This window comes from Nicotiana tabacum, chromosome 5, assembly GCF_000715075.1.
Source record: "Nicotiana tabacum cultivar K326 chromosome 5, ASM71507v2, whole genome shotgun sequence".
In the NCBI taxonomy this organism is placed as follows: Eukaryota; Viridiplantae; Streptophyta; class Magnoliopsida; order Solanales; family Solanaceae; genus Nicotiana; species Nicotiana tabacum.
The window spans coordinates 65066155-65138243 of record NC_134084.1 but is presented as its reverse complement, the minus strand read 5'-3'; the positions used below and the strand labels follow the sequence as shown (position 1 = coordinate 65138243).

Here is a 72089-nt window from a genome sequence, read left to right as displayed (position 1 = left end):
ACCTTAGCCTCAATGCTTAATGAGCCTCACGCAGCTTGTGATATATGTGGAAGAGGACACCCTACTCATAAGTGTCAAGCCTCAACTGAGGAAGTGAATGTTGTGGGAAACGATAACTTTAATGCAATAGGTCAAAATGGATTGGGTACCAAAATCAATCTCAGCACATCTTTCCATCCAGAATGACGGTTGGGCCGAATGCACTATTCAGACGCTCAAGGACATGTTACGAGTCTATGTTTCGGACTTCAAAGGAAACTAGGAAGATCATCTACCACTTATCGAATTTGCTTACAGCAACAGCTACCATGCTAGTATTTAAATGGAACTGTATGCGGCACAATACGGTCAAAAGTGAAGATCTCCTATCGGCTGGTTCGAAGTTGTTGAAGCAAGGTTATTGGGTCCTAAGTTGGTGTAACAGGCTGTAGAAAAAGTGAAAATGCTTCGAGGTCATTTTTTGACCGCTTAAAGTAGACAAAAAAATTACTCAGATAGTAGATGATGAAATTTAGAGTTTGTTGTGGGAGACTGGGTACTCTTAAGGCATGATGAGGCTCGGTTAGAAGGGCAAACTCAGTCTGCGGTATATTGGACCATATCGAGTTATTCAAAAAGTTGGTCAAGTAGCTTATAAGCTTAAGTTACCCCCAGAATTGGAAGCAGTGCATCCGTTATTCCACGTGTCCATCTTCCGCAGGTGCTTGACTGATCCATCCCATATTACCCCCATCGAAGATATTCAAGTTACGGAAGACCTATCTTACGAAGAAGTTCTGTTGGTTATCCTTGATCGTCAAGTGCGCAAGCTGCGAACCAAAGAGGTAGCTTCAGTTAAAGTGCTGTGGAGGAACAATAATGTAGAAGAGATGACATAGGAAGCCGAAGAATATATGAAATCTAGGTACCCTCAATTGTTCCATACCACAGGAGGTGACGTTGAATCCACTGCAACAGGCACGACCCAAGATAACTAGAAACGTTCGTAAGAGATAACCCTGAATCAACATTCGAGGATGAATGTTCCGAAGGGGGGGATGATGGTACACCCCACATTTTTCCATCATGCATATGGAGTTAAGGATTGATGAAATATTGGTATCACCAATTAGTTGAAGTCACATTACCGGGCAGAGAGGCAATTTCATTTGGCCAAATTACATTAGTTGTACCCCCGGGTCCAGTGACCGAGGCGGGGCGACCCATTTTGCATGTGCTACAACAAAACTTCCTAGACTTGGTATAGTATAAAGAGGCGGTGTAGCCCTTTCTCTTTCATTCTAGGAGATTCACCCACTTTAGCTTACTCAAAATGCTCTCAAACCTCTCTTAGAAGTTCCAAACAATCTAAGGATGAATCAAAGGCGAACCGCTTAGGATCTGGAGTGAGGAGAAGCTTAAAATCATCACTGTAATATTAGTTATTTGGTTCTATCGATTTATGTAGATTCATTGAAGGCAGAGTTAATCACCCTAGGAGCATAAGAATTCATAGGGTGTAACTAGTTCTTAGAAAAGGTATGCAAGAAAACCTTTTTTCTTGGCATGGTGTAACCGTCTCTCTCTCTGAAGGGTTTCTATGTTGTAAGATTGGTTTGTCCTAATCCCATCTCAATTACTTTGTTTCTATTCTTGTACATTCTTGCTAGTAGCATTTCTGTCAATAAGGTGTTCCCAGATAGTATTCTAAGGTCGGAATATATGATTCATTTTGAGTTTAATCTTAATGTCTCTTGAAACTAGTCTTGCACTGCACTTATATATATACATATATCTATTTTACTTTACTGAGCCACGCTATAGTCCGTCGGATGTGGCACATATTGTGCAACCATCGATCAGTTGGATATGATGAGATCCAATATTAAATACTGCCGAGCCCTTATGTGGTCGGGTACGACCGAGCTTTCTATGAGGTCGGTACGGAATGATGTGCTATGAAACACTACCGAGCCCTTGTGTGGCCGGGTACAACTGAGATCTCTTGAGTCGGGCACAACCGAGACCTCTTGAGGCCGGGTACGATGCGATAGAAGAATAAAACTTTACCAAATCCTCTACGAGGTCGGGTATGATATGAAATAATATGCCCCACAGAGTGACTGAGTAATATTATATTATGTTTAATGGGTAGTCTCCATAAGTAGCTTAACCTTTTGTAAAGCTAGCATACTTTTAAGTTTTATGGTTTCTACAGTTTGCGCCCCCGGTGGCTTGCCTTAGGTATTTAGTTGAAATCATGTATTCATATCTCTTATGTTATGTCTTTGATTTACATGCCTTATCAGTCTTACATACTCCGTACGTTCTCTATACTGACGCCCCTTTCTTTTGGGCGATATGTTCATTCCCACAGGTGTAGATAAACTTGATAACGTCCCTCCCCGGTAGGGTATTTCTCTCAATTGTTGGTCGTTGCACTCCACTTCGGAGTAGCTATTCAGAAGTCAGTATGTATCAAAGTGTCACAACCAAAAATCCAACTAGTTCTGATGGCACCTAGCCCAACCTGCTAGGTAAGCCAGTTAACAATGACACAATCCAAATGAGATTAATGAGAAACAAATGATGAAATAACTGAACTTTTATACAACAACCCAATGACTGGTAGTAAAAGTCATGAGCCACTAAGACTTAGATTTACAAAATTGAATTGAAATAATTACAATATTTGTTTAGAATGTACATGAACAGAATTCGAAATCTAAAGCTACCAAGGACAAGTGGTAGCCAAAACTAGATCGCGGGTACATCTTCAATGCCAGCTTCTGCCATACACAGCAACAACAACTCCAAGATTTGCACGCAAGGTGCAGAATTATAGTATGAGTATAACCGACCCCATGTACTCAATAAGTATCCTAAGTAACCTCGGCGAGGTAAAAGAAGCAAAAACTATAAATGATACTCACCAATACATGTTCAGTTCATAATTTCAACAAGTATAGAACAGATATATGATCAAGTCAGGAAATCTTAGTTAAAAACACTCTGATGCTCACAATTCTTTATTTATAAAGTGTTCTACTCAGTCAACAATCCAGTATATAAAGAAGATATGCAAGTAAATCAAGGAAGCAGTCAAGGAAATTGCAAGTAAAAATGAAATGCAATAACCAAATATCAGTCTATTGCAGCACATAACCCGATCCAATAACAATAAGCCAATAAGGCCTTTTGTTGCGTGCAACCCGATCCAAACATAGTAACCAGCTCTCCCAGAGCTCATATCAACCAAAAACCCATCGGTTTCTCACAATCTGCATGTGCACCATCAAGAGAGAAACATGAGAGAGTGACCCTGGGGGGATGGATCCTTATCCTTATGCAAGCACGGCCAATTCAATGTGCTCCCAGCCTGGCGTAGTCACACACTCAATATCATAATCCGTTCGGCGTGGTCACGAGCTCAATGTGATGGATCTGCCTGGCGTGGTCACAGGCATATCAACACAATCCACCCGGCATGGTCATAGGCATCCAGTCCAAATCATATCACACAGAAGCAAGTATACGAGAACACATGTATATGATGATTAATTATCAAATTTCATGCTTCTGGACTGGTATAATAACATGCTAAAGTGTAGGCATGTGTAAAGTATGTTATTATAGCTCAAATCGCCAGTTTTATCATAGAAATAGCAATTCCCAAGTTTATTCAGCGAATTAGCCTCTGCGTAATCTTAAACATGGCTCAAATAATTCACTATAATGATACAAATATGAAAAACAATATAGCTTAAAGCTTAACAGTCAACTCTAGGCATATCATAGCCTAAGCACTACCCCGAGCATGGATAAATACCCCGGTGCTCACACATGGGTTCAACCCCACACATGCACGTCCATAGCACATAGCTATCACAAATAATTCCGTCAACTAGTGCCTCAACCACGTTTAGATAAGATACTTACCTCAAACAAGCCAAAACAAATACCGAGCAAGTCAAATGACCTTCTAGAAATGTCATCCCCCGCGTATCAACCTCTGAACGGCTAGAAACTAGCCTAAAGTAACTCAAAAACATCAAATAATGTCATAGGAGACAAACCTAATTAATAAAGGTCGAGTCTATAATCAATTACTCAAAGTCAACCAAAAAGTCAAACCCGAACTCGCACCTCGAAATCCAACAAACTCACAAATTCTGATAATCCATTCAATTATGTGTCCAATCATACTAATTTCACTCAAATCTCACTCCGAATCATTATTCAAAACTCAAAATTTCACTTTAGGAAAGTTTAGACAAAAAACTCCAATTTATCTTTAAAATCCATAATCTAAATGCCAAAATCGAAGATAGATTCATGAAATATAAATAAAATCGAGTCAAAAATACTTACCCCAATTCATGTGGTGAAAATCCTCTTCAAAATCGCTGAAAACCGAGCTCCAAATCTCAAATTGTGATAAAAGAACCAAAACCTCAAATTAAATACCATCTGCCCAAGTACTTTCACATCTGTGAATAAAAAGACCGCTTCTGCGACAACTCGCTCGCTTCTGCGGAAATCACTAAAAGCGCGCCATTTTGCACATGTGGACCAATTCTCACTTTTGCGCACTCGCAGGTGTGAACCCACACTCCGCTTCTACGCTCCAGACCACCACTCCTATACTTCCACGTATGCCTTCTCAATTCTGCTCCTGCGATCTTTCCTCCTCTAGCCTTTTTCCGCTTCAGCGACCACTGCTCTGCATATGAGGACTCGCATCTACATCCATTCTTCTGCAGATGCAGAAACCCCAGCACCAGACCCTCTTCAACTATGCAACATGAGGCAAAATAAACCGAACCATGTCTGAAACTCACCCGAGCCCCTCGTCCGAACATACCAACAAGTTTCAAAACATAACGCGGACCTACTCGAGGCCTCAAACCATACATATCAACATCAAAACCACGAATCGTGCCTCCAATCAAACTTAATAAACTTTTGAAATTTCAACCTACCAAAACTCATGTCGAACCGTATCAAATAAACTCCAGAATTATCTCAAATTTTATGCACAAGTCCCACATGACATAACGAAGCTATTCCAATTTCTGGAATCACAATCCGAACCCGATATTATCCAAGTCAACTCTCAATCAAACCTATAAACAATCCAAACCTTCAAATTGCCAATTAACGCCAAAATCTTCTAGAAACATCCAAATATAAATCCTGGTATACACTCAAGTCCAAAATCTATGGATGTAAATGGGGCGGGGGCAGGATAGGGTGGGGCAGGGCAAACCTTGATCTGCTAATATTTTGATGCGCCCTGTCCCGTTTAGCCTTTTTAAAAAAAGTTGTCACGCTCTGCGCTGCCCTATCAAGCCCTGCCCCGCCCCGCCCCATTTAGTTTTCTTTCATTTTTTCCCTTTAGTTTTCATTTTACAGTATGTTACTTAATTGTTTTTTACTGTTTCAACTTTTATTGAAACATTTAAAATTGACATAAGAGTTTACTATGTATATTGGTTGAGTAAAATAATTTTTATTAATTTTATATAGTTTACTATCATTAATTGCACTTTCAACCTAATTTAGCTTACAATTGCCCCAAAACCTGTCTAATTGTTTGTATAGCTATCAAGTATGTTAACTATTAATTGGTCTTTGCAAGATTTGTGCTTAAGGTGTTCAAATGCAAAGTGAAATTTCCTAACAGGAAATGGAATTTTCTCATTTAAAAGTTGCTATAAACTAATTCAATCAAATGAAAACAACTCTAATGATTTTAAGTGGATTTGGGATACTCGCTGCCCAAATAAGATAAAATTCTTGCTGTGGAAATGCCTTCATAAACGGCTGCCCACGCACTCATACCTTAATCATATAGGCTTGAATATTGCTCATATATGTCCGGTGTGTAAAAAGGAAGCTGAAACCATTGAGCACATTTTTACAGCTTGTAAAGCAGTCATACATTATTGGGCAATAATGGGCTTAAGTTTCTCTCCCAGTTAAAATGGCACACACTGGTTCCATAATATTAGAAACTTAAACTCATCCACCTCATCTCCTTACCTTACATGGGAGGATCTTTACCCCTTTGTCCTGGGGAGTATTTGGCCAAACCATAATAATAATAATCATTTAAACATGACTATGAATTATAATCCCACTCATACAATTTCACTAGCATAGAATATAAGCTCCTCACTATAAATGAACATTTTATTGTTCATTCCCATGTAATTGAGGTTGCATGGCACAAACCCCCTCAAAAAAAATTTAAAATTAAACCTAGATAGGGCTCTCAAAGAAAATGCAAACATGGGAGGTATAGGAGGAGTATTTAGAGATCATACAAGAAAGTGGATAATGGGATATCAACACACCTGCCCCTCAAAGCGGAATTGGAAGCCCTCAAGGAAGGCCTTACAATTGTTCTAAGTCAAGGATATACACCCCTGATCATCGAAACTTGATGCAACAGAGGTGATCAAGTCACTACACTCTGACTGTGTACCTCACAACACGACTATTTTTACATGCAGGTGGTTAATACACTAGTTGAAGCAGCTGAAGATCAACCATAACTTTCGAGAAAGAAACAAGGTAGCTCATAAGATGGCAAAGGAGGCACTCAACTATGCAAAAGAATACCAGGTTTTTGATAAACCAACCCCTTTTGTGTTAAATAACCTAGCAATGGATAAGTATGGTTATGTGTATTTGGTAAAAAATATTAGTACTGATGTATGTTGCAGTTTAGTCGCGATGGGGAATATGAATGTCCTCAAGGCTTCTAGTTTCCTTAATGATGTAAGTGATGGTACTTCATAATGTTTAAATATATTATCTTTATTTTGTCAAAAAAAAAGTGAAAAACTAAAAGAAATTGTGATGGTAAAGTTGGGTCAATTAAGGAGTAAACGAAAGTCATCATCTTTGAAAAGGATAAGTTTATTTTTTTAGTACTGACAATTTATAGTAATTGCAATTTACAAGTGATAACCTTCTTTTTTGGTGGCGTAGTCGCGACCTATGTTCTCTATGTATCTTAACTTGTTTGTCATTCTTACGTAAGTAAATTAAACGTAGCCAAAAAAAAAAATTATTAGAAATTGTAGGTGTGCAGTAAAGAATAGTATAAGTGGCTAATCTAAAATTTTTAAATTATGGGTGCTCAATTACTTTTAATTTAAAATTCATGAAGAGAGATGGATGCTCAACAATAAATTAGTGTGTATTATTAGTTTCTCTATCTATATTATATTAAAAGTACGAAACCCCTAAGCGAAATGTCGTTCGCCGTTTTTATACCATTAAAAAATAAAGCTTATATTGGATAAAATAGTAATTTAATTATTTTTCCTACTATTTAGAATGCTAAAATCAACAAAATTTTTATTCTTAAAACTTTCCTTATTTAAATCCTACTTTTCTACTTTAAGTTTCCTAGAAGTCGAAGATCTTTGTGAATTTGTTACGCCTATACCTCATTATGTAAAAACTGATAAGAATCTTACTCTTCTACTTTAAGCTTCCTAGGTTTAATGAACTTTATAATTAATTAGGAATCATAGAAGGCATCTGTGTCTAAGTTTTAGTCCCTTTTTTGTAAGAATTATTTTAATCATATGTAAACTAAATTAGATAAAAATAAAGTTAAATTGCAACCACACATATTTGTGGAAAGATCCAAATTTTTATCGTCAATTGAGTTTCCGCCTAAACCTTAGGATTTTTTAAATCAATTAAATACTATGTATTAAATTCTTCCTTATTTGAATGATTTAGAAAGCTTTAGTAATAAATATCTTATATAAATTTTTTTTATATTGGTTTTGTATAACATATCAGTTTGTAAAAGACAAGTGATATCAAAATTGAAAAACTAAAGAGAATCAATAGAAAAGTAACAATGTGGTTGTTAATTAAAGTTGCTATGTCTATCAAAATAAGGTGGCATTTGTTCTAACAGTAGGAGAAAATAAGTATCTGTGACTTTTTTCTTTAAGATCTACATAAACTGATATTTTTTATATATTTTTTTAAGAATATCAACCATAAACAATAATTAGTCAATATTCGAAAAACAACTTAAGACATGTTTATCAATTTTTACAAAGACTAACTTTTTCTTTGGAAGATTTTACGAGAAAAAAGTTCAACAATTTGTCAAAATAAAAGACACTTAAGTTTCTTTATGCGACAATTAATGTATTTATGTTCTAATCACACAAATTCAACCTATCCAAATATAATTATTCTAGAGGTAATTTTTCATATTATTTTTGTAATCTTTGTCAAGCATGAATACCATAACGTAACCAGAATTGATAAATAGTTGCAAAAGCATAATATTGAATTGACACTTTTTATTGTTATTGTATAACTCAATTAACACATTGTTTAATAATATTTGTATAATTTTATAAAATTATATACTCATTAATATGGATATGCGCAGAACTCATACCTTAATACCAGTTATATTAAAAGCACGAAGGTCCTTAGTGAAATGTTGTTCGCGTTTTTTAGTCTTAAAAGTAGAATTCACACAGGACAAAGTAGTTATTTAATAATTTTTCCTAATATTTAGCACATTAAAAATAATTAAAAATATGATTATTAAATTTTTCCTTATTTAAACTAGATAGAAAGTCTAAAATTTAAGGCTTTAAAATCTATTAAGATTTTACTTTATAAAATAATAAAAATTAAAATGTTTATTGAGAAGAAACGTCGTATATTTTATTTTCCTAACAACACGAGAACTTTTAGATGAAAACTATAGCATATTTGTCTTTACTTTGGATTTTAGTTACTTTTAATGATTTCATTAATGTTTCAATAGTCAATTTTCTGGAAAAAAAAAAAGTCTATAGAGATGCATTTTAAAAAAGGCAATAATTGTCGTAACGCAAGAAATGCATGATGCGAGTCTTCTTTCAAATTTAGTCTCTCAGCTCTAAAATGATTCATATATGCATAATAAACATGACATTACAATTTGGATAAAAATTAAGCTGAATGCCACAAACAGAAGGCTAAAACCATACATTCATCACTGTCATGAACTTATATTTTTATTTTATAACTCAAGCATATTATTATTTATGTAACTTTTTAAAATTTTATATTTATTAGCGTGGGGTACACGCGCAAGGCGCGTACCCTAAAATTAGTACTATATTAAAAGCACGAAACCTCTTAATTTTTTTTAGCCTTTAAAAACCATACCTACCAACATAGATTCGCCATCTGTGTAAAATAATTGACTCTAAAAATGTGACGACAACGAACATATGTCATAGTGCGGCGAGGATGAACAATATGGAGGAGAGAAGATGAAGAAGAAAACATATTGAATAAATAATTAAAATTGAGAGAGAACAATGAATCCAATGCTTCCATGATTTTGTTATTAGCGAACTATAGTAAGTAATATAGGTAAAAGGGATTTTTACCTATCTATACCATATATGAAACCTTATTACCCTCAATGTTTAAGGTTTGATTTAATTATAAACCCGTATATCAAATTATCAATCCTATGCCATACTTAATTAAGGGTCTAATTAATGGGCAGTTTTTACTCCTTAATTAAAGGTATCCATATATCCCACGTTTCTCTCTCCCCTTAATTCCTAAAATCTGACCATATTCGTTTTCCCCCTCCCATTTCTGTCTCTTTTCCATTCTTTCTTCTTCTCAAAAAATACAAAGATGAGACTCATTGAGTATATCACCTTCATCGTGGTACATGTTTTCCGCCATCTGCCAGATTTGTAGTATATTGTCTTCAGCAACACTAGCGACGACCCAGTCTTCACATGGGTTCCATGAGAAGTCAGAAATTTTACTTGTATGGCCACCATGAATAAAGAGCAACTCCGGTGGCCCATCTTCTGCATCTTCTGCTGTTTTGTTCTTCATCAATCCTGAAAAAATTGATTTGTAGTTTATTTGTAGAAATTTTGTAGATAAAGAGAAAATTTTGTAGTCAACATTTTTTTTCAACATAGATTGTAGTGTAATTGTACTATAAATGTAGTAATTTTGTAGATACCCTTCAAAATAATACTGTTTTATACATACGTAAACTGATTTGTAGTTTCTTTGTAGATTTTTTGTAGAAAATTTGTAGATATCTACAAACTGGATACATTGAATTTTAATATCCCAATTCTCATTTCAATTGTAGCATAATTGGCATTTTCAACATAATTGTAGAAGATTTGTAGAAGTTTTAGTCTTCCCAACCTACAATTTATCTACAATTCTACAATTTATCTACAATTGATCTACAATTCTACAATTTATCTACAATTTATCTACAATTTCTGGAAATATGTCTTCTTCTTCTTCGAGTTTCAATCTGAAATTCAGTCAAAACCAAGTCTAATCTTCACCAAAACCCCTCAAAATTGAGATATAAACTCCTAAACATATTCCGAATTATTTACAACAACAACCAATCCAAATAAATAATGATTTTTGAAAACCCAAATTTGAATTCAAAGCTTTCAAGCTTTTTAATGGCTATCAATAGTGGAAAATATATGGAAGAACAGATTTTTTCAACTTTGAGTTGTTGAAACTCGAAAATTTGAATTGTTCACTCTTTTATTTTTCGAGAATTTGAATTGTAGTTCTGGAGAAAAATACGCAGATGAGTGTCACACCTCCTTTTTGCGCGCCCGCCCCGAGGGATAAATGAGCGAGGGAGTTTTTCCAATTTAAATGACAATATTTGAAATGGGATTATTTATTTAATTCAGAGTCGCCACTTGGGAAAGGTTGGCTTTTGGTGTCCCAAGTCACCGGTTTATCTTGAATCCCAAATCGAGGAAAATATTCGACTTTCCAAATGAAGTCTGCGAACTAGAAATTCTAAGTAAGGAATTCTGTTGACCCGAGGGAAGGTGTTAGGCACCCTCGAATCCCGTGGTTCTAGCACGGTCGCTTAAATTGTTATAATGGCTAAATATTTGATTTTAATACATGTTATAACTTGTGTGCTTTTATTAAGTTTAAACCACTTTTATTATTATTTTTTAATAGAATTGCAACGTCGTGAAAATGCATCTCGAACCACGTCGCAATCAATGTACCCGTGGTTGTTAATACATTCTGACTCCATTGAGATTTGGATTTGGGTCACATAAATGCGCACCCGAATTTAAGAATGTAATTTAATTAAAATCGCGCCTAAAGAGTCTAACGCGTTATTATCTTTGAGGAAGGCTGCGAAATTCGCTGAACAGCCCATCCCAAATTCTGAGTATTTTTATGAGGGCCCCGCAGTTTGTGCATTTTATTGGGCGAGGCTCGACTCATTTTATTTTTAAAAGGGCAAGCCTAAAAGCAACTATGATTTTTATTTTTTGTTTTGTCTCTATCAAAAAAAAATCCTAATTTATTCACTAAGACTATCTAGAGCCATTATAATCAGGTTACATGAGATGCACCCCCGAAATTTAGAAATTAAGCATCACAACTACGTCACGGGAACCGTACCCGTAATCACAATGATTTATTAATTGCACCTAATCAACGAAACTTGATTAATAACATCTACCAATTCAAACAAATCTAGCTTTCATTTAGTGACTTGAGAAAATAATTCTAATCAAACACACATAAATCAAAACAGAAACAAAAGAAACAATAGTAAAACATTTAAACAGATCTAAATCAAAACTGAAACATTCATCTAATGCAAACAAGAAATTAGAGGAAATGAACCTTTGATATGAATATTCTATCAATAGACTGAGAAGACAACATTCTTCATGAAATGGATACAACTCAACAATCGTTACTCCAAAACGAAATAAAGCCAAGCAAAATCATACGGACTAGAAGGAGACTCAAACGGAAACCCGGACTAGCGACTTTGACCGATAACAAAAATCCAAACGCATCTATTCCAATTTCTTTTAGCCGATTTCAGCAGATCTTTTGGCTCATTTTTGGTGGTGTTAGGGGTGGATTTTATGGCTGTTTGCAACAGGTTTTTGCTGCTATTTTAGAGGTCGTTTTGACTGAAGAAACGGAGCTATTTTCAAGCTTGTTTTGATGTGTTTTGAACTGATTTTGATGGCTGAAATACTGGAGCTTCAAGGCTGGTTTTGATGGTGAAAAGTTCGTTGTTTTCTGGTTTGAGAAGAAAGAAAGAAGGAGATACGTTGGGGAGGGGGTGTTCTGCCCGTGTATATCCGCGGTATATCGTGTGTATATCGAAGGTATACCCTGTCCGCGTTTTTGGGAGGGGGGTGTTCTTTTGCCAGAAAAATGGGTAGTGGTTGGGTGGTTTGAAGAAGATGAATAGAGGAGAGGGGGATGGTGTCTAAGGTGTTAAGGTGGTGGTCACCGGCGTCCTTGCCGCCGGGTTTATGGTGAGGGGAAAGGGGGCGGCGCTAGGGTTCCGTGGGTTTGGGTCTGGTGAAGACGACCTAAGGGCAGGGGGTCTGGCTTGGACCGGCTGCCTTGGGCTGCTTTTGGGCCTCAAATTTTAAAAAGAAAACAGGCCTAATCCGATTTTTAAACCAATTGCACTCTTTTCTTTTATTTTCTAATTTTAAAACACCAAACCTAATTAAAAATGAAATTAAACACCCATTAATTAGCACTTAACACAATTATCACACACATATTAAAATATTTAAATAGGTAAAATCACACCATGGCAACAAATAGAATAAAAGATGCATATTTTTTGTGATTTTCCTTTTAATAACCGAATTATGGTTTAATTACACACAACATATATTTTTTGCATTTTTGTTTGATAAGACTAAATAGACACGGACAAAACCACAAATAGATAACAAAATGCCACGTAAATTCCAAAAAATTGTACGGCAAGGCCATTTGTTATTATTTTGATTTCTTTTGGAGTAATTATCGTGTAAACAAAAATCATGTGCTCACAGCTGCCCCTCTTTGTGCGAAAACACGAAGAGTTTCCGTACAAAGATAAAGTGAGCGGATATGAGCGATTTTGCATATTGGAATACTCCATGTGAAGCGTATTTTTTGAAAGATTTGACCGAATCTTTGCTTCAAAGATTTCCTACATATCCTGGGCTAAACAGGAATCGGGTCAATGTAGTTCGGGAAATTTTGTTAGCTGGGACTACCATGGGATGACAATGTTTGCTGTTACTACTGCTGCTGTTGCCACTACTGCTTACCGACTGCCTTATTACAACCAAAGAAAATTGAAACTGAACTAACTATTTATGCCTGTCAATCGCTAGTTACAAGATTCCTATCTATAATTCTTTTGCAACTTGATCTTAGGTCTTAGCTGATTCTGTTTGTAGACTTCGATCCGAATCTTGATGCTTGCAAGTGGTAGGCGCCTATTTATTTCTGTGATATTGAGTGAGACGGGATTGGCAAAACTTGGGACCTTGATCAAATTTGGAGCGATCCGCCCTTTGTTTGTTCCAATATCTCGGAACATCTTCTTTTTTTGTCCTTTTCTTCTTTTCTTTATTCTGGATTGAGACTCATCCCGTAGGTCGTTTCGATCCATGCGCCTCGAGGTCAGACCTGCTGAGACAAACAAAACAAACGAACGAAATTTTCTGCCCCAGTTTTACTAGGAAAATTTCGTGAATTAATCGCCATAACAACTTACCGAATTGATAGGGGGATTGGAAAACTCTAGTCTACAAAACGCAACTCCTTGATTGGAGTCCTGATGTCGTCATAAGATAAAAGCGTTCGGTTCAGGGATTGGATCCCTAATGCTGGCTAAATGGAAAATGCTCAGTTCAGGGTTGGAGCCCTAATGCTGGCCAACAGAAAAATGCTCAGTTCAGGGTTGGAGCCCTAATGCTGGCCAACAGAAAAATGCTCAGTTCAGGGTTGAAGCCCTAATGCTGGCTAAATGGAAAAATGCTCAGTTCAGGGTTGGAGCCCTAATGCTGGCTAACAGAAAAATGCTCAGTTCAGGGTTGGAGCCCTAATGCTGGCTAACAGAAAAATGCTCAGTTCAGGGTTGGAGCCCTAATGCTGGCTAACAGAAAAATGCTCAGTTCAGGGTTGGAGCCCTAATGCTGGCTAACAGAAAAATGCTCAGTTCAGGGTTGGAGCCCTAATGCTGGCTAACAGAAAAATGCTCAGTTCAGGGTTGGAGCCCTAATGCTGGCTAACAGAAAAATGCTCAGTTCAGGGTTGGAGCCCTAATGCTGGCTAACAGAAAAATGCTCAGTTCAGGGTTGGAGCCCTAATGCTGGCTAACAGAAAAATGCTCAGTTCAGGGTTGGAGCCCTAATGCTGGCTAACAGAAAAATGCTCAGTTCAGGGTTGGAGCCCTAATGCTGGCTAACAGAAAAATGCTCAGTTCAGGGTTGGAGCCCTAATGCTGGCTAACAGAAAAATGCTCAGTTCAGGGTTGGAGCCCTAATGCTGGCTAACAGAAAAATGCTCAGTTCAGGGTTGGAGCCCTAAATGCTGGCTAAATGGAAAATGCTCAGTTCAGGGTTGGAGCCCTAATGCTGGCTAACAGAAAAATGCTCAGTTCAGGGTTGGAGCCCTAATGCTGGCTAAATGGAAAATGCTCAGTTCAGGGTTGGAGCCCTAATGCTGGCTAACAGAAAAATGCTCAGTTCAGGGTTGGAGCCCTAATGTTGTCTAACAGAAAAAATGCTCAGTTCAGGGTTGGAGCCCTAATGCTGGCTAACAGAAAAATGCTCAGTTCAGGGTTGGAGCCCTAATGCTGGCTAACAGAAAAATGCTCAGTTTAGGGTTGGAGCCCTAATGCTGGCTAACAGAAAAAATGCTCAGTTCAGAGTTGGAACCCTAATGCTGGATAAATGGAAAATGCCGGTGATTCTAAACTGATCCTTTTTTTTGAGTTTTCTTCTTTTAGTAAAATGTAAAAGAGAATTTTGGGGAAACTTCCCTTTTGAGCGGACTCCTTTGCCGAGCCGTTTCTTGCAATCATGTATTTCACTTCTTTTGGGTGGCAACCTGCTTCTTGTACGGTTGCTCTGGATCACACCTGTTTTAATTTCCAAACAAAGGACAATTGTCAGTTCGCAAATGGCGGTTGGTTCAGTGACCTTGATTGTTCCAGTTGCTTTGTTGCGTCCTTATTTCTGTTGAGGAACTTTGCCATTGATTGGATTCACAGGCGAAACCCTTTGGACTTCTCAGACTTGCATTTCCATATTTTGTGATGATTTGCCTTGTAAGGCTTTGTTTTTTTTATATCATCCCGTTCTGCTTGGGGATTTTCAGTGGGGATTTTTATTGGGGAGACTCTGTGCGGATTTGTACAAGGGGAGGCTCTGTGGGGATTTGTCTAAAGGGAACTCTGTGAGGATTTTTTTTACAAAGCAGACTCGCTGGGGATCTGCTGGGGCGGACTCTTTGGGGAATTTTTACAAAGGGAGGCTCTGTGGAGATTTTACAAAGGGAAACCCTGTGGGGATTTGTCTCTCTCTCTCTCTCTCCCTCTTTTTTTTTATATATATATATGGGTGTGGCTCTACTTCGAATGTAGCCAACATCATGATACATCGGGTTTGGACAAACGTACCACTGAAGCAGGGTTTTTACTTCTTACGAAACGGAATTCCGTGAAACCGGTCCGGCCACCTATTCTTTCCTGGTATATCTGGAGCTTGGAGTTAAAAATGGAAGGGATTCTAAGAAAAGTAAAACGAAGAATGGAGAAAGCAAATTTAGAAGAGAGGTGTCCCTTTCGGGACAAGAAGGACTTATCTAATGGAAACATGCTGACTTTAAATTGACATGACATGCTTTTTGGACTGGACGCCTGACCTTCAATGAGCTTGCATTTCCTCATGAACCAAAATGGATCTATGTTTCCAAACCGGTGGAACTTTGCCGAGACTTCCTGAGGTGGAGCCATCCTTTCGGCCGACAGCGCCCTTTGCGGGTTTTCGCTAGTTGACTTCTCTCATTTCTCTTCATGTCGTCGCTTGATAGCACTCTTTGCGAGTTCTTACTAAACAAGCTCTCTCATTTTGGTCTCTCTACTCCCGTCGCCTCGCGGTGCCCGAAGGTTTTCACCGGCAAGACTCTCTCGTTTTATTTCTCTCAATTCTGAATTTTTCAGCCTCCAATCATGATATCTCTCGGCTCCCCTACCTTTGGTGATTGATCCGAAGGACTTGTGCTTGGTAAAGAACGGTAGATGAGACTACAACTTCTAAGCCGTTTGGTGTGCCCCGGTTTCAATTTCAGGGTAAATGGGATTTTATTGTTGGTGTGACTGAACCCCAGAGAGAGGCTGTCTACATATCCTTTCGAAATCAAGTCAGACGTAGTTCAGGCTCAATCAATGTTTTGTTTTGTTTGTTTTCTTCTTTTTTCTCTTTTTTTTTCTTTTTTTTTCTTTTTTTCTTTTTTTTTTGATAGGTAGCCAAAGAAATGTAACCGGCTCAAAGGGCTTGTAGAGAGAGTTGATAGTGTTTGGGGTAGTGGGAATAAAACCTTCATCATTTCAAATGTGTCAGGACCACTGGAGTATAACTCAGACATAGTACCTTTTGACTGCATCCGCATTCACCGCTGTTTCAGGATCATTTCCCTCAATATCACCCAGATACAATACTCCTCTCGGCAATATCTTCCTGATGATGTATGGGCCTTTCCAATTTGGAGCAAATTTTCCTTTCGCTTCCTGGTGATGGGGCAGAATGCGCCTCAGTACCAGTTGACCCACTTCGAAATTCCTGGGTCGGACTTTCTTGTTGTAAGCACGGGCCATTCTTCGTTGGTACAATTGCCCGTGACAAACCGCAGCCATTCGTTTCTCGTCAATCAAAGTCAACTGCTCCAATCGAGTCTTAACCCACTCGCTATCTTCAATTTCTGCTTCGACAATGGTTCGAAGCGAAGGAATTTCTACCTCTGCTGGTATCACAACCTCGGTCCCATAAACCAAAAGATAAGGGATTGCTCCTACTGACGTGCGTACCGTAGTACGATATCCCAACAATGCAAAGGGTAAATGTTCATGCCACTATCGGGAACTTTGGATCGTCTTCCTCAAAATCTTCTTGATGTTCTTGTTTGCTGCTTCCACAGCGCCATTGGCCTTGGGCCGATAAGGAGTGGAATTCCTATGCGTTATTTTGAACTGTTCGCATACATCCCCCATCAAGTGACTATTCAGGTTTGCCGCGTTGTCCGTGATGATAGTTGCAGGAATACCAAAACGACAAATAAGATTTGACTGCACAAAATACACTACAGCCTTTTTAGTGACCGACTTGAGAGTGACAGCTTCCACCCATTTTGTGAAGTAGTCGATAGCAACCAATATAAATCTGTGTCCATTTGAGGCCTTCGGCTCGATCGGACCAATGACGTCCATGCCCCAGGCAACAAATGGCCAAGGCGCAGACATGGGATGCAATTCCGTGGGAGGTGCATGAATCAAATCACCGTGCACCTGACACTGATGACACTTTCGAACGAAGCTGAAACAGTCCTTTTCCATGGTCATCCAGTAATAATCTGCTCGAAGGATTTTCTTTGCCAAAACATACCCGTTCATGTGGGACCCGCACACTCCTGCGTGTACTTCGTGCATGATCCTTCCCGCCTCCTCGGCGTCAACACATCTTAGCAGATTGAGGTCCGGGGTCCTTTTATACAATACCTTGCCGCTCAAAAAGAAACCTCCTGCATGCCGCCTGATAGTCCTCTTCTGATCTCCGGTAGCATGTTCGGGGTATTCTTGTGTCTTTAAGAACCTCTTGATATCATGGTACCATGGTTGTGTACACGATCCTGCCTCGATTACGTTACAGTAACCGTGTCTCTCCCTGATTTGGATTTCCAAGGGATCGACGTGGGCGTTGCCTGGGTAGGGTAGCATTGAAGCCAAGGTAGCAAGTGCATCCGCTAGTTCATTGTGACACCGCGGGATATACCTGAACTCTATTGATTTAAAACGCTTGCCGAGGTCCTCCACGTGTTGTCGGTAAGGAATAAGCTTGATATCCCGAGTTTCCCATTCACCTTGGGCTTGCCGGATAATCAGGTCAGAATCTCCCATAATCAATAAATCTTCGACACCCTGATCGATCGCCATATGCATGCCCATGATGCAGGCTTCATACTCAGCTGTATTGTTCGTGCAAAAGAAACGCGGTCTAGCTGTGGCAGGATAATGCTGACCAGAGGGCGAGATCAAAATTACCCCGATTCCTACACCTTTGGCGTTTACGGCCCCATCAAAGAACATCTTCCAAACATGAGCGTTTTCCGAGACTACTTCTACGGTGTTTATTTCTTCGTCCGGAAAATAAGTACTCAATGGTTGGTATTCTTCATCAACCGGGTTTTCGGCCAAGTGGTCGGCTAACGCCTAGGCTTTCATTGTCGTGCGGGTGACATAGACTATGTCAAATTCAGTAAGCAAGATTTTCCACTTGGCCAGTCTTCCAGTAGGCATTGGTTTCTGAAATATATACTTCAAAGGATCCATCCTGCTTATGAGGTAAGTAGTGTGAGCTTGGAGATAATGTCTCAACTTTTGAGCAACCCACGTCAAAGCACAACATGTTCTTTCTAGCAGAGTGTACTTGGCCTCGTAGCCGGTGAATTTCTTGCTCAAGTAGTAGATCGCTTGTTCCTTCTTTCCGTTTATGTCATGTTGCTCGAGGAAGCAACCGAAAGAATTTTCCAAGACTGTCAGATACAAGAACAGTGGTCTCTCTGGCTCTGGCGGGACCAAAACTAGGGGATTTGAAAGATATTCTTTGATTTTGTCAAAAGCTTCTTGACACTCAGCCGTCCATTTGATCGCCGCGTCTTTTCTCAATAGCTTAAATATGGGCTCACACGTGGTCGTCAGCTGGGCAATGAATCGACTGATATAGTTTAACCTGCCCAACAAACTCATCACGTCTTTCTTCGTTCTTGGGGGAGGTAGATCTCTGATGGATTTTATCTTTGTTGGATCTAATTCGATGCCTCTCCTGCTTACTATGAAGCCCAAAAGCTTGCCCGATGGGACTCCGAAAGCGCATTTGGCTGGGTTCAGCTTCAAGTCGTACTTCCTCAGTCTCTCGAAGAACTTCCTCAAGTCTTGGATGTGATTATCCTGCATCCTGGACTTGACCATCACGTCGTCCACATACACCTCTATTTCTTGATGCATCATGTCATGAAAAATGGCAGTCATGGCCCTCATGTAAGTTGCCCCTAGCATTCTTCAGACCAAATGGCATAACCCGATAACAGTAAGTTCCCCAAGGTGTAGTGAAAGCAGTCTTCTCGGCGTCTTCTTCATCCATCAACACCTGATGATACCCAGCGTAACAATCTACGAAAGACTGTATCTCATGTTTGGCGCAATTATCAACAAGGATGTGGATGTTGGGCAATGGGAAATTGTCTTTGGGACTCGCCCTATTCAAGTCTCGATAATCCACACATACCCGAGTCTTTCCATCTTTTTTCGGCACTGTAACTACATTCGCCAACCATGTGGTATACTGGACTACCCGAATCACTCCCGTTTTCAGCTGCTTGGTGATCTCTTCTTTAATTTTGTCACTGACATCAGTTTTGAACTTTCTTTGCTTTTGTTGAACTGGAGGACAGTCAGGGTGAATTGGCAATTTATGAACCACTAGATCAATACCTAGTCCTGGCATGTCATCGTATGACCAAGCAAATACATCTTTAAATTCAAAAAGGAGTTGAATTATCGCGTCTCGCATTTTCTCGTCCGTGTGAATGCTTATTTTGGTCTCTCGGATTTCTTCAGGAGTTCCCAAATTAACCGGTTCGGTGTCATTCAGATTCGGCTTAGGTTTATTCTCAAAGTGTTCCAATTCTCGATTTATTTCCCCATAAGCCTCTTCTTCGTCATATTCTGGTTCTTGGTTCATTATTTCACAATTAAATAGCTCGTTGTGATCTGGGCGTGAAGTCCGCAAGCATGTCATATTATTTAAATCCGCATTAATATAACTGAAAAGAAAAGATAAAGGAAAAATAACAAAAATCAGAACAAAGGAAAAAATGAGAAAACAATGATTTTTATTTTCTTGGAATTTGGAAGATAACAATGTTTATAACTCAGGAATTCAAAACAACAATTGAAGGGAAAAATATCCAAGTTATATCCTGGGGATAACTCGTGATGCAGGAAAGGTGGCAGGGCAGGTCTACCCGGACTCCTGTCTAGTAGGGAATGGCGTGGCCTCCCAGTTTCAAAGCTTGGCGTTTGGCCCCACATATAGCATCTCAGCGGTGCTTGTGCCTTCTCCTGGTTGAACCATGTGGGCTTCGTAGAGCATTTCTCTCATTGCCCCACATATCTCCTCGATCTCTTCGGCCGTGAAACCCTCATCGTCTTCTTCTTCGGTGTATTTTGGTCCGACAAAAGTTTCATATAAATCCGGCAATGGCCGAGGCAGTTTCCAACCCTCATTTTTCCTCTTCTTTGCCCACTTTTCATCTTTTGGAGTGGGTTGAAAACCTATCCCAAAAAGTTTCTTGGTGGAAGGCAAGGTGATGGGTTCCGTTATTCCTCGCAGTGTTCGTCCGAGCCCTTTCCCTGGCCTGAATCCATGTCGGATCATTTCTTTAGCCACCATGATCGAGGCGTTAGACAAGAAAGGTTGGGGGCAAGGTCTTCCCTCTTCATACTGCTCTGCTAGCACAACTACGAAAGCCTGATAAACCGTGTGCTCGCTCCCTTCCCTTGGTTCAAGATATGGGATGGACGGGTCCCGATAAATAGACTGTTCGTCTTCTCCGTGGACCACAATTTCCCGGTCTTCGTACTCAAACTTCACCATTTGGTGAAGAGTGGAAGGTACAGCCCCTGCCGCATGAATCCAAGGTCTACCGAGGAGAAAATTGTAGGACGTATCCATGTCAAGCACCTGGAAAGTTATTTCGAACTCCACTGGTCCTATAGTCAATACCAAGTCTATTTCCCCAAGGGTGTCCCTCTTGACACCATCAAAAGCCCTTATGCAGACATTATTGGGGCAGATTCTTCCGGTCCCAATTTCCATTCTCTGCAGTGTGGAGAGCGGACAAATGTCAACACCTGATCCTCCATCCAACATTACCCGCTTGACATAGTAGTCCTCGCATTTAACTGTCAGATGTAAGGCTTTGTTATGAGCTGCTCCCTCTGGAGGTAAGTCGTTCTTGCTGAAAGAAACCTGGTTAACGGCGAAGAACCTCTCCGTCATTCGTTCCAGTTGTTCGACTGAGGTTTCAACTAGTACGTATGCTTCGTTCAGGGTCTTGAGCAAGATCTTTTGGTGCTCGGCCGACCTCATCAGTAGTGATAGCATGGACACTTGCTCGGGGCACTTGCGTAGTTGATCTACCACTTCGTAGTCTGGCATTTTCATCTGTTGGAAGAAAACTTCCGCTTCTTCAACGCTTACAGGCTTCTTCGGTGGGAAGCGTCTCCGTGTGGCATTGTTTAGCTCTTGCGTGTTCGAATACCTTCCAATGAAAGTATTTTCGGGAAGTTCTCCCGTGACTTCTCTACCTTTGTATGTAACCAACGTTCTTTGATAGTTCCACGGCACAGTGGACGGGTTTGTCATCGGCTTCTGTGGCACGCGTCCGATAACCACTAGCTCATTCAGCCGAGGTGGTTGAATCGTTCCCCGGACCACATAGGCCCCTTTTGGTACGTACATTGGTTTTGCCCTTTTGACTTCGAAACTCTGCGGTTTCTCTGCTCGACCTCGTGGAACGTAAAGAACTTCATTCCTTACGGGCACCATCGTTACTGTCTTTTTCTCCACCTTCTCTTCGGGCTCGCCCTTGACAGTACTGACCTTCTTTTCCCCTTTCTCTAGCTTCGGGGTGGTTTTAGGCCTTTTCCCTGCATCGACGATGGCGATTATAGCTTTTAAAGCAGGGTCAAATTCTTTGTCCTCGCAGATCATTCCAATCAGCGGCCCGTTATTGTGAGCAGGCAACGGATTGTTAGTCACATTTGGGACCTCCTCGTCCTTTAGTACTATTTTCCCCTACTCTATTAAATTCTCGACTACCCTTCTCAAAGCCCAGCAGTCATTTGTATCGTGACCTTCCGCTCCTGAATGATAGGCGCATCTAACACCGGCTTTGTAAGTAGGTGATGCCGGATTGTGCCTTGTCTGAGGGACTGGCTGCAGGAAACCCAACTGGACTAGCTTTGGGAACAAAGTAGAATACGGTTCACCGATGGGTGTGAAAGTCCGCCTTCTAGGTGGTTCCTGAGGGCGGAAGTTATTTTAAGGAAGCTGTGGATTATAGTGGTTGCAGTAGGGAGGCTGATTTCTGGGAGGTGGAGCTTGGCCTCATTGGCTTGCTGCGGCGGATGGACATAAGGCTGGGTGTTCATGACCATGTAGGGTTGAGGAGCATATGTCACATTTTGCTGGGGGTAGTAGTGTTGTGGGGTTCTTTCTGGAAAACGGGGCCTGGGATTACGATATTCCCTTGCTTCTGATGCTGCCATGGCCGTTTCTTCCTTTTTCTTTCCTCTTGCCATTCCTCCGGACCCGCTTTGGACGGCTTGGGAGGTTGCTCTTATGGCTGCCTGACTTAAGATTCTACCCATTTTCAAACCGTTCTCCACCATCTCCCCGATCTTGATTGCTTCCGCGAAAGGTTTTCCCATGGCTGACATCATATTCTGGAAATAGTCTGATTCTTTAGCCTGGAGAAAAGTATTGACCATTTCTATCTCGTCCATGGGAGGTTTTACCCTCGATGCCTGCTCGCGCCACTTAATAGCATATTCTCTGAAGCTTTCTGAAGGTTTCTTCTTCAAGTCAGACAGAGAATTTCGGTCTGGTGCAATGTCGATGTTATACTGGAATTGTCTCACAAAATCTCTGGCGAGATCATCCCATATATGCCATCGAGATATATCTTGGTCCATATACCATTCTGATGCTATTCCTACCAGACTTTCCCCGAAATATGCCATTAGCAATTCCTCTTTGCCGCCGGCTCCCCACAGTTGGTTGCAATATTTCTTGAGATGAGCAATGGGGTCGTCGTGCCCGTCGTACTTCTCAAACTTTGGGGTTTTGAAACCCACGGGTAGGTGCACGTGAGGGAACATGCATAGATCGGTATAAGAGACGCTCTTCTGTCCGCTCAAACCTTGCATGTTTTTCAAACTCTGCTCAAAGCTTCTCATTCTTTTGGCCATCTCATCTTGTTCAGCAATTTTGGGGTTCTGATCCTGCCCAGGTGCAAACTCGCATTGAGGCTGTGGAGGACGAGTGCTGGTGGCGAACCGAGTTGGTTCCAGTGAGAAAGATGGTGCTTGGAATGTGAATGAGGATGAGCCAAAATTTGGCTTGTGTGTAGCGGGTTGTGCCACAATTGGACAGGGAGGTGCAGTAAAGATGTTTGTAGCTACATCTGTTGTTGACGTCCGGGGATAAGAATCAGAGGGCGATCCAGCGGAGAAGGCCGAAATGGCTGGGTACCCGAATGGGGCAGTCGGATAGCTTATGGGGACGTTAGAAGTCCCGCTTGTCCTGGAGAACAACTCAGGGAATCCAGGGATAACACTTGGTGGCTCTTTTCCGTTATTCCAGTCATCCGGCATTTCCAACATGCGGAGCCGCAAGATTCTATTTTCCTCCGCAGTTACGGACTCGGGCGTGAGGACGGCCGAGATCGAACTCTCCTCGGAAACAGGAACTGTCAGCAAAGGAATTTCTGAAGACATTTCTATGCTTCCCTTTGATCTTGTGAAGTAAGTGTGAGTACCGCCTCTTGACTTAACAACAGGTAATTGAACACTCCCTTTCGACCTCGTGAAGTATGAATGTGAGGCCAGACTTTCACCAAACCAACCGCTTTTTCTAAAACCTGGAAGGACTCAACGACAAACGAACGGTTAGTTCGAAACAAATAACAGATAGGCAATCTCACGTTGGGGCATGATGCACCTATACAGTTAAGTGAATTCCTACATGTTTGCAACGAAAGCATGCGTCATTCCGGCTTCCTTTTAGGCTTCCCCTTTATTTTATTATTTTTTTTTATTATTATTTTTTTATTTTCTTTCTTTCTCTTTTTATTACTGTTTTCAATTTTTGCAGTTAAAATGTGACCGGATCCGATGAGGATTGCCTACGTATCACGATGTTGCGTGAATCAGATCATTACGTAGTTCGAAAGAGATGAATGTAAAAGAAGCACACATTTTATTACTGAAACGATCTATTACAACCAACATTTTTGAAAAAAGGAAAAACAAACCTTGAAAATAAACATAGACTCAAACAGACTAATGCACCTTGATGCGAAAAGACGGACAGAAGATGCTAAGATACAGACTCGACCTATGAATACATTAAGGTTTCGACAATTGGTGCCCGCGGGGCATCGATCGGCCTCGCCGCGATCCTAGGTGTGAGATCCCTTTCAAGTTGTTCCAGCTCATGCATGGTCTGCTTGACATAACCCATCACTGCCGAGAGAACGGTAATGCTGGTCATGTTCTCACACCGTAGACACCGCTTGATGATGGCATGGGCAATGGTCCTGTCTTATCTCTGGTTTGCTTCTTCTCTATGAGTAGGCGTTTTATCTGATCACTCCACATATTTAAAACCTGAGAATCTTGCATATGCTGATTCTTCAGTTGTCGTTCTTCTACCTTCATCCGAGCCAAAAAGTCGTAACAGTATCTGCTCTCAATTTGGAAATCCTCGGCCTGATTAACTGCTTTAACCTCAAGTGTAGCCATTTCTCTCTTCATTTCGGCAACAGTTTTCTCGTGGTCGCGTTTTAATTGATTCAAGTATCGGCGATGCTTATCTGCTCTTGTACCCCACTGCACCTTGAGCTCTGCCATGACGTTTTCAGACTCTTCTAAACCATCTCGCCATTCCCTGACTTCACCTTTCAGCCCTTTTATCAACTGCTCGTCTGATTGACTCCTTGGTTGTTCATCAAGAGCCAATTTCAATTTCTGGATTTGGGCCCTAAGTTCTTCATTTTCTTGGGCCAATCTATTCTTTTCGCCTTGATCGGTAGCAACTTGCACGTTGTGCTCATATTTCAAACCTTCCACTTGTTGCTTCAACCTGCTGATTTCGGTACGATAGCCTCTTTCTTTTGCCAACCAATCCCACTGCTTTTGCGATGACTCGACGAAATTTAGGATGAGGGGTCTTTTAGCTGGCCTTTCGTGTTCGATTTCTCTTCTATACCATGCAAGGTAACCCGGTGCCATTTCACTTTTGGCCCGATCCTACACACAAGTATCTGCTTTCAGATATTGACATTCATTCCAGATCTGGCGGATTTTTGCTTCAGGAAATTGTCCGTCAGGGCTTATCTCAATTGTTTGAGCACTAAGATCTTCCTCGTGTGGTACTATCTGGTATCTTCCGAGTTGTCTCAAGACTCGGCAGGGCGCGTAAGGTTGAATGCTCTTAAGTCCCATCAGTAGGAAATGAGTTCTAGTTGCTGGCATATACATGACCTCATCAACAGGCAACCATCCCAGTGTCCACTGTATTTGGCTGGCAGTAAGATCTTGAAAGAATGAGGTCCATGCCACAACTCCTTTAGGCAGACTGATCTCTTTGGTTCTCGTGTAAAATTCTTCTATGCAAGTTTTCTCCGAGGAACCATGGCTCAAAAGCTCGGAACGATGGCAGAGATGTTCAGTCATCCACATTTGTAGCAGCAAGTTACAACCTTCGAAGAAATTCCCCCGGCTTTGCAGGCTGTGAGAGCTCGAAAGATATCGGATACCACCATAGGCGCGAGAGTACTGTCATTTTGAGTGAGTAAAGTACTGACGACCCCGGACGTCTTCAGATCAATATTTCCATCTTTCCTCGGAAATACCAGAAGGCCCAAAAACGTTATCATGAAAGCCACCCGTCTGTGCTTATCCCACTTCTGACGACTACCTTTGTTGCATAGCTTGTTAATCGGATTGTTGAATCCTCCTACATGACCGTACCTGTCGTATATGAAGCATGGAGTACAAAAATCGGCGGCCAAATCTGGGTTGTGGACCGTCCTGGGTATTTTTAGTGAGTCTAGAAACCGATGCACTGTGACAGCCCTTGGGGCGACCAGGTATCTTTGTCTTAATGGAAGTTCAGCAATTCCGATGTACCCAGCCATTTCCTCAAGAGTCGGGGTGAGTTCAAAATCGGAAAAATGGAAAACATTGTGCGCTGGGTCCCAGTAAGTGACCAAAGCTCTTATGATATCTCCCCGAGGCTGGATTTCCAGTAAACCCGTGAGACCTTTCAGATATTTCTTGACCTCATCTTGCCCCTCAGCACCTAGATCATTCCACCATAGCCGTAACTTGACAGGGATTTTAGTCATTATCGAAAAGTGTTCATTTTGCATCGTGCTCATCCTGCACATTTATTAAGGTGACTTTAAAAAAATATTTTGACTATTTTTCTAAAAAAAAAAGATCAGATTTTCGAACACGACATCGAACACGGCCTTTCAGCACTTCGGGGATGAAGATTTTAAGGCTGTGTGGGTCAACTTGACGAAAATCCTAAACATGACCCAAAAAGTGGTTGTTTATGCAAAGTCAGCCTTCCGGCGTCCCTTTCGGGAACATTCGGCTATTTATGACAGAACAGCATCACCTGACTTATTTGTTAAAATTTTGACATCTTTTTTTTTATTTATTTATTGGTTTTTGGCTATCTTAGCAAAAGGTGGGGTTGGACCCGATGAGGGTTGCCTACGTATCTCACACCCGGTGAGAATCAAACCCGCGTAGTTCGGGACGACAAACTAAACCCCCTTTTTGTTTGAATAAAATCTTTTAAGGAAAAGGAGGAAAAGGAGGAACAACTATTTTTCTGGAATTTTATATATTTTTTTTTTATTTTTTAAGGAAATACTTATGAATTTTAAACTTCTTTTCACTTTTTTTTTTGAAATTTCGAAAATCTTTTAAAGAAATACTACAAATGAAACAATATATTTTTTTTTTAAATTTTGAATTTTCCCTTTTTTTTTTTTTTTACTTATATATATATATTTTTTGGATTTTGAAAGTGATTAAAAGGAATTTTTTTATATATATGTTTTTTTAAATAAATCAAACTAAAAGACAAATTTTGTTTTCATTTTTTTTTTAAGAAAATTCCGGCGAGGTTTTGACACTACTTGGACATTGGTTTTATTTTTCCAAAAATAAGTAATTATCTCCCTACGCTGCTATTTTTCTTTCCTTTTTGATTTTTTTTTTAGAAACCGGTCAGCATGCAGATCTGAAGCAAATAAATGCGCAAAACAGACGGGATGCAACAAGATGGTCTTTTCATTTCAGGTTGCCTGTCCTAGACGAATCCAACCCCTGTGTTGAGTCCCCTATGTCAAATGCAACATGATGCAAATAAACGTTCCTACTAGGGATCCGGCATGAAGTTTTGTTATACTAGGTTTATAACCTGGGTATATGTTCTAGACTGTGTACCCGAGCGGACAACTCGAGTCGAGGAGGGGGCTACGTACCGGGGACCCGCGAGATCGTCCGACTTTGTAACTTGTCCGGCCTCCTTCTTATTTCAGGTATTGACACTAACAGAATAGGGAGTCTCGACCAGCGAGCTTCTCCCCGGAGATAAGAAGAGAAGGGTTTCGGCACAGTTTATATACAGTTCAGATAATATCAAAGCGGTAAAAGACAACATTTAGCACGTTATGCCAAAACATGTAATAAAGATCAGATAATAAAGCCAAATATAACAATTATTCTAAGCTCGAATTCTTGAACCCTGAACCAAAGGTTCTTGGTTAAAATTCTCCAGCGGAGTCGCCAGAGCTGTCACACCTCCTTTTTGCGCGCCCGCCCCGAGGGATAAATGCGCGAGGGAGTTTTTCCAATTTAAGTGACAATATTTGAAATGAGATTATTTATTTAATTCAGAGTCGCCACTTCGGAAAGGTTTGGCTTTTGGTGTCCCAAGTCACCGGTTTATCTTGAATCCCAAATCGAGGAAAATATTCGACTTTCCAAATGAAGTCTGCGAACCAGAAATTCTAAGTAAGGAATTCTGTTGACCCGAAGGAAGGTGTTAGGCACCCTCGAATCCCGTGGTTCTAGCACGGTCGCTTAAATTGTTATAATGGCTAAATATTTGATTTTAATACATGTTATAACTTGTGTGCTTTTATTAAGTTTAAACCGCTTTTATTATTATTTTTTAATAGAATTGCAACGTCGTGAAAATGCATCTCGAACCACGTCGCAATCAATGCACCCGTGGTTGTTAATACATTCTGACTCCATTGAGATTTGGATTTGGGTCACATAAATGCGCACCCGAATTTAAGAATGTAATTTAATTAAAATCGCGCCTAAAGAGTCTAACGCGTTATTATCTTTGAGGAAGGCTGCGAAATTCGCTGAACAGCCCATCCCAAATTCTGAGTATTTTTATGAGGGCCCCGCAGTTTGTGCATTTTATTGGGCGAGGCTCGACTCATTTTATTTTTAAAAGGGCAAGCCTAAAAGCAACTATGATTTTTATTTTTTGTTTTGTCTCTATAAAAAAAATCCTAATTTATTCACTAAGATTATCTAGAGCCATTATAATCGGGTTACATGAGATGCACCTCCGAAATTTAGAAATTAAGCATCACAACTACGTCACGGGAATCGTACCCGTAATCACAATGATTTATTAATTGCACCTAATCAACGAAACTTGATTAATAACATCTACCAATTCAAACAAATCTAGCTTTTATTTAGTGACTTGAGAAAATAATTCTAATCAAACACACATAAATCAAAACAGAAACAAAAGAAACAATAGTAAAACATTTAAACAGATCTAAATCAAAACTGAAGCATTCATCTAATGCAAACAAGAAATTAGAGGAAATGAACCTTTGATATGAATATTCTATCAATAGACTGAGAAGACAACCTTCTTCATGAAATGGATACAGCTCAACAATCGTTACTCCAAAACGAAATAAAGCCAAGCAAAACCATACGGACTAGAAGGAGACTCAAACGGAAACCCGGACTAGCGACTTTGACCGGCGACGAAAATCCAAACGCATCTGTTCCGATTTCTTTTAGCCGATTTCAGAAGATCTTTTGGCTCATTTTTGGTGGTGTTAGGGGTGGATTTTATGGCTATTTGCAACAGGTTTTTGCTGCTATTTTAGAGGTCGTTTTGACTGAAGAAACGGAGCTATTTTCAAGCTTGTTTTGATGTGTTTTGAACTGATTTTGATGGCTGAAATACTGGAGCTTCAAGGCTGGTTTTGATGGTGAAAAGTTCGTTGTTTTCTGGTTTGAGAAGAAAGAAAGAAGGAGATACGTTGGGGAGGGGGTGTTCTGCCCGTGTATATCCGCGGTATATCGAGTGTATATCGAAGGTATACCCTGTCCGCGTTTTTGGGAGGGGGTGTTCTTTTGCCAGAAAAATGGGTAGTGGTTGGGTGGTTTGAAGAAGATGAAGAGAGGAGAGGGGGCTGGTGTCTAAGGTCTTCTCCCGTGTGTGTTTTTGTTTGGGTTTTAATGGAGAATATTGAAGACCATGTGTGGGTTGTGTGTTGTGTGGTCTGGTGAAGACGACCTAAGGGCAGGGGGGTCTGGCTTGGACCAGCTGCCTTGGGCTGCTTTTGGGCCTCAAATTTTAAAAAGAAAACAGGCACAATCCGATTTTTAAACCAATTTGCACTCTTTTCTTTTATTTTCTAATTTTAAAACACCAAACCTAATTAAAAATGAAATTAAACACCCATTAATTAGCACTTAACACAATTATCACACACATATTAAAATATTTAAATAGGTAAAATTACACCATGGCGACAAATAGAATAAAAGATGCATATTTTTTGTGATTTTCCTTTTAATAACCGAATTATGGTTTAATTACACACGACATATATTTTTTGCATTTTTGTTTGATAAGACTAAATAGACACGGACAAAACCACAAATAGCTAACAAAATGCCACGTAAATTCCAAAAAATTGTACGGCAAGGCCATTTGTTATTATTTTGATTTCTTTTGGAGTAATTATCGTGTAAACAAAAATCACGTGCTCCCAATGAGAAATCTCCTTTCCCTTTTTAAAAATTGAATTTAATGTAGAATCAATTAACACCAAGATTCTCTCCTTAATTTTAGCGCGTTTTTAGGGAATATTCTGCCCTTTTAATGCCTAATAGTCGAATGATATATAAATTGTAGTTAAAGTGTGGAGTGGACGGGTAATTAACAAACTATGCACATTTAGGATAATAAGATTTCATATATGGTATAATTAGGAAAAAATCCCTAGGTAAAATAAGAAATAGTAATGATTCAGGCAAATGGGCCTAAGGCTATCCAATGGCCCACTATTGGAACTAAGAGCCCACTGCCCCATTGAAATTTTTAAAAAGTTAAGTTTTGCCCCGTCCTACCCCGCCCCGCCCTATCTATCTTATACCCTATTCCCGGTACGCTGCCTTCCCCTCCCCCCCCCCCCCAATTTTCATCCCTCTTTTATCACCATTCGGACCCAACAGAACCATCAAAACTCCGATCCTGGGTAAAATACACAAAAGTCAAATTTAATCAATTTTTTTAATTTAAAGCTTGCTAGTTGAGAATCATTCTTCCAAATCAATCTTGAATGACCCGAAAACAAAAAATCAAAGATTCACACAAGTCATAATACATCAAATGAAGCTGCTCGAGACTTCAAACATCTGAACAAAATGCTTCTAGTGTTTGGTTGTATGTAATGGTTGGTTATGACCATGTTGGTAACAGTTGTGAAGTTGTATAAACATTGATGTTTCTTTCGCAGTTGTGTACATTTTAAATTTTTGGTATTACTATTTGGAGGCCTTGTTGGCCAAGATTTTATGGTTAAATAAGTGTAAGCATGGACGTTAGTTCGCACGGGCCTTCGGACATCATGTGCCAGCCGCACCTCCCAAGGTTGGGGTGTGACAAATACCCTTAGAAATCTGGAAAAAATCCAACATAATATGCTGGAGTTCGAATTTTTTTACATATGAGATTCGAACATAATGTGCTGGCATTTTATAATGTTCTGGAGTTCCAACATAATATGCTGGAAATTTATATGTAGGAGCTCCATAATCCAACATATTATGCTAGAACTTTACGTGTTTCAACTAAAATAGCGATTATTTTCAATGACTCGCAAACGCCGATTATTTTTCAACTACCAGTTCGAAAACTGGCTAGCCCATGCTATTTTCACAGATCTACAACAGTAGGGTAAAACAACGAATAAATTTGGTTTCCAAAATCAATGTCAAAGGCATCAATCGCATTGCCTTTGACATTGATTTTGAAACCAAACGTACGCAAAAAAAGGTTGAGTATTTCTACTGATTTCCTGAAATTAATAAAAGCAAGAAAGAATTACAAGAAAATACACATGACTTCGCACTATAACAAAAAATGGTCCATGTTTTTAAGTTTTACCCGACCTAACCCATATTTTACATATTTTGAAAACAGTAGCTCTTGCAAATTTGTTCTTACAACAATTGTTTCTAAAGCTATGGAGTTAAATCTGTATTCACACAACCATTGCTTTCACTCTCTCTTCTTCTCACATCTTTTACATATGCTTCAAGGGGTCGTCCGCCATTACTGCTTCTCTCCCTATGCCACTTGGTTGCAATGTAAAAAAATTGAAGAGTAGAAGTCCACCATTGAAGGGTCATTCAAAGCTTTGCTTTCGAAAATAGAACTTTTTGAGTTTGTTAGTTGTTTGGATTGGGTATTGTTCCAATTGATTGAAAATATCAAAAGGTGTTCAAAATTTAATTTTGAAGTGATTCGGACTAAATTTGAGCAAGATTTGAGTTAAATTTCAGAAAAAAGACGTAAGAAAAAAGACGAAGTCAGTTTTTTGTATAATCTTGTATAATAGTATATATGAGTGTATAAACACAATTTATACACTACTATACATTTTTATACACCTTTATACAAGCATATGTAGACGAACTTCTTCCACGATTTTCAGTTGCAATTCTTGTTCAAAACCAGTCCAAATCTCCATTAAATGACTTCAAATTTATATACAACCTCCTTATACTATTTCTAACAAGTCTAAATAACACACACTCCAAATTTCTCACAAAATCAAATTCGAAATTTAAACTCACATACTTAAGCTCGTTAAAAATCTAATTTTCACCAACCAAATGAATTTGGTTTGTTAGCGTCGGGAGTCTTGTGTGACAAGAAAGTGTCACCGTTACTAAAAGGTAAGTTTTATAGAGTAGTGGTTAGGCCTGCCATGTTGTATGGAACTGAATGTTGGCCGGTAAAGAACTCACACATCCAGAAGATGAAAGTAGCAGAGATGAGGATGTTGAGGTGGATGTGCGGGCATACAAGGATGGATAAGATTAGGAATGAAAATATTCGAGAGAAGGTGGGTGTGACCCCCATGGAGGACAAGATGCGGGAAGTAAGACTCAGATGGTTCGGGCACATTCAGAGGAGGAGCACTGATGCACCGGTGAGGAGGTGTGAGCGACTGGCTGTAGTGGGCACGCGGAGAGGTAGAGGAAGACCTAAGAAGTATTGGGAAGAGGTGATCAGACAGGACATGGCGCGACTTAGGATTACTGAGGACATGACCCTTGATAGGGAATTATGGAGGTCGAGCATTAAGGTTGTAGGTTAGGGGAGAGTGTGAATATTTATACAGCACAATAGAGTGAGACTATCTAGTTAGGAGTTAGACTAGGAATGTCATTGGTCGTCTATTGATGCAGGGTTTTACCTTCTAGTTGTACTATACCGGCCATCTATTTCGTATTTCGTATTTCGTATTCTGTATTTCATATTTCATATCTCTTATATATTGTTGTTATTTTTATTACGCATTTTTATGGTACTAATATATCATCTCCTATTGCTTTTTTGAGCCGAGGGTCTCCTGGAAACAGCCTCTCTACCCTTCGGGGTAGAGGTAAGGTCTGCGTACATATTACCCTCCCCAGACCCCACTTGTGGGATTATACTGGGTCGTTGTTGTTGTTGTAAATGAATTTGGTTTGTTGAACTAATATTTGAGTCACAGTTACTGATTCGAAAATTAACTTAAAATCTTGAGCAATTTTTTCAAAAAATTAAATAGTAATTTTGAAAACCTATTGAAGTTGGATTTTGAATCTTAGCTTATTATTTTTGGGCTAGTTGGTTGTAAATTGAAATATGGACTATAAAATTGAAAAGTAGGGAGCCCAGTTCTAATGTGAAATTTTCCCTAAAAACAAATAGGCAGTCATGCCGGTGACTATACCACAATCTTCCCCTAGTATTTGCCCCTTGACGATCAACTATTTAGCAGCTAAAGCCGCTCAAGCACATAAGAACATGTTAGAAAGAAAAAAAGAAAAGCTTTCGAGCTAATCTTGCAGGCATCAAATATTAAAAGTCTCATGTCTTAACCTATCAACCTGTACACATTATGAACAGCACCTACAACATACATACTACTCACAATGACTTACAAATTGCAATCACAATCAAACCTCAATTTATAATTCTTGTACCTATCAGAGACTAGTTTGGATGACGATGAAGATGTCAGGTGTACTAATAACTAGGAAACTGGTATATGTCATCATTTTCCATGTTAGACATGTCACCATGAGCAGTTGATGCTGTTTCACTTTCCGCTCCTTCAAGCTCAGCCTGCGGTGAAGAATATTAGTTCATATGAGTGTCCTGATTTTGAATTATGAAAGCGGATCTAAATGCTCCCCATCTCCCTCCTTAGGATTGACAATATGCAGCCCTTGTAGAGCTTCAAACATTCTCTACTCTATGGTTTAGGTGAAGGCAAACTACCATGCTGCCAGAGAACGTGCCAACCCAAGTGGTCTAATGAGAGGAGTCTGAATAATATTACGATTTTCTTCAATAGAATGGAATATGCTGTGGGTAAAATACATGGATCAAGAAGCCAATGATACTGCCACGGTGCCACCCATATCCCAGATATGCTGGAAATAATTTAGAGCCAAGAACATTCACGCATAGAGTTTTCCAGGTGCATGGACAATTCCACCGATATCCACTATTTGGATGTTTAATTTGTCCTTGTTCCATTGCATACGATGTAGCTACTCCACAACCTTGACTATTTTTACAATCACATCTCTAAGACCCACAACCTTAGTTTTTTCCAACCTTTCAAGAAAAGGAAAAAGAAAATTAAAAGCATAATGGAATATATACTTTATGTATCTGTGTTCCTAAGATTTACAAGGAAGATAGAGGATGGCTAAAATTCATTCCATTCAGTCCCAAATGATGTATGTACGCATTCCGCATGCAAAAAAACTATGTAAATGTCAATCTATCATGTATTTTAGTGACAGAATTGTCGTAGAATGATGCTTTGCTTACCTTAGCTTGCCGGTACTTTTCAAGAATCCGATGATATTGCTGGCGTGCCCCCGGAGATTCAACCATTGATAGCACTCTCGAGACAGCCTCATCCAGAGCAGCATCAACTTTCTGTTTGCGGAACACCTTGAGAATGTCTTCATCCTCGCTTTCATCAATTGATTCTGCGTCATGTCGAAATCCCCGAAGACCAACACCCCTTCGACGCCACCTTAGCACCACCTTCTCCAAGATTCCAACTGCCCAACACACCTTGTATTGCTTTCTAACCTGATAGCCTCGTACATGAGCCTGCCATGGAAATCACCAGCAAGTCACTTTTTCTGCTAAAAGAATTATTTTCTATCCTCCAAACATTCCCTCTACCCCAAACCAAAAAAAGAAAAAAGGAACAAGGAGATCATAATTAACGAATGATCCCAACTTATATTTTATTATAAATATGATTGTGACTTCTGTATTAGTGACAGATTGTATTTGAAGTCTATCAAGTTTGACTTTCCTAGAAGATAGCGTATAATAAGGTTAAAATGTCAATTTTGACTTAAAGCATATAAAGCACCTGTATCTTCACCACTTTCTGGCGGAATGCAAGGAAATCTTTCCGACCTTTCCATCCTCGGTATTTCTTCTGAATTGCTAATGCTGCTGAGTTGTAGTCCCGCGTATTGCGGAATGCCCACTTTGATGCAGCTGAAAGCCCAAGAATATCGTTTGAGAGGATACCATATTCATCTCCACTTGCGGTAGTAGCAATAGCAGATTCTCTCTGTTGTCTTTTGCGGAATGAATGTGCTCGGAATGCAGACTGTATACGAGCAGCAGCCTGAGCTGCATTACGGACTGCAGCTAAACTGTCCTTTAGAGAACGCTGATCCTCGTTTGTGGTGGCACTTGTGTTTGATATGCTACTAATAGTTTTTTCTGCTTCCACATCAGCAGTACCTTTTGAAAGCTCACTCTCCACCAATGTGAGGGATGAAAGATGACTGGTGAGAGCTACCTCTGAAAGATATCCTGCAAGTCCCTTATGACCACAACTGGAAGCAATTGATGCAGCAGTTTTACCAACTGGATCTCGTGGGGAGGGATCCGTAACAGCTCCAGCCGATGCCCCGGATGCGATGAGTGAAGCAACCATTTGTTCCCTGTCACATATATGAATATTCAAATAACTTAGCTTCCTATGGCTACTAAGCATAAGGCCCCAGTAGAGATTGTCATTAGCAAATTCATTACACATGCAAACACAGACATATATAAAGAGAGACAGATTCAAGGAATTCCCTCGATATATCAACATCCATGAAGTTCTTCAAAGCTGAATTTGTCAATATATTACTCCATAAAAAATTCGAAAAGTTGAAAAATACTGCCTAATGTGCTCGATTTTAAAATTTCACTTAGGCAAATTAGGAATGAGACAATATTTCTTGTAAACCAGTAATAACTGAGTGATCGAGTCAAAAGTAAAAATACCATTCATCTTTATACTTTTTGTATACTCAGAAGGTGGAAGCAGGACATGTTTTTTTCCCTTTAAAATGACAGAAATCCCATAGGTCAGTGGTGCACAGTTTGAAACTTGTTGGATAATGGGCCCACTCTTCTAGCCTTATCCACTTAAATGACAGGCTTTTGATTGCAGCAGGGTTCTGTGATATGCACCTAACAACACATCACGCATTCTTTTCTCACCACTAGAGCAACGCCCTGGGGCCTAGAAGTGGGACATGTTTGTCTTCCTAAGAGTTGTTAATCCAGCTTCTATTGCTACTGACTACAAATTTTAATGTGAGAACTGAAGCACAGTGATTACTAAGTTATTTATCAAACAAAAAAAAAACCATAGAATTACCTTCCAAAGCGTGCAGCCCAGTGCAGGGCAGTCCAGCCGTTAATATCACGGAAGTCAACACTGACTCCAGCATTTAGAATTGGGTGCAGCGCCCACTCAAATCCCAATCCAGAAACCATGTGAATTATTCCTTGCTCTTTCTTAGATAAAGAACAGCCCATCTGATTATCTTTTCGTTGCAATTTATAAGAAAGCCACTGCTGGAACTTGTCTTTTAAAAGTTCTTGAAGAAGCCAATCAATAGTTATCGTTGATGTTGAAGTGCCAAACAAAAGAGATTCAATGACCTGGGACCATGAATCTTCATTTGCTTTGGATTTCTCCAAGAAATCATTGCTCAACTCAGAACTATCTTCTTTGTGGACAGATAAGTCCAATAGAAGCATCTGCACGAACCTGACAAGTAACAACAATTCCTCTGTACTTTTATAAGCTCCTTCTATGTCAGATCGATTATTTCGAGCACAATCATCAGGCTTAACCCGATATTCAAATTCCTTCACCTCACTGCATGACTCCCTATTACCACTAGTAACACAGAGGGTGACTTTACCGGGCAAATGAGGAGGAGCTTGGCAACAGATGACACCTTCTTGAATGATCTGAATAGGAACTTCAGTATCACCAAACATGCAAGTCCACATGCACTCTGAAGGATTACAGAGAAAAGATCCAATGATAACAACCTGCGTTGAAGATCTAGAACGTTATAAACAATTGGTAATATTTATAAAAAAATGGGTGAGGATACCAGCTGAAAACTATTAACTACACCGTAGTATCTAACATGTCAAAACACTGAGCATGGTCATGAACATAAGGTGCACAGAAGGATTTTAAACTACTTTCATAAAAAGCTACCTTCAAATTGTTCAGCATAATTTGACTATAGGAAATCATTCACAGAGGTTTCAACTGAACAGAGATATCAAAGATTTAAGGGGGTTTTGAGCACTGAGCAGCTCCAATGTTGATAAAAGAATTAGTCATTATGAGTTGGTTCCTGAAGCTAGTTGCATCTCTACCTCTTTATGACCTTTGTATTACTTTAAACTGCTATACATCAGGTTCCAGTCAGCATTCACAAATTAAGCCATGATATAAAAGCGTTTCATCCAAGATTTTGAAGTAATACCATTTAAAATAGCCAGTTGCAGAATGATGGAAGTCTGCGTTTTCGGAAGCCGTAACTAATTATATAAGATATTGGGGCATGGAAAACAGAACACTGAAATTTCAAATGACTAAACAAACGTATTAAGCAATCCACTGGTATCTCGACACTACTTGAACATGCAGAAAACAAATTTCAAGAAACATTGCAAGTCCACAATCATGGAGAGCAGACATGTTTTACAGTACAAACGCAAACAATCAACTAAATCATGACATGTACCTTTGTTGCCTCAGATGAATACCCCCAATCAGGGGATATATCCCGAATTGTAAATTTCTGCTTCTGGGAAATAGTTAAGCTCATCTCATCTTCAAGAGAAGTACCAATCTGATCTTGGTCAAATATTGTTGTACACTGGTCAGAATTGGATCCAAAAGCAGTTACCCCAGGAGAATATGCAGGATACTTGAAATTTTCAAGTTGTTTAAAAGCTGGTATGGGAGCTGCAAAGAAACACGAGTTTTCCAGAGATTAACTAATTAGTGACATGCTAGAGGCCTCTGGAGGTGAAAAAATGATTACCCTTCTGAGCCTCCTTCTCACTGAAATTAGGCCACTTGTAGCTTTGATATGCTTCTATGGCACCTCTCTCTGATGAGATTTGCAGCATTCCCTGTGGTAAGTACAGGCATGTGAAAACACGTCTAGATTTTAATATTAAAATGTATAGCTGATGTGGGTTTATGATAAGAGGCAGGTGTTGTATTTCGCCAGAAGGCCCTGAGATAAGGTTAAAACTTGCACTATATCTTGATCTTATATGCATTGATGAGCCTAATGAAACAGAGATAACTACAAAATACATGTTTCTTACATTCTCATCCAACTTGGGCAAAGATTTGTTTAGTGATTCATCAGCTGTGGAAACCCCATAGTGATCCAGCATATCTTTCCAGATGTGACCATCCTGGGTCAGATGTTGATGATGAGATTCACTGCTCTCAGCTACAGAGGCACAGTCTTATTAGCATACCTTCACATTTGTTGCTTCTAAACTAGAAAAGGATGAGAGCTCCATTTAAAGAAATAATGAACACAAAGACACGGAAGTAAATCCAAGAGGAAGCATTGAGTTAACTGCTATCAGAACTTCAAAAGTTACACTTTCACTTCTTTTTTCGTATGGTAAATAATTCTATTAATAATGGGAAAATCTACATACAAGAAATATCACTACACAGTCATACACATAGACTATTTGTTAGTGGATGCCATAAAAACTAATAATTAGTTACGTGTTTAAATCCAACGGTACAACTCTTTATGGTGTAGAATTTTGACTAACTCTGAGTGGACCTTCAGATGCTGATGGATCAATCTACATTCAGCTGAGGTTAAATCATCAGAGAAAATAAACAAATAAGATACTACGTAGCAAACACTTCTAACTCAAACAAGCTACTATAAAGGCCAGCATTCAACCATAAGATTCCGACAAGTGTCCAGGTCAACAGTTGCAAGACTAAGAACAAGCAGTAGTCAACCACACCAAGCAAATTGACAAAAATGTCTACCTAGTTCACGATAAAGCACAAATAAGTAAGAAAATCTCCAAGCTTTGAGTTGCCTGTAATAGAAATCCAAAGTAGAGAACCATAAGGATGCATATGTGCATTCTACAATATTGATGAGACATGAAAATGACAAAAACCTGAATGATGTTGCAACAACAGACTGTTTGAACTCCCCTGCATCTCGACAAGTGAACTGTCGTCACTTATTGCATCTGCATACAGGGGATCAATTTCTTTAAAGCTGTCATCATTTAAACTTAACTGCTCCTCAAGCCTTCGCAACGCTTGACTCATCTCAAGCCCCGGTGAACTCATGACCTCATTTGTTCTCCCTGTGATGTCTGACGTCCTGTTATTATTGATGACTGCATCAGAGCAAATTTCTCCAGGGCTAAATTGATTCTGGTACTGCTCATAAGATTCACCAGCGATGACAGCAGAGCCCGTCTGTTGAGTAGAATAGGAGCTTGGACTGGGAGAGAAAGTAGAAGAAATTGGAGAAGATTCCGACATGAAGGCTGGATTCTGCCTACCCTGTTCTCATATGAAAAACTAATGATGTTAGGACTCGTTATACTTTTAACATATTTAAGTTCTAGCTAATAAACAGCTTAATAAGATGCACTAAACAGATATTTAATTCTCCAATATTAGCTGTACATACAGATACTAATACAGAGATTGAAGAATCTCCAGCATCACATTATTGCCGCATTCACAGGGAAACAAGATTACTAAAGAAATGATGGTTGAAACTGAAGAACAAAGAACTACTGATGCACAGATCCTTTGATTGATGAAAAATTATTCATTGGTACTGAGAACTCTTGTCATGACATCATATTAGCTGGTAATGGGTTCTAGAAGACTGACCTCAGTTATGTCTCTGTAGTGAACCAGAACGATGTGCTCGTACACACTGCCCAAGCATCCAAAGTTGTTGACAAATAAAGTAAAAAGAACAATCAGCTACCTCCCAACTTTTTGCTCTGAGAGAGAGAGAGGACAGAAAAGGAAGCTCTAGAATATTAAGCTTAAGTGCTTCTACGTATCTTTCCATTCAGCTTTTTGTAACTCCTAAAATTTCGGTGCCATTTGAAACTATGGTGAGTTTAGCACCTCTTTCTTAAAAGTGCGCAAAACAAAAAAACACCATCTTACAGATAGATAAGAGCAAGTAACACTCACGGATCCAACATCCAATAGCTGCGTCTCTGGAAGTTAGGATTCTGCTCTCCGTGTGCATAATAACAGTTCAGGGCTTCAGCATTTCCAACCTGGACATGGAAGAAATAAATATGAACTACTCATGCAATGGAAAATTGTTAGGGAAACTGGAGAAGAATATGAAAAGTATATATTTTGGGGATTCATACTATCCATGTGAAACACACCATATTTTTCCCAAAAAAAGTCAGTTGCAATATCAACAACACAATATTTCCTAACAAATGTTGTTACCTTAAGCCGTTCATGTGCCTCCCCAACAGTTCTCCCATCTTTCTTCTTGCGCCAGCTATGCCCATCTTTACGGAAGAATCTGAGGACCCTCTTGTTAAAGAGAAACAATGATCCACCTGTAGATACAACCACTTTGTCAGATGATATGGAAGAGGACAGCAATCTACATGGTTCCAATGTAAGAGGGTTATAGGAGATTACTGGGTGGCTTTTGAGCTGGTTCATTGGAGAGCTGGTGGTACTCATGATTTCGCAGTATGAAGAGAACTTCAGCAGGCTTCAACCACCTGATTTGGGCTTCTCGAACCAAATCATTAATATCATATCCTGAAATGTCGAATAGCAGCAGTTGCTAAATCTTCTAGATCAGCAGATACAGATCAGTACACTCCATTCTCAAAGGCCAAAGCGGCACCGTTCATAGGTGATCAACCAATAGTTTCACAAGGAAAACAACTAAATTAAAAAAGAAACAGTTTCAAGCGGTTACTTATGGAACAACAACAACAAGAACAACAAAAAAAACCCAGTGTAATCTCACATGTTGGGTCTTGGGAGGGATAATACTAAGAGACTAATGACTACATGTAAATTTTCCACCCTAATTCTCAACCTCCACCCTTTCCTATCGAGTGTCATGTCCTAAGTAAGCTGGAGCAATGACACATCCTGACTAATCACCTCAACTCAATACTTTTTTGACCTACCCCTGCCCTTCCTTAGACCCGCCATGGTCAACCTCTCACACCTCCTGACCGGGGCATCTATGGCTCTCCTTTACACGTGCCCGAACCATCTTAACCTCGATTTCCGCGGTTTGTCCTCCACCGACGCCACGCCCACCTTGTCCTTAATAATTTCGTTCCTAATCTTGTCTTTCCTGGTATGCCTACACATACATCTCAACATCTTCATTTCAGCTACCTTCATCTTCTGGACATGGGACTTCTTGACGGGACAACACTCTGCCCCATATAACATAGTGGGTCTTACCACTACTCTGTAGAACTAGCTGTTAAGTCTTGGTGGCACGCTTTTATCACACAGGACCGCAGAAGTGAGCCTCCATCTCATCCACCCCGCTCCAATATGATGAGTAACATCCTAATTAATATACCTATTGCCTTGGATTATAGACCCAAGATAGTTAAAACTATCCCTTTTGGGGATGACTTGTGTATCAATCGTCACTTCTACTTCTGCTTCAAGCATCCCATCATTGAACTTGCACTCCAAGTATTTTGTTTTCGACCTCCTCTACTTAAAACCTTTAGACTCCAGCGTCTGTCTCCAAACCTCTAACCTTGCGTTAACCCCCCCTCGTGTCTCGTCAATCAGTACTATGTCATCAGCAAATAGCATACACCATGGTACCTCCCCTTATATGTGTCCCGTCAGCACATCCAATGCCAGGCATACAAAAACGGGCTAAGAGTCGATCCCTGATGTAACCCCATCTCCACAGAGAAATGCTCTAAGTCACCACCCGCAATCCTCACCCGAGTCTTAGATCCCTCGTACATAGCCTTAATCACCCTAATGTACACTACCGGAACACCGGTAACCTCCAAACATCTCCATAGGACCTCCCTTGGGACTTTGTCGTAGGCTTTCTCTAGGTCAATAAACATCATATGCAAGTCCTTTTTCCTCTCCCGAAACTACTCAACCAATCTCCGCACAAGGTGTATGGCTTTGGTAGTTGACTGCCCCGTGCATAAATCTGAACTGATTCTTGGAAATAGACACACTTGTCCCTACCCTCTCTCCACCACCCTCTCCCAAACTTTTATAGTGTGACTCAGCAGTTTGATCCCCCTATAGTTGTTGCAATTCTAGATATCTCTTTTGTTTTTGTACAACGGAATCATCAACACCACCGTCAATCTTCAGGCATCTTCTTCGTCCTGAAAATGACACTAAACAAACCAGTAAGCTACTCCAAGCCTGCCCAACCCGCGCTCTTCCAAAATTTCACTGGTATCTCGTCAGGACCACTCGCCTTACCCTTATTCATCTGCTGCATTGCCTCATCGACCTCCACAACCTTCATACACCTACAAAACCCGAAATCACTCTAATTCTCTGAGTTCTCCAACTCACCGAGCATGATGTTCCTGTCCCCTTCCTCGTTCAAGAATTTATGGAAGTACATCTGCTACCTATGCCTAATACATGACATGCCTCTTGTACCAATACCTTGCCATTCTCAACTTTGATGCACCTCACTTGGTCCAGGTCCCGAACCTTCCACTCTCTAATCTTGGCTAACTTGTACAGCTTCCTCTCCCCACCTTTGCCCCCAAGATCCTCATACAATCGTTAAAATGCTGCAGTATTAGCCGCCGTGACCGGTAATTTTGCCTCTCTCCTAGTCTTCTTATAACACTCCCTATAAGTTCCCTTCTCCTCATTGTCCGTGATTTCCACTAGCTTCAGAAATGCCGTTTTCTTGGCTTCCACTTTACCTTGGACTTCCTCATTCCACCACGAGTCTCTTTTATGGCCTCCCGGGTACTCTTCGTGACCCCTAACACCAATCTAGCAGCTTCCCAGATGCAGCTTGCAGTCGTAGTCCACATACTACTCGCGTCCCCCTACTCCTCCATGGCCCCATGGCCAACAGCTTCTTCCCCAACTCCTGAACTTTGTCTTTAGTCAAGGATCCCTACTTGATATTAGGCTGACCGTACACCGCTTTCTTCTTCCTTGCTCTCTTGATCTCCAAGTCCATTACTAAGAGCCTATGCTGCATCGATAGACACTCACTCGGGATGACCTTGCAATTAGTGCAAAGACCCCTATCACACCGCCTATAAGAAGATAATCAATCTGAGTCTTGGCTACCTTACTCTGGAAAGTGACCAAGTGGTCCTCCCTTTTCTGAAAACACGTGTAAGCTACCACCAAGTCAAAAGCACCAGCAAAATCCAATAACGAGGTTCCTCCCTCGTTCCTATCTCCAAAACCAAACACGTCATTCACCTCGTCATACCCCCTAACAGTCTCCCCAACATGGCCATTAAAATCACCTCCTATGAAGAGCTTTTCGTTGTGCGGAATACCACGCACAACCTCGTCCAAATCCTCTCAGAAGCGCCTCTTGACCTCCTCTCCCAGGCCCATTTGTGGCGCGTGAGCACTAATCACTTTTAAAGTGAACCCACCAACCACAAGCTTGATACTCATCAGCCTATCATTCACCCTCCTAACATCAACCACTAGCTCCTTGAGATCCCTATCAACTAAAACACCTACCCTGTTCCTGCCCTTAGCACCACATGAATACCACAGTTTGAACCCGTTAGCATCTCGAGCCTTCATACTCATCCATCTAGTCTCCTAAACACACGCTATATTAATCCCCCTCTTCCGAAGAATCTTCCCTTACTCTATAGACTTACACGTCAATGTTCCTATGTTCTAGGACCCCACCTTCAGCCTAGCATAACTAAGGTTTTTTACTTTTTCTATAATTCTCTTTCGCTTAAAAGGCATAGAATACTGATTCTGAGACTTACAAAGTCATAAAGACATAGAATGAAATAACTACAACAATTCACTCATCAGACACATAGTAATTCATGTTCGTCTTGTCTAACATGCCTTTAGCATTTGTAAAATACAAAGTTTTAGATCAACACTAACCAAGGAAATCATGCCAAAAATGGTCAATCCATCAACTATACATCCGCCTCAAATTAGTTGGTGTCAGCTATACCAATCCTCTATATCCATGGTGATGTACTTGCGCTCATTTCTTTCCAATACTCAATTCTTTTTTTCCTTTAAGACAAAACTAATCAAAATTCTGTCTTGATTTAAAAGTTTTTAAAAATTGAACATTTACGGGTTTAACTAAGTCCAAAAATATTGAAACACAGAAGGCAATTCATCTATGCTAATTGAAGAGATTAAGTACAAAAAATTACCGAACTGACAAGTAACAGTGAATATATAAAATAAAATAAAAAGAAAAGGAAAAGGACTTAACGCATGAGTGATCCAATTAGAGTTTTATTTACCTGATTCGGCCATTATTTGTAGTCAACAAAAGCTTGTGACGGTGATGAAGAATTGCAGAGACATTTTCCTGCCGGCTTTCATTTCAGAATTTCAATCACTTATGCAAAAGTTGAACAGGTCGTATGGCCGCCGAAAAATTGACCTTGACGGATACGAGAACGGTGGCAGGCGACGGCAACAGAGACGATGGTGGTGGAGAGAGGGTTTGTTTTGACTGGAAAAGGACGGCTTCAATTTTGTAAGAGTCGATATAAGCTTTGTAACCTGAGAGTGAAACTGTGAAAGCTACACGAAGCTACCACGCTTCAGAAATGGAGTTTTTAATGTTGGAACTTTTATTTTTTTGGAACTCTTTTTTGTTTTTTGTTCTTTTGGTTTTTGTTTTTTTAAACGTAAGAGTAATTCCGTAATCATGGGTACAGATTGGCTCCGCACAACCTAACTAACTTGTTTGGATGGTGGTTATATTATATTGTATTGTTATTTTAAATACGTTATTTCTTGTAATTGTTACTTAAATTTTATTGTATCGTATTGTTAACTTAGTCGTTATATAACAACGAAAAGTGTCATTTTCTGGAACGATCGATTTGGTGTGGTCGCATCATTCCGTTATTTTTTTTCTCATCTTGCCTTTTTATATTATTAAATAATCTTATTGTATCATTTATTATACCTTTTTATATAATAATTCTACCTCATACCTTACTTTTTTTTTATAATATTATAAGCTTATTCTTTATATTGTTGGTGCATGACATTATGAAACGACGAAAAATAACATAATCTATCCAAATATTGTACACATCAAAACGATACAGTACAATACAATACAATATTGTACGATACATTATGAAACAATACATAACAAACATCTAAACAAGTTGTAAAACATGTACAACTCACTGGTTTACAGAGTATTGTAGATGTTATTGCAAAACTTAACATTCCCTCCCTTTCAATTTATGTGGAGGTCGAGTATTATGGTTGTAGGTTAAGAGGTATTGCCTTACTTCGTGTCATTAGGGACTAGTCTAGTAGGATTTTTGTCTAAGATAGCTAGTGGCATTGTTGTGTCTTACTATTTCGCCTTTCATTGCATGACCTATTTAATAGTTATCGCTTCTGCTTTGCTTTACATCTTTCTTCTGGATTTCATGTCGTTCCTATTTTACCTATAATTTCTATGGTGATACTAATATTGTCTCCTTTTGTTTTTTTATTTTCTTGAGCTGAGGATCTTTCGAAAACAGTCTCTCTACTCCTTCGGGCTAGGTGTAAGGTCTGCGTACACACTACCCTCCCCAGACCCCATTAGTGGGATTTTACTGGGTTGTCGTTATTGTTTCAATTTATGTGAACCTATTTTTTTTTAGTCAATGTCTAAAAGAATGACATCTTTACATATTTGAAAATACTTTACATTTATGCAATAATTTATATTTGTAACAACAAATTTTGAGTCTGTAGTATTCAAGATAAGAAAAAGGTTACAAATTACAAAATGTAATATGAAGAGTCGACTTGGGTTACAATCTCTAGAATGCCACTAGATGTGCAAATGATGTCCTTTTATTCTTCTCCGCGCAAACCTTTCTTCCAGGGCTCTTGGCTTGTTTTTCAAAGGACCAGATCCATCACGGACAATTTGATGGCTGTCACAAACAATAATTTGAGATTTAGCTATCAAGAAAGGACGATTTGGAGTCGCATCTTGGATTCTTGACTCGTACTCTGTTGTTGAATTTATTCACGAACGAAGATTGCCAATGTAGAAGAAGACTTTAGATGCTTGGTTGGAGCTTCTCTAGCTTTGCTTAACTTGCTTGATGTCTTTCTTTCTGTGTTCTTTTCTTTTAGCCTTATGAGAGCTCTCTATTTATAGTGGTAGAATAGGAGAGTTGTGATAAAACCAAAAGCTTTTGCTATGATTTGATTGATCCATTTGAATTATGAATCTATCTCATTTAGTTAAACTTGGCATGCTTTTACTGGCCAGTTAACTTGACTTGTCACGCCATGTCGCTTGATATGTGGCAAGATTTTATTGGCCATTTATTTTTACTTGGCGCCATGTAATTTGACATGTTGCATTTGTTTGGGCTTTAAGATGTAATTCTAGCCATTAGGGCTTCGGACTAGTGAAAGAGACTCATCTTTTGAAGTCCATTTAAATGAGCAAGCCCAAATAAAATCAGATTTTAATTTAAATTCATGTTGGACTTAAATAATTAAACTTGATTTAGGCTTAACATTTTTTGAATTTAGGAATTTTTCCAAGACTTTAGTCCATAAAAATTCGTATGTCACGATATCCGAACAAAATATATGTATCTCATTTACACCACAACTTCAAATGTCTTCTCTTTTTTATTAACCTCCGTGCCCAGTCAAATAGGTTCACATAATTTGAAACAGAAGGAGTATTTATTTTTACAAATGATATGAATTTATCATAATTAAGACTAAATTGAGTTAGATACACATTAATCATTTTGACGAAATATACATTAATTAACTGTCACTATTATTGTAACGACCCGACTAGTTGCTTTGAACTTTAATCCATTCAGTGGTTCGAGGTCTTGAGTGGCATCATACTATGTATTATGACTTGCGTGCATGGTCGAATTTGATTTTCGGATGTTTTGAGTTGAATTTGTATGAGTGATTCTCACTTTAGAAGCTTAAGTTAAAATATTGACCGAGGTTTGACTTTTATAAAAACGACCCCAAACGGTGTTTTGATGACTTCAGTAGGTTTGTATCATGATTTTGGACTTGGGCGTAAGCCCGAAATTAAATTCGGAGGTCCGCAAGTTGATTTGTGTTGTTTTACCGAAAGTTGGCAATTTAACTGCATAAAATTTTGATAAGTTTGACCGTAGCTTGACTTTATAGCTATTGTGGTTGGATTTCCGTTTCAGGACTAGGAATAGGTCCGTTTTGTTATTTGGAACTTGTCTGCAAAGTTTAGGGTCATTCCGAGTTGATTTGATATGAATCAGACGCGCGATTATGTTTTTAGAAGTTCTTGAGTTTCATGTTGATTTCATGTGTTGGAGGTCTGTTTCATGTTTTCCGATGATATTTTGATGATTTGATCGCACGAGCGAGTTTGTGTTACGTTTTTAGACTTGTGTTGATGTTTAGTTTTGGAGCCCCGAGATCTCGGATGAGTTTCGAACGCGTTTCAGAGAGTTCATAGAAGGTTTAGATTTTTTTGGTGTTTCTAATCTCACATTTGCGAGAAATATGTCGCTTTTGCGACTCTCGCATTTGCGGACTGTGCATTGTGCCCTGAAGAGTTCGCATTTGCAAACTCCTTATCGCATTTGTAATGATGCGATACTGGCCTAGGCTGGGCAGTGGTCGCATTTGTGATCATCTTGATCGCTTTTGCGATACGTCCATATCTTGCAATCGAGAACTATTCGTCGCATTTGTGATGACAGCAGGGATGTGAGGGGTTTCGCTTTTGCAATAATTTCCTCACAGTCGTGACACCTGTAACTGGACATATAAGCTAAGAACGAGATTTTGGTCTTATTTTCATATTTTAGAACCCTAGACTCGGTAAGAGGCAATTTTGAAGAGGGATTTTCATTTACAATCATTGGTAAGTGATTTTGATCATTTTTTGAACTATTTTACATGATTATATGTGAGTTTTAATATCAAAATTATGAGAATCAAAGTGAAATTTTGAAAAACTTTGTTTATATTTTGAAAAATGAGAATTTAAGTTTTGAGAGTCAATTTGGACTCGGATTTTAAAACAAAACACATGTACAAACTCATAGGGTTATGAATAGTCGGAATCTACCCTTGGACCCGGATTTTGGTCAAGCATTGACTTTTAAGGAATTATGTAAGTATCATAGCTTTATTTATTGGAATTGATTTATGTTACATTATTTGATGTTATTAAGTAAATTTTGGTTCGATTTGAGACGAGCGGAGGTGAATTATAAAGGAAAAGTTATTTTAGAGTATTGATTGAGGGCTTTTGAGGTAAGTATCTTGCCTAACTTTGTGTGGGATCTACCCCGTAGGGATTGGTTTCTTTGCACTGTTTGAACTATGTGAAAGACGTTTGCACGAGGTGACGAGTGTGTACACGACTTATATGTGAAAATTTGACTATTTTAGACTCTTGGGTTTCTTATGTACATTAAAATGAAGTTGCCTCTTATCATGTTATATCCTGCATTGCTAAATTTACCTTTACATGCCTTATTTGAAGTTGATTGGTTCATGTTCTACCATTTATTGCCAAATATACTCTTTTATGCGTTAGTTCAAGTTGTTACCTCTTTTATTGCCACGTAATCTCTTCCATTGTTGACTTATCCTTATTTGATGTCATTGTTACATGTTATCTCTTCCATTGTGATTTATCCTTACTTGAAATTGTTGTTACATGTTATCTGTCCTTTTGTTGAGTTATTCTTATTTGATAGCATTGTTACACATTATCTCTCTCATTATTGAATTATTCTTATTTGGAGCCATTATTACTTGTTATGTCTTTCATTGTGAGCCCGTTCTTCCGTTTCATTGTAATTTTGTGATTTTGTGTTGATTTACTTGTCATACTCCCGTGTTATTATTGTTGTTGTATTTAGTGTTGTTGCACCGATGGCTATGTGTGGTTGTAGTATTTGAATTATTCCTAAGAAAATGTTATGGCATATGGATACATGTGGTGCGAGTTTTTATATTATGTTGTTATGTTTTTGACACACGTGGCATCGTTGAGATGTTGTGGCACACGGGCACATGTGGTGCAAGTTGTTATGTTTTGGCACATGTGATATTATTGAGAGGATTGTCGGGCTATTTGCATGTGAGTTGTCCGTGCTATTATTATTATTGATAGTGCACATGTGGCGTGACAAGACGGACTATATATGTGGGTTTGCACATAAGGCGAGACAAGGTGAAAATATTATTATGTGTGTGTGGCAAGACAAGGCGGACATTTACTTTATTATTGCGCACGCGACGAGACAAGTGAGCTTATGTCAGGGATGATTTGTGATGAATTATGATGGCCTGGGGGCATTTTTATTGATGATAATTTTGTACTGGTGTGCCTACCTTGTGTGAGTCATGCATATTATGGTTTTGTTGTGTTGTTTCATATGTGCCTTTTGTTGTCTCTGATCTTACTTGTTGACTCGATCTGTGATAGTACACTTGCACAAGCATACACCGTAATCTGCCACTTATGTTAGTCCAGGAATATGATCTTTTATGTTTGTTGATCATTTACATGTATTCTTGTATACCTGCCTTCCGTGCGTAAGTTGTAATATTGACACGTGAGTTGTCCGTGCGAATATGAGATATTGCTACTATTGGCACGTGAGTGATCCGTGCGGTTATGAGGTATTGTTACTACTAGCACGTGGGTTGTTTGTACGGATATGAGATATTGTCACTCTCTTAGCAAGTGAGTTGTCCGTGCAGATATAATGTATTAATAGTATTGGCATGTGAGTTGTCCGTGCAACACTTGAGTTGCTCGTGCAGATGTGATTTGTAATGTGGGCACAAGATACCAAATGACTAGGGTTCGTGACTTGGGAACCGTGATTATGATTTTGAGATGTGGTACTTCAGAAAAATTCTTGTATAAACTTGTGTGAAAGCGGTTGTTTTATTGGGTTGTTATTTATTTTCTCTTGCTTGGTTTCATGGGACTTTAACTGTATCATGCTTACTTTACGGCGTTATTACTTGTCGCTAGTTCTTATTGCAAGTATTGTAATATTATTTTTTACCATGTTTAGCTTTATATTGTTCCCTGTTAGTTTTATATTCATACTTGTACATGTTATTATGTCTAGTAGATTTCTTGACTGTTCCTCATCACTACTCCACCGAGGTTAGTCTTAATACTTACTGGGTACCGCTGTGGTGTATTCATGCTACGCTTGCTGCACATTATTGTGCAGATCCAGGTACTTCAGAGCGCGCTGGTCATTAGTTAGCTGATTGTGAGTTGCGGCGGAGATTTCAAGGTATACCTGCCGTCGCATTCGCAGGTCTCGGAGTCACCTTCTAAAGTTTGCTTTGTACTGTTTATTTCTATTCCGGAACAATTGTACTTGGGATTGTTGACCTTATATAGAAATTTTCGGTTCAAGTTTAGTAGATGATTGGTTAATTTTTTTTTTCTTAATTCAGCAAGTGTTAGGCTTACCTAGTCTTAGAGACTAGGTGCCATCACGACTCCTGGAAGGGAAGGGGGGAGATTTTGGCTCGTGACAATTATAAATAATAAAATATACATAAAATACACACACACATATATATATGGTACGCACTTTGCGCGTGTACTCTATAATTAAAAGTATAAAACTGGATAATATCATTACAGAGATTTTGCAAATTATGTTACAACACGATGTGATTGTCCAACATTGCCATAGGGAGGCAAATCAAGTTGCGGATGTTTTAGCCAAATGAGTCACACTATACATGATCGTTTGATTTTCAGCTCAAATGAATTGCCAAGGATAGCTATTGGTTTTTTGTAGGTTGGACAAAATGTAAATGATAAATTTTAGACATAAGATAGTTAAGAACTCTTTTCTGATCCATAATACCTCTTCAAGGTAGTTGCTGCTATAGTTTTGTAGTTTGCAGGGGCTTTATGTGCAGTTTTTAGCTCTCCCAGTGCTTTAGGGAAGAGTCTTTTTGTAGTTTTGATGCCGAGTGCATGTGGAAAAACTGGGCAGTAAACTTGGTTCTTCTCATGTACCTGGTAAAAGCTATGTATGTCTACCATGGAGGTATTGGCTTTAAGTCCCCCCTCTATTATAAATATGTTTAAGTTTTTAATTAATACACATGGTAGGGGTCCATGCCAAATTCTCCAATAAAAAAAGTATAAAACTTAGAAAAATCAAATAAATATTATTAAACTATGTATCAATTCAAAATTATCTCTAAAATTTAATATTGAGTCAAAAATATAATAATTGTGGATATTGAAATATTTTATTTTTTATTATTGTAATTATTAGAATGTGTATTTATTTTTTTGGTAAATAAATTTTATAGAAGTAGTGTTTGATTAAAGGATAATATACATGTTATTGTATATCCAAACAATTTCACAAAAACTTTCTCTCTATTTTTTCTCATTATTTTTATTAAGATAATTGAATTCTATAACCACTAAAAAATTTGTAAGTAAGAACAAGGAAAATCGATCTTTAGTTCAAATTTGTAGTTTGAATGCAATAAGAAGGAGTAAAATTGTCACGACCCGCAATCCCACCCTTGGGAGTGTGATGACGCCTAATATTTCACTACCTAGACAAGCCAATATTAGCTACATTATTTAACCCATTTTAATAATTTCAAATAAAATATTAATAAAGATAAACCGAAATAGTCTAAAATGGAATAATAAAATACATATGATGATATCTAACATCTCCCCAAATTCGGAGTCACAAGTGCATGGGCAATTAGAATACTACATATATGGTCTGAAGCAAGGTACACTGTTCGAAACAAGATAAACAGTAGAATAGATAAAGAAGGGGACTTAAGGGCTGCGGACGCTATGCAACTATACCTCAAGTCTCCGTATGTAGTTGGATCCAAGCATAACACCACTAGACGTTGTTGAGACCAACATTAGTATCTGTACAAGAAGTACATAAGTGTAGTATGAGTACAACCAACCCATGTACTCCGTAAGTGTCTAGCCTAACTTCGACGAGGTAGTGACGAGGCAATGACAAGATACCTACGTAAAATCTTGTACATATATATGTATAAAGCAAAAAAATAACAAGTAGAACAATAATTATTAACTGGGAGGGGACATGCGAAGGAGAAAATATCATAAGAACGGCAAGTACGAAATCACCAAATAACATCTTTTTAAATAAACAACAATGTAACCAAGTAAATCACAAATCTAGAAATCAAATAAGGAAATAAAATAAAGATGGCACGACACTACCCTTCGTGCTTTTCCTCTCGTCCTCACCATATAATATCATAAATAAAATGGCACGACATGAACCTTCGTGCTTTTACTCTCTAGCACAACATCAATCTTCATGCTTTAATCCTCACAACCTCTTAATAAATGATAATGAATGCAAATAATATACGGCAACACCCTTCGTGCTTTTTGCTCTTCCTCACCAAGCAACAATACAAATCCAAATAACAAATGCAAGGCAGGAAACAATTTCACTTCAATTATAGTGCCAGGATAAGAAATTCAACTTTCAAAATTCTGAACATCTTCAAAATAAACAATAAATATGAGGCGAATAATTAAAAGCAATAATATAACCTAAGCACGAAATGAAATAACTTAGAACAAAGAACAATTTTCACCCGCATGCTTAACCCAATAACGATGCATATGTACTTTCCACCTCACATATACGTCATTCCAACATATTATACACGTAGAAAATAGACCAACAAGTTCTAATCCCTCAAGTCAAGGTTAACCACGATATTAATCATAGGCTAAAAACTCGTATTTTAGTCGTTGTAACAACACTGTAATTATTGCATTTTACAAAGGTTTGAGCTTAAATGATAATGAATTGTACTAAATTCATGCTTTATGTCTTGCAGGAAGCTAATCCGACTTAAGAATTAACTTTGGGATGACTTTGATTAATTTGGGGCTTTGAAGTCTGAGTAAAAGCTAAATAAATCAAGTCGGGATCGTGTTCGGGGGTTGCAAAGCAAGTCCAGATAGCAAAACAAATAAAAAAAAATGAAACAACGCAAAAAATTGCACTGCCGTGCCGCGGCAGTGCAAAAATCTTTGCTGCATTGTTTTGCTCCGTTAAAATACATTTTGCCTCTGTCCAATCTATGTACGTGGCGCACGGGGCGTCGCGGACGTGTAAAAGTCGCAAAACTACTCTATTTCGGTCTAAAAAGGGTATAATTGTCAAAACCCCTTCCTACATGATTAAAAAGGGTAAAGCATCCATTATTGAGGGGGCAGACTGGTTTTGAGAGAGAAAAAGAAGAGGAGATCCATCTTGGAGGATCAAAATCAAGAGGAGACAACACTTTGGAGCAAGGATTAAAAGAGTTTATCTAAACTTTCTTCTAGTATCTATTTATTTTATGTTTAAGACTTGTATTGTTGATGTTTGTATAATTATGAGTGGCTAAAAACTCCAATATTCTGGGGTTATGGGTGTTAGATGATTATGTTGGTTGAAACTTAATTTGATGATCTTGAATTTATCGTTAAGAGTTGTTTATTTGATTCTGCTGTTAATTATTTTACTGCGTAGCTAACAATGAAATACTATTTATGAATCTTGAGTTAAACTTAAAAAAGGAAATTCTTGGTTGCATATAGAATCAAATAGAACAAGATCTGGATCCTGGGCATCGGGTGAAAGATTCGCGATTAAGATAGAACTATACTTAATTGCCTTGTTTGGTTGAGAAATAGGATTTGTAAATGCATTTGAGTTAATTTTAATATCATAGAAATATAAGTATTAATTTAACTTGAATAGGCGCATAAGAAATAGACAGACTCTTATGGGTATTATTAACCCTATAATCAATAACCCAGATAATTCAATAAATCAGTTTTAAGCTAAAAACGTAGCATGATCTCTAGCAAGCCCATGACCCCGGAATATCTCTTTTATTAATTGTTAAAAGAAAAATTCATAAGTGGCGTAGTAACTTTGCATTGTATTATTGTTTGTCTACTAGTTAAATTGTAAATTGATTATTTATGTATTATGTGATGAATTAGACTGAATCGATAATTGTTTGAGTTTGCATCAGTCTATAAGTTGATCACAAGTCCTCGTGGGATCGATACTTTACTTATTTCTATATTACTTGAAGATCGCGTACACTTGCGTGAGTGTTTTGGTCCCAATAAATTTTTGGCGCCGCTGCCGGGGACTTGGAAATTAGCTACTTGACTGAGTTAAGCTTTTATCAGCTATTGGTTTAAGTATTAATTTTCAGTTCACTTTGTTTGTGTCACGCATGCTCTTCTCTTGAATGCGGAGGAGTAGAAGCACAAGCAATCTCTTCTCTCTTGATCCTGGAATTGAAAGAATACTTCATAGAGCGAGGAAAGAGTTGGAAGCTAGATACAAAATAAAAAGAGAGTTGGACATTTTAGTTCAACCACAACCAACAGTGATGACAGGTAATGGAGGGCGTCCGGTGATAGAAGCTGCAAGGCCAAATCTTGCTAATATGACTTAGGCTATTGTGAAGCCTGATATCACTGGTCACTTTGAGCTTAAACAATACATGGTACAGCTGATTCAGTCCATTGGGCAATATGTAGGTCTATCTCATGAAGACCCGCAGTGGCAAATTCAGAATTTTTTGGAAATCACGGATACTTACAACTCTCCAAATGTTTCCAAGGACTATATCAGGCTGACCTTGTTTCCTTTTTCATTGTTGGGGGAAGCTAAGGAATGGTTGCAGAAGGAGCCTGCTAATTCAATCCATACTTGGGATGATTTAGCAAAGAAATTCTTAATCAAGTTTTCCCCACTAAAAAGACAAAGTCTTTGCGGAGCCAGATTCTTGGGTTTCAACAACGGGATGGTGAGACTCTTCGCCAAGCTTGGGAAAGATACAAGAAACTACTCCGAGACTGTCCACATCATTGTCAAACTGATGAGGTATTGGGCCATACTTTTGTTGATGGATTAGATGAGACTTCAAAGATGAATCTTGATTCAGCTTGTGGAGGTAGTTGCATGGCGAGACCATATAGTGAAATACAACTTCTGCTAAACAACTTCACTGCTAATGATCATAATTGGCAAGATGAGGGAGAACCAAGGAGAGCAATGAAACAGAAAGCAGCAGGGGTACTTGAACTTGATGATTTTCAGCCATGAGAGCAGATATAGCAAAATTGGCAAATCAAATGAATAGAATGACAATGAACCAGACACAACAAATGCAACATGTTCAACAAATGTCGATTTGTTGTGAAATGTGTGGTGACAATCACACAAGTGACATGTGCTCAACGAATCTTGAATCTATTTATTATGTGGGACAACAAAGCAGAGGTCCGATGAACCAACAGGCACAATATGGGAACACTTACAATGCAAATTGGAGGAATCATTCTAATTTCTCTTGGGGTGGAAATCAATCAAATCAGAATCAATATAGACCCCAAGGAAATTTTAATCAACCTCAAAGGCCACCCCCAGCAGGTAGAAGAAAGTACAAATGATTTGTTGAAGAAATTGTTGCATGGCAATCAACAACTCCGAACTGATTTCAGAAATCTTGAAAGACAAATGGGACAACTAGCTGCAAATCAAAACACAAGACCTGCAGGTGCTCTTCCAAGTGATATAGAGAAAAATCCGCAAGTTAGTGCAATTACACTTAGAACTGGAAGGGAATTAGAAGAAGTTCCAAAGAAGAGAAAAGACAAACCTATACTAGAGGGTGAATTAATTCCCAAAGCAACACAGGAAGCAAAGAAAGATGATACAGTTTCAGCATTTGTGAATGTTCCAAGGCCACCACCACCTTTTCTACAAAGATTGCAGAAAAAGAATGATGATCGCATGTTCAACAAATTTCTCTCTATGTTGAGTCAGATTCAATTGAATATTCCATTGGTAGATGCGATTCGTGGTATTCCAAAGTATGCCAAGTACATAAAAGATATTGTAGCTAACAAGAGGAGAATGACTGAATTCGAAACAGTTGCACTTATTGAGGAGTGCACTTCAAGGGTCCAAAATAAGCTTCCTCAAAAGCTTAACGATCCTGGCAGCTTTACTATCCCTATGAGAATAGGCAATGTTGATGTAGGCCAATGGCCATGCACTTTGTGATTTGGGAGCAAGCATAAACTTAATGCCATTGTCTTTGTACAAAATATTGGGTTTGGGAGCTCCAAAACCCACCACTATGATGTTGCAATTAGCAGACAGGTCCATAGCTTACCCAGAAGGGGTGATTGAAGACGTGCTGCTGAAAATTGGGAAATTTATTTTCCCGGCTAATTTCATTATCTTGGATTTTGAAGTAGATGAAAAAGTTCCTATTATATTGGGAAGACATCTCTTGGCTACATGTGATGCTATAATTAAAGTAAGAGAGGGAAAAATGATCATGAGAGTTGACAACGAGGAAGTTGTTTTAAATGTATACAAAGCAATTCAACTTCCTCGCCATTATGAAGAATTGTCTATGATATCTGTTATGGAGATGGATGAGCAACTTATTACCCCAAGTGTATATTTGAAGGATTCTTTAGAGAAAGGAATTGTGTTGTTTGAGAGTTTGGAGATTAATGATGAGGTTGAAGAGATGAAGCATATTTTGAATGCATCATGTGGATATATGAAAGGTTTACATCCCTTTGAACCTTTGAACATGCCAAATGGTCCTCCTCCGAAGCCACCAATTGAAGAAGCTCCAAAATTGGAACTAAAGCCTTTACCTTCTCACCTTCATTATGCTTATTTCGGTGGTTCTGATACGTTACCAGTTATTATTTCTTCTGACTTGTCTGAATTGCAGGAAGAAAAATTGTTGAGAGTACTACGTGAGCATAAAAGAGAAATTGGGTGGACAATGTCTAACATAAGACGTATTAGTCCAGCTTTTTGCATGCATAAAATTCTCATGGAGGAAGGACACAAGCCGAGCATAGAACAATAATGCCGCCTAAATCCCAACATGAAAGAGGTGGTAAGAAAAGAAGTGATTAAATGGCTTGATGCAGGTATTGTATTTCCAATCTCTGATAGCAAATGGGTAAGTCCAGTCCAATGTGTTCCAAAGAAAGGAGGAATGACCGTAGTGACAAATGAAAACAATGATCTGATTCCCATTCGAACTGTTACTGGATGGAGGATTTGCATAGATTATAGAAAATTGAATAATACCACCCGAAAAGACCATTTTCCTCTCCCCTTTATTGACCAAATGCTTGATAGATTAGCTGGGCAAGAATACTACTGCTTTTTAGATGGCTACTCGAGATATAATCAGATTGTTATAGCCCAGAGGACCAAGAGAAGGCCACATTCACATGTCCCTATGGGACATATGCATTTAAAAGAATGTCATTTGGTCTTTGCAATGCACTTGCGACTTTTCAAAGGTGTATGATGACTATTTTTACTGATATGGTTGAAAGATTTGTGGAAGTATTTATGGATGATTTTTCTGTATTTGGATGTTCTTTTGATGAATGTTTAATGAATCTTGACAAGGTACTTGCTAGGTGCAAATAAATAAATTTTGTACTAAATTGGGAAAAATGTCATTTCATGGTAAGAGAAGGCATAGTCCTAGGGCATAAAATGTCCAAGAATGGATTGTAGGTAGATAAAGCAAAGGTGGAAATAATTGAAAAATTACCTCCACTGACATCAGTTAGAGGCATTCGCAGTTTCTTAGGCCATGCAGGTTTTTATCGTTGTTTCATTAATGATTTTTCAAAAATTTTATCTCTTTTGTGCAGGCTTCTTAAGAAAGATATATCCTTCAAGTTTGATGATGCTTGTCTGAAAGCATTTGATGAGCTGAAAAGAAGATTAGTTACTGCACCAATTATCATTTCTCCAGACTGGAAACTTCCATTTGAGTTGATGTGTGATGCAAGTGATATAGCCATTGGCGCTGTTTTGGGGCAGCAGAAGGAGAAAATCTTTTATTCCATTCACTATGCGAGCAGAACTCTTAATCCAGCTCAAATGAATTACACTGTTACTGAAAAAGAGTTGCTCGCATTAGTATGGGCATTTGATAAGTTCAGATCCTATCTAGTGGGAACCAAAGTCATAGTTTACACAGATCACTCAGCTATCAGGTATTTATTTACAAATAAAGATGCCAAGCCGAGGTTAATTCGATGGGTTCTTCTTTTGCAGGTTTTGATTTAGAGATTTGAGATCGAAAAGGGACAGAGAATCAGGTTGCAGATCACTTATCCAGGTTGGAAAATCGAGGCCATGTCACTGAAGGAGAATCAATCAAAGAAACATTCCTGATGAACGGTTACTAGCCATCACTTCGGATGAAACCCCATGGTATACTGATTATGTGAATTTCATTGCAAGTGGGATGACTCCACCAGAATTCACATCTGATTACAGAAGAAAATTTTTACATGACGTGAGATTTTACATGTGGTACGAGCCTTTTCTATACAAGCAATGTGCAGATCAATTGGTAAGAAGGTGTGTCCCTCAGGAGGAGATGAATGCAATATTGCATGATTGTCATTCTTCTCTTTACAGAGGTCATCATGGTGGAGACAGAACTGCACAAAAGGTTTTGCAATCAGGTTTTTACTGTCCAAAATTGTTTAAAGATGCACATGCTTTTGTTAAAAATTGTGACATGTGACAAAGAACAGGTACAATCACGAAGAGGAACGAGATGCCTTTGCAAAATATTTTGGTAGTAGAGCTCTTTGATGTCTGGGGAATTGATTTCATGGGACCATTTCCATATTCTAATGGGTACAGATACATTTTGGTTGCAGTCGATTATGTGTCTAAGTGGGTTGAGGCCATTGCTCTTCCTACTAATGATGCAAAAATAGTGGTAAGTTACGTAAAAAGCACATTTTCACACGCTTTGGAACTCCAAGGGTGTTGATAAGTGATGGAGGAACACACTTTTGCAATAAATTGTTGAAAAATGTTCTAGCAAAATATGGGGTAAGACATAAGGTTGCTACTGCATACCACCCTCAAACGAGTGGTCAAGTTGAAGTGTCAAACAGGGAGGTAAAATAGATTTTGGAGAAAACACTGAGTGCAAATAGGAAAGATTGGTCCGGTAAGTTAGAAGATGCATTGTGGGATTACCGAACTGCATACAAGACTCCAATAGGTACTTTTCCGTACAGGTTGGTTTATGGAAAGGCATGTCATTTACCCGTTGATCTAGAACAAAAAGCTTATTGGGCAATCAAAAAGCTAAATATGGATATGGACTTAGCCGGTGAAAAACGACTGCTACAACTCAATGAACTTGATGAATTTCGGTTGCATGCTTATGAAAATGCCAAGTTATATAAAGAAAAGACCAAAATATGGCATGACAAACACATCCAACATCGTGAGTTTGAGCCGGGTCAAGAAGTTCTCTTGTTTAATTCAAGGCTAAAGCTTTTTCCTGGAAAGATTAAGTCCCGATGGGCAGGCCCTTTCGTTGTGTTAAGTGTGACTCCTCATGGAACAGTTGAATTGCGGGACATAAATTCAAGTGGTACATTCTTAGTGAATGGGCAGCGAGTAAAACACTATTGGGGTGGTGATATTAAACGTCACAAGACCTTGGTAGATTTGGTTGATGCATGATGAAGTGTTGAGTCGTGCCGCGATGTTAAATTAGGCGCTTATTGGGAGGCAACCTAATGACTAACATCACTAACTTTTTAATTGTAGTTTAGAAAAATTAGATTTTAGATGTATAATGTTTTTAGTCAGGTGCAAGCATGAATTTGGCATAAAATCAATGTACAATGATAGAAGGGGTAAATTGTGAGCTAAAAATCGAAAAATAGGCTAACTCTGTGAAAAATTGGCCTACCGCGTCGCATGGGGCGTCGTACCACAAACAGTGCCAGGCAAAATTGCATAGACAAGGCAGAATACAAAATTTTCGGAGCAGCTAGAAAAATTGGCATACCGCGCCGCGGGGTGCGCCGTGGGGGGCGCCGCGGCATGCCATTTTCATATAATTTTTTTTCCTTAAATCCGAACCCCTCTCCCCTTATTTCATTATTTCACTCCCCAAACTCTCTTCTTTTCAAACACTAAACTCAAAAACCCCAACCAAACAAATTCACTCAAACATTCATCCACAAATCCTTCTTCTTCTTGCAAGGTAAGTAGTCTCTTCTCTCTTTTCCTTCAAACTAGTAGTATTTCATTTGTTTATTTCATTCTATTTTCAAGTATATTTGCATAAACCCTAGCAAGAATTGTGTTCATAATTTTCTTTTTAGTTTCTTTTGTTAATATTGTTAAAAATAGTATTAGAAACTTAGAATGTACCATCTTTTTGTGGTTATGGAGGATTTGAAGGTGTGTTGAGGTGAAATGAGTTGAGTTTCTTGTTGAAGATTGTTACGGGGTGTACTAATCCGAAAATGCATATAAGAAAGTGAAAAATTGTGTATTGAATATTATTGTAAAGATGTGGTGATGTTATAGTTGTGATGTGAGGCATATTTGTTGTTGATATAGTGATTATGCCTCTTTTGAAGTTGAAATTTTAAGAATAAAAGACATGCTTACAATGTGTTTGTTAAAATGTCTAAGTGACATGAAATTGAGTAATGTTGCAAAATAAAAAACAAATTGCATTGTGAGATGTTATTATTGATAACAACTATAACATTAGGCTAAACCATGATTTTTCGCTTTCTTTATGTAAAAATGAGATGTAAGATTTATGCTAATGTTCCTATGTAATATATTTTGTATATTAATTTTAAATTTTGTAAAATAGACTAATTTCTTTTTATGTTTATGTTTAATAATAATCTAGCTTAATTTTGTTTAATATTTATGTTTATGTTTAATATTAATCTAGCTTGTAAAATCTAGCTTAGTTTTTGATTTTTTTTTTAATTGTTGCAATTGTCTCTAATGTTGGGTAGGCCAATAAGCATTATATCATTCTAATTGAAGAACAGGGTAGTCTGAATCCCTGTTATATATGCTAAGTGTCAACATGATATGATATAAGTGTGGGGTATTTATTCCACTTGCTCTTAAAATAATTTTGTATCTTTTTAACTAATATATCATGTGTGTAGGTATAGTGTCTCGGCGCCCAAGTGAAAGATCAAACGCTGGCCTATCTGAGGCTGCATCTACAAGCCGACGTGGAGGTAGAAGGGCACCCCCTCCGGCACCATTGGAGGAGGAAGAGGAACACTTTGACCCTGATACAGATGAGGTGACAGAATGCAAATATGGCATCAGGGCTATTCCAGCCCATACAATACAATGGTTCCAACCCTTTATTCCTGCTGTGCCACCAACCCCAGAAGTTGCCATAGATGAAGCAAAGCTTGCCCGTAAGTATAATGCCATATATACTAACATTCGAGTTTTGGGTTTTGAAGGGTTGTTTCGCCAAGGTGATAGTGTGAACATCAACTTGGTAAAAGAATTTTATACCAATTGGCAACCATGAGGTGATTTAGATGCAAACTATCAAGTCAGAGTCAGAAACAGAGTAATCCCATTTTCTTCAAAGGTCATCAATCAAATAATGAGTTTCACTGAGCATTCTCATAAGCTGTTTCAGAGGTTCCTTCGTAGACCAGATTACCCTGACATTCGCAGGCAGTTATGTGGTGCAGATTCCTTTGCCTTGTGGACTAGAGATTCAAATGAGTTCCACAAGGAGATGAAAAAAGGAGCATTCCAGCGTCCTGCACGAGTTGTTTTGAAGATAATAAATGCTAAAATCATGCCGACACAGAGTGATACAGATGTATCAAAGCTAAAGGTTTGTTTGATTTATGCAATTTTAATAGGAATGCAGGTTGATCTAGGGAAAATTATGCTGGAACACATGTCAAAGGTGAGACCTTTTGGGGGACGTCGCCTACACTATTCGAGTATGATCACTCGGTTATTGCGGACGCATTTCATTGAAGAAGAGTATCACTATGATCGGCGGATAGAAGTAACATATCCTATCAGGGCGCTTGATGTCACAACTGTGATAGATCCGCCTGCAGCTGCACTTAATGCCGATCAAAGGTTTGTCCGGGTGGAAGAGACTTTGCAGATATTATTTGCTGACATGCGCCTTCGCGCATCTAGAGGGGAAGTGAACTTGGAAGAGTTGCAACAAAATCACCCTCTATCTCCTTTCACTCAACAGTGGTTAGGACTGGCTCAGCAAGGACAAATCCCACCGGATGAAGATGTAAACTCTATTCCCTCAGATGACGAGGAATATTTGCGCACCTTTGAGGATGAAGATGCTTAGGCCAATGGCCTCAGGGAGTCTCTTTTCTGATCTATTTTAGATCTTTTCGCATTAGGGACAATGCAAATTTTTTTAAGTGCGGGGTGGTTTGCCCCTATTGTTATGTACTTACTTTTATATTTTTCGTATTTTGTTTGATTGAGTTTAGTTAATTTGTTTGATTTTGTTTAGTTTGTTAAAATTGCTTTTAGTTTGTTTTGTTAGATTATAGTGTTGATAGATTGTAAGTAGTCCAAATTTCGGTATAGATCCTTGCTGGATTTTCTTGTTGAAAAATAAAGTAGAAATTCGAATTAAAAAAAAAATATTTTTTTGTTTTGTTTTGTTTTGTTTTATTTTCAGTTTAGAGTATGCTAGTTTTGGTTTAAATTAAAAATTTCCCCTTGGTTTTTCTTTGCACCACGATTCTTTTCCAAGGGTGTATTTGAACCGGGTATAGTGTAATTTTTTTATTTCAATTGAATAAAAAGTTCCTAACTTACAGAGTTAATCTCCCCAAATGCACATGCTTTAGAAGTGGTATGTACCTTATTTGTGATGCTCAATCTCAGTTCTTGATTCTAAATTAAGTTCCTTAAATTGTGTATTTATAACTATGCTTAACTGCTTTGACTAGAGAGTCGAGAAAGATCCAAGCTTGAATGAGTCGTGTGCCAATGTGTGAGTGAGGTTGTTGAAATATTCTGTGCGTAACAGTTGATATCTAGAACTTGCCCTCAAGTGTTTTGCAAAGCGAAATAGTAGCATTATTCAGTTTAGGAGATGATATAGGCATTTCTTTGTTGAACCAGTTTTATGATTGTTCCCACCTAGTTGTATATATCTTAGTCAAACCTTTTGAGCCATTAATCCTATTTCTTTGACATCCACATTATAAACCTTACCAATTTATGTAAATATATCAGTTGTTTGAACCTCTATCTCTCATGAGCACTTAGTGTTGTGTTAATGTTGTTAAAGTTGAGAAGAGATTTGTTTGTTTATTCGGAAAAAAAATATACAAATTTATGTGTATATATATAGGGGATGGATTTTCATTAGTAATATTCCCTATATATATATATATATATATATATATATATATATATGGGGATGGATTTTCATTGGTAACATTCCCTAGCTTATGGTGCTTAAAGAGAATGAGATTTGTTGTTATTATGTAAAACCTCAAAAAGGTTGGAGATGGTTTAACATAAGAGTAATGCTGAAATTGTGAAATGAAATGGTGTATATATGAAGTGCTCAAAGAGATGTAGCTACTACATTCTATATTTATCACACCCTTCCTCAGCCTACATTACAACCAATTAAAGTCCTATTTGATCTTTGATTGAATAAGCTCAATTAGTAGAGTATTACACTAGGGGCAAGCATATGGTATGTCATCTGTTTCATATGAATTTCAATTCTGAGAGTGAGTTAATTCTTCCTATTTTGAGTTCCTAAATATTTGTGAATATTATGTTGAGAGGAACTAGTCTATATTAGTTGTGGGAGGACACATGATTTGTGAAAGCAAGGAAACATTTTGACCTTTGTGTTAGAGTAAGTGAGCAAGTTATCAAAATGCGTGGCACTTGTGAGTCATGTCTTGAGGTTGAACTATTATGAATTGGTACATAAGTGTCGGCATGTGTTGTTAGAAAAATTGCTTGATAAAAAGGTCGTCCTTATGTGAAATGTATGTTAATTGCTCGAGGACGATCAATGGCTAAGTGTGGGGTGTTGATCGTAGGTTAAAAACTCGTGTTTTAGTCGTTTTAACAACACTGCAATTATTGCATTTTACAAAGGTTTGAGCTTAAACGATAATGAATTGTACTAAATTCATGCTTTATGCCTTGCAGGAAGCTAATCCGACTTAAGAATTAACTTTGGGATGAATTTGATTAATTTGGGGCTTTGAAGTCTGAGTAAAATCTAAATAAATCAAGTCGGGATCGTGTTCGGAGGTCGCAAAGCAAGCCCGGATAGCAAAACAAATTAAAAAAATGAAACAACGCAAAACATTGCACTGCCGCATTAAAATGCATTCTGCCTCTGTCAGATCTATGTACGCGGTGCACGGGGCATCGCACGGGGCGTCGCAGACGTGTAAAAGTCGCAAAACTACTCTATTTCGGTCTAAAAAGGGTATAATTGTCAAAACCCCTTCCTACACAATTAAAAAGGGTAAAACATCCATTATTGAGGGGGCAGACTGGTTTTGAGAGAAAAAGAAGAGGAGATCCATCTTGGAGGATCAAAATCAAGAGGAGACAACACTTTGGAGCAAGGATTAAAAGAGTTTATCTAAACTTTCTTCTAGTATCTATTTATTTTATGTTTAAGACTTGTATTGTTGATGTTTGTATAATTATGAGTGGCTAAAAACTCAAATATTCTGGGGTTATGGGTGTTAGATGATTATGTTGGTTGAAACTTAATTTGATGATCTTGAATTTATCGTTAAGAGTTGTTTATTTGATTCTGCTGTTAATTATTTTACTGCGTAGCTAACAGTGAAATACTATTTACGAATCTTGAGTTAAACTTGAAAAAGGAAATTCTTGATTGCATATAGAATCAAATAGATCAAGCTCTGGATCCTAGGCATCAGGTGAAAGATTCGCGATTAAGATAGAACTATACTTAATTGCCTTGTTTGGTTGAGAAATAGGATTTGTAAATGCATTTGAATTAATATCAATATCATAGAAATATAGGTATTAATTTAACTTGAAATAGCGCATAAGAAATCGACAGATTCTTATGGGTATTATTAACCCTATAATCAATAACCCAGATAATTTAGTAAATCATTTTTCAGCTAAAAGCGTAGCATGATCTCTAGCAAGCCAATGACCCCAGAATATCTCTTTTATTAATTGTTAAAAGAAAAATTCATAAGTGGCGTAGTAACTTTGCGTTGTATTATTGTTTGCCTACTAGTTAAGTTGTAAATTGGTTATTTATGTATTTTGTGATGAATTAGCTTTAATCGATAATTGTTTGAGTTTGCATCAGTCTATAAGTTGATCACAAGTCCTCGTGGGAACGATACTTTACTTATTTCTATATTACTTGAAGATCGCGTACACTTGCGTGTGTGTTTTGGTCGCAACAGACATTTACCTCACTCCGCAACCAAATCAATGCACAACCGCGATATTTTCTTTAGAATTAGCCTCCAAACCAATCAAATCTAGCAAATTATCGATCAAAAGGTTCAAAATAAGCTTTAGAAACTACCTATGAGAGAAAAAGAGGCAATCTTTAATGATTTTGAAAAATGTCAACAAAATTGGTTAAAACCAGAGATTCGAACCAAAACCCAATTACCAATTCAGCCCCAAGCTCGGTTATGTGATTTATTTCGAAATTCGGCCTCAATTTGAGGTCTAAATCTCAATTTTTTAAAATTCAATTTCTATCTAAATCCCTAATTTCTACCACGAAAATTCTAGATTTGATGTTGAAAACACATGAAAAGTAATGGGTAATTTATAAGAAATGGATTAAAGTTGCTTACCAATAATTTTGAAAAGAAAAAACTCTTGAAAAATCGCCTTTAGAGTGTTTAGGGTTGAGAAATGATGTAATATGAGATAAGTCCCGACTTTTTTCTCTTTTACCCAGCTGCGGGTGTCGCAATTGCAAAGTCTTGTTCACAATGGAGAGCATCACAAATGCGAGACAAAGGTCGCAAATGCAAACCCTGCCTCAGAAGCCCAGATGTCTCAAATGTGACATAATGTACGCAAATGTGGACAACCAACCATCGGAAATGCGGCCAAAAGCTTCGCAAATGCGAAGCAGACTCAAGTTACCTGTGATTGCAAATGCGGCCACTTCCTTAGCAAAAGTGAACGGCCACTGTTCGCAAAAGTGAACAAAATCCTTGCAAATGCGAGGTTACCCAATCTTAGGCCTTGCTCGCAAATCTAAACTTTTGTCCGCAAAAGTGAGACTCGCAAATGCGAGCCAGACCTTGCAATTGCGAGATCTACAATAGAACAGCAGAGTTGGAAAGACACCAGCAGACTTCAAACAATCCATACTCATCCGAAATGAGCCCAAAATTCACCCGAGCCCCTCGAGCTCCAAACCAAACATGCACACAAGTATAATAATATCATATGAACTCACTCGTGCGACCAAATCACCAATATAACATCTAAAACTACAAATTGAACATCAAAACAAATGAAATTTCAAAGGGAAACTCAAGAACAACTAGAATCACAACTAAGCGTCTGAATAATACCAAAACTACTCCGTTTGATACCAAATTTTTTAGACAAGTTTCAAATAGCAAAATGTACCTATACCAAGTCCCGAAACCAAACTTTGATCTCGGTAGCCATAAATTGAACCTACAGTCAAACCTAAGAAATTTCCAAACCTTCAAATTATTTGCTTTCGACAAAACAAGTCAAATCAAGTTAGGGACTTTCGAATTTATTTCCGGGCATACGCTCAAGTCCAAAATCACGATACAGACCCATTGGATCATCAAAATATCAATCTCGGGTCATATATATAAAATGTTGATCGTAATCAACTCAAGTTATTTTTAAAGCTAAAAATCATATTTTCTTCAAATTTTCACATAAAATCTTTTATGAAAAAAGATGCGGATTACACACGTAATTCGAGAAAAATTAAATGGAGCTAATAGAGGTCCCAAAATACGGAAATAAGGGCTAGTATTCAAAACAGCCTATTGGATCGTCACATTCTCCACCTCTTAAAGAAATATTTGTCCTCGAACGGACATAGAAAAGTACCTAGACTGGTTAAAAGGTGTGGGTATCTATTCCGCATATCAGTCTTGGACTTCCACATGTAAGGCCCCATAAATTTTCGCTAAGGAATCTAAACTTTCGTGGTGACGAGGTAGGCTAATGTGTTAGAAAATTGTAGAAAACAAGCCACAATATGGAATTTTGAGTTGTACAATGCATTGGAGAGATAGAGGTAAAATGTAGTAGAAAATGGCCTTTCTACGGTCCATTTTGCAACTGCAAAATCACTTCGCGAACTGCATATCCGTAGCGAAAAGAAATAGAGAATTGACAATTTTGACACACCATTTTGCAACCGCAGAATGATTTTGTTGTCGCAAAATTGATTCTACTATCGCAGAATGATTTTACTATAGCAAAAAAATTTTGCTGCCCACAAAACGATCCTGCTATAGCATAATTGCACCACATATTGATTTCGGGGGTCATTTTTGAAAATTTTCATATCTAATCCATTTTGATATAAGGCCTTAGGGGTCATTTTAGAAGGTAAAATCTGATTTTTTTAGAGAGAGGAGAGAGTTATCTTAGAGAGAGAAAGAGAAGACCTAGTTCTTTTATTCATCAATTCTTGCTCAATACTTGAAGTTTTCACAATATCTTCATCTAATAGGTAAGATTCTTCTCCCTAGCCCTAATTTCGTGATTTGGGCTAAAGTAGGTAATGAGAATTATGATTCATAGGTGTGGGAGGTACTCTTTGTGCATGAATGTACCCATAAGAGTGGTAGGGAGGTTTTTGAACTAAATTGGGTGAATGATTTGTTGTGGGATGAAAGGATTCCACCATAGAAATCTTGTAGTATAATTATTGGTTATGAGGGTATTATTTATGTATGTATGTACCAAAAAGATCATGGGAAGGTCATTGAACTAGTATGGGTGAACTTTTGGTGTTGAATTGGTTGTGGGGTGAAAGAAATCTTATAGAGGAACCTTGTAGTCAAATTTGCACACCTAGTGTTTGATAAAATGTTCAAGTGAGCTAAAACCATGATATCTTCCTAATTTGTGTTCAATTTTGTTATGTCTCAAAATTGATTGTGATTGCTAGGATTTTCGGATAATTTGTAGTAATTAAAGGAAAGCTCAAGAAAGGTATGTTGACCAAACTTCTCTCCTAGAATTGAATCCCACGACGTTCTTGCAAGTCCCGAGTTATTTATTATAAATTGACTATTCCTAATAAGCTTGGTGTTGGAAGGTATATGTTCAAAATGTGTTCCGGATGCTCAAAGCATGAGTTGGGTATTAAAATGTTGTGACTTCAAGTCGTGTTTCAAGTGAAGGCTATTATGCCAAATTGTGTAAGAAATCTCAATGTGCTTAAGATGCATAATTGCTCATATGTGTACTAAAAGTTGTGACTAGAGTTTCTTTGTTGTCAATAACCTATAAAGATGCTTGAAAGTGAAAGTAATGAGTTGGGGATATAAAGTGTGGACACCGTTCTAAGAATGAAAGTTACACTTGTGTCCAATAGTGCCAACGAAATAGATTGATGTGTGAAAGGTTATGGAATGAGCCTTCAGTCAACTATTCCAAATTGACTCCAAAAATAGAATTGTCCAAAAGCTTGTGTCCTCAAGTCATGTCAAAATTTGGTTGTTCTAACTAATGCTATGCTTGGTAGGTATTTCCAATGTGGTGTGAGTTTTTACATATTCATGAGTTGAAATTGAGTGTTACCCCTTTTAGGAAAGGTATTTCAAGAGTATTATATGTGATGATGTGTATGATGATAATCCTTGAAAGTAAAGAAATGAAAGTGCGAAATATAATATATGGACACAGTGCCATGAATGAAAAATAATATGTATGTCCAAGGGAACCAATGAAATAATGATGTTGTAACTAGTTGAAAGTACTAATGAAATGATACATGGTATGAAAGGTTATGAAATGAACGTATTCGTACTTGTGATTCTAATGTACTTGTCGCAACCCGGATTTCCCACCCTCGGGAGTCGTGATAGCGCTTACTAGTGTGAGCTAGGCAAGCCGACTGTTTGAACAAACTACCCTTTTTCCATTTTAATCCTTTATAAGAAATTGTGAGTAATAACTTAAAGACAGCGGAATTTGTATCAAGCGGAAGAAAAATAATAAAATTACTGAGTATAACCAATACAACTGTTTAAACAAGACTACCCAGAACTGGAGTCACAGCTTCACAGACAGTCTAAGAGTACTACAAATAAAGGTCTAAAAGAAATAAAAGATACACTGTTTCTAAAATAAGTAAAGGAAACAGGATAAAGGAAATATAAGAGGTAACGCCAAGGCCTGCAGACGCCTGGAGGACTACCTCGGGTCGCCTGATGAATAAGGAACATTAATCTCACTGCGGTCCGAAGTCTACAATACTGGGATCTGCACAAAAGAGTGCAGAGTGTAGTATCAGCACAACCGACCCCATGTGCTGGTAAGTGCCTAGCCTAACCTCGGCGAAGTAGTGACGAGGCTAGGACCAGACTACCAAATAAACATGTGCAATTAAATCATATACAACAGAAATAGAAACAGATAATCACAATTAAAATTGGGCGGGGGAAACATGTTGCGGGGAGTAACAGATATCAGCAGAATACCAAGAGGAATATAAAGAAACCAAAATCCAATTACTGATAAGGATAGGGAAAACAAATGCAGAGTTCACTTTCATTTCACATCTCGTTGCAGGCGTGCAACCCGATCCTATTTCATGTATCTCGTTGCAGGCGTGCAACCCGATCCCATTTCATATATCTTGTTGCAGGCGTGCAACCTGCTCCCATTTTATTTATCTTGTTGCAGGCGTGCAACCCGCTCCCATTTCATATATCTTTGTGGCGGCATTCCACCCGATCCCATTTACAAATCAACAACAATCACAAAAGAATCCCGGCAAGGGAACAATTATATTTCAACAACATCCCGGCAAGGGAACAATAATATCAAGACAACATCCCGGCAAGGGAACAATAATGATAATAACATCACGGAAAGAGAACAATAATGATAATAACATCCCGGTAAGGGAACAATAATGATAATAACATCTCGGCAAGGAAACAATAATGAGAATAACATGTGAAGTGCAATAAACCACAACGGAGTCATAACAATTACAATACAAGACTCACGGATATGCTTGACACCGACGTATAGATACTCGTCATCATGCCTATACGTCGTACTCCACAGTTAACACGTAGAAAATAAGACACGACTCCTAATCCCTCAAGCTAAGGTTGGACCAAACACTTACCTCAATGCCACGAACACAATTCAAGCCTCTACTTCCGCTTTACCTCGTGATTCCACCACCAATTCGCTCGTATCTAGCCATAGGTTACTTAATTACATCAATAAGTGCTAAATGAATCAATCCTAATGCATGAAAATTAGTTTTCTAAAGTTTTACCCAAAAAATCCAAAAATTGCCCCCGGGTCCACATGGTCAAAACTTGAGGTTCGAACCAAAACCCGATTACCCATTCCCCTACGAACCCAAATATATAATATGTTTTGAAATCGGACCTTAACTCGAGGTCCAAATCCCCAATTTTTGAAAAACCTAGGTTCTACCCAAAACACCCAATTCGCCTCAAAGAAAATCATTGATTTTGATTTGAAATCATGTGAAAAGATGTTAATGATTGAAGAAAACGAGTTAATATTGACTTACAATCGATTTGGAAGAAGAATTGTCTTTGAAAAATCGCCCAAGAGTGTTTTGGTTTTGAAAGAGTGTGAAAAATGAAAGATTTTCGGCTAAGTTATAAAATTGCAGGTTGCAGATATGGGAATTGCGACCAGGGTTCACAATTGCAAACCCAGACTTCTACTAAGTTTGCATTTGCGAATGGACCTTTGCATCTGCGATAAATTTGTGGCATTTGCGATGACTGGGGAGTTCAGGGCGTCTTCGTATTTGCGAAGGGACTTTCGCATTTGCGGAATCGCTTTTGCGATAAAGTCGTCGCATTTGTGACCCAAGGAAGCCCAGGGCACTTCTCACATTTGCGACTCATTGCTCTCATTTGCGAGCTTGCATTTGCGAGCCAGGCTTTGCAATTGCGAAGCCTGCAGGCCTGAAGCATACCAGATAAAATCTGCAATATCCTAAGTCCAAATTCCAATCCATGGCCTATCCAAAACTCACCCGAGCCCTCGGGGATCCAAACCAAACATGCACACCAATCTAAAAACATCATACGGACTCGCTCGTGCATTCAAATCACCAAATAACATCAACAACTATTAATTTAGCATCAAAATCATGAAATTTCTTAAGAACATCAAATTTTCCAATTTTTTTCAAAACTATCCGATTCACGTCATTTTAAATTGGTTTCTTACCAAATATCACAGACTTATCTTAAATCACATATAAGAATTGTATCGGGTACCGGAACCAAAATACGGGCCCGATACCATCGAGTTTTAAACTCATTTCATTTCCAAAACTCAGAAATAATTTCAGAAAATAGTTTTCTTTAAAAATTTATTTCTCGGGCTTGGGACCTCGGAATTCGATTCCGAGCATACGCCCAAGTCCTATATTTTCCTACGGACCCTCCGGGACCGTCAAATCACGGGTCTGGGTTCGTTTACCCAAAATGTTTACCGAAGTCAACTTAAATCCATTTTACAGTTAAAATTCATCATTTTCACATATTTTTACATAATGGCTTTCCAGCTACGCGCCAGGACTGTGCACGCAAATTGAGGTGATGCTAAAAAAGGTTTTTAAGGCCTCAGAATGCCGAATTTACTTTTAAAACAAGTGATGACCTCTTGGGTCATCACATCCTCCACCTTTAAAACAACCATTCATCCTCGAACGGATAGAAGAAGGAAGTACCTGAGTCGGGGAAAAGATGGGGATAACGACTCTACATATCA

At 38.5% G+C, this 72089-nt stretch overlaps 1 protein-coding gene across 3 annotated transcripts; it reads right to left on the bottom strand.

Moving 5' to 3' along the window:
- Positions 1-33351: 33351 nt before the first annotated feature.
- On the bottom strand, positions 33352-44752 carry LOC107809060 (calmodulin-binding transcription activator 4). 3 transcript variants are annotated; one of them, XR_012709553.1, is made up of 14 exons: positions 44400-44708; positions 40576-40701; positions 40375-40490; positions 40102-40190; positions 39787-39832; positions 39051-39447; positions 38214-38344; positions 37922-38012; positions 37619-37842; positions 36223-36908; positions 34927-35512; positions 34365-34655; positions 33906-34145; positions 33352-33647 (listed from the first exon to the last, which is right to left on the bottom strand). XR_012709553.1 is itself a non-coding variant. In XM_075253608.1 (13 exons), exons 1-13 carry the CDS (start codon positions 44410-44412, stop codon positions 33549-33551), a joined length of 2895 nt encoding a protein of 964 aa, XP_075109709.1. In that variant the 5' UTR covers positions 44413-44752; the 3' UTR covers positions 33352-33548. The 3 variants fall into 3 exon arrangements, 2 of the variants coding, with proteins under 2 accessions (XP_075109709.1, XP_075109710.1); XM_075253608.1 differs by lacking the exon at positions 33906-34145 and having other exon boundaries at positions 44400-44752; XM_075253609.1 differs by having other exon boundaries at positions 33352-34145.
- Positions 44753-72089: the final 27337 nt, after the last annotated feature.

Coding starts and splice junctions, on each gene's coding strand:
- LOC107809060 (XM_075253608.1), bottom strand. Junction 40,491..40,575: donor ACCAGCTCAAAAGCCACCCA/GTAATCTCCTAT, acceptor TTGTATCTACAG/GTGGATCATTGTTTCTCTTT. Junction 37,843..37,921: donor TGAGAAGGAGGCTCAGAAGG/GTAATCATTTTT, acceptor GTTTCTTTGCAG/CTCCCATACCAGCTTTTAAA.